General features: G+C 43.1%; 4 protein-coding genes and 1 pseudogene across 8 annotated transcripts in view; 1 reads left to right on the forward strand and 4 right to left on the reverse strand.

The window, feature by feature from the left end:
- Positions 1-7,607, reverse strand: part of KIAA0319 (KIAA0319 ortholog) — a 99,013-nt gene extending 91,406 nt beyond the window's left edge. For 2 of the 3 annotated variants that reach the window (XM_032424720.1, XM_032424717.1), the window contains exon 1: positions 7,436-7,607. The gene's annotated coding sequence lies outside the window, so the exon portion shown is untranslated. Of the gene's footprint in view, positions 1-7,249; positions 7,410-7,435 lie in introns of those variants that run through there. The other variant, XM_032424718.1, reaches the window with a different exon arrangement.
- A 3,081-nt stretch (positions 7,608-10,688) lies between these two features.
- TDP2 (tyrosyl-DNA phosphodiesterase 2) lies at positions 10,689-25,703 on the reverse strand. 2 transcript variants are annotated; one of them, XM_032424923.1, is made up of 7 exons: positions 25,473-25,703; positions 25,308-25,393; positions 21,636-21,809; positions 20,823-20,914; positions 19,254-19,372; positions 17,595-17,765; positions 10,689-11,826 (listed from the first exon to the last, which is right to left on the reverse strand). In XM_032424923.1, exons 1-7 carry the CDS (start codon positions 25,623-25,625, stop codon positions 11,545-11,547), a joined length of 1,077 nt encoding a protein of 358 aa, XP_032280814.1. In that variant the 5' UTR covers positions 25,626-25,703; the 3' UTR covers positions 10,689-11,544. The 2 variants fall into 2 exon arrangements, with proteins under 2 accessions (XP_032280814.1, XP_032280815.1); XM_032424924.1 differs by lacking the exon at positions 17,595-17,765.
- A 140-nt stretch (positions 25,704-25,843) lies between these two features.
- On the forward strand, positions 25,844-35,965 carry ACOT13 (acyl-CoA thioesterase 13). The gene is made up of 3 exons (XM_032424939.1): positions 25,844-26,095; positions 33,331-33,515; positions 35,713-35,965. Exons 1-3 carry the CDS (start codon positions 26,015-26,017, stop codon positions 35,867-35,869), a joined length of 423 nt encoding a protein of 140 aa, XP_032280830.1. The 5' UTR covers positions 25,844-26,014; the 3' UTR covers positions 35,870-35,965.
- A 2,387-nt stretch (positions 35,966-38,352) lies between these two features.
- Positions 38,353-52,392, reverse strand: CUNH6orf62 (chromosome unknown C6orf62 homolog). 2 transcript variants are annotated; one of them, XM_032424877.1, is made up of 5 exons: positions 51,353-52,392; positions 47,578-47,754; positions 46,526-46,648; positions 41,921-42,055; positions 38,353-39,744 (listed from the first exon to the last, which is right to left on the reverse strand). In XM_032424877.1, the coding sequence occupies exons 1-5, from the start codon at positions 51,392-51,394 to the stop codon at positions 39,619-39,621; spliced, it is 603 nt and encodes a 200-aa protein (XP_032280768.1). In that variant the 5' UTR covers positions 51,395-52,392; the 3' UTR covers positions 38,353-39,618. The 2 variants fall into 2 exon arrangements, with proteins under 2 accessions (XP_032280768.1, XP_032280767.1); XM_032424876.1 differs by having other exon boundaries at positions 49,986-52,391.
- Positions 52,393-55,424: 3,032 nt separating this feature from the next.
- LOC116645032 lies at positions 55,425-57,227 on the reverse strand (annotated as a pseudogene).
- Positions 57,228-69,245: the final 12,018 nt, after the last annotated feature.

Genomic DNA, 69,245 nt, shown 5'->3' on the forward strand with positions numbered 1-69,245 from the left:
CGGGTGGGCTGCCCCCAAATGTGCCACTCTGTCATATTGATTATCCTGAATAAAAGTTACTTAAAAGACAGCCTGTACGACCAGGACACGCAGACCTTTCTCCATCTCCCGTGTGAAAGGTACCCTCCCCGTACCAGGAGGTGAGGAGACATCCTTAGCACCAGAGACGGGCAGTTTAGAGCCTAGAAGGCTGCATAAACACCTCTTGTTACTGTTTACTAATTTACCACCCCAGCCCAAATTCTGTTTAGAATTCTTCACTAATCAAAGCTTCCAAAGTTAAGTTTTCTTTGTCCTATCAATTTCTCAAAGATTTATTGTCTCTTTGTCTAAAATGTATAAAAACTGCCTGCCTTGGTCATTTCTTTAGGTCTCGGTTTCATCATTGGGCCTCCATGTACACATGTAATAAAACTTGGATTTTTTTCCTCCTGTTAATCTGTCTCTTGTCAATTTAATTTTTAGTCTAGCTGGAAGATCTTGAAGGGTAGAGAAGAATTTTTCCTTCTCTTTGTTACTAAACTTCTGAATCTGGCAAGCCATTCATCAACTCGGAGACTGTTCAGTCTTTCAATTCTATTTATCAGCAGGCCTATGATCAGCTAGCCAAAAAGTTTTCCTTTAGGATTTAACTTCTTGGCATTAAGTAAATAATTTGTTCACTTATTCCCTATGGTAGCAAAGGGAAAAAAAGTAGAATATTGTCAGCTATTAATCTATCCTTCTAATTTTTTTTTTTTAAAGATTTTATTTATTCATTTGAGACACAGAGATACAGAGAGAGAGAGAGCATGAGCAGGGAGAGAGGCAGAGGGAGAAGCAGGCTCCCCGCTGAGCCAGGAGCCCGATGTGGGGCTCGATCCCAGGACCCTAGGATCATGACCTGAGCCGAAGGCAGACGCTTAACCATCTGAGCCACCAGGTGCCCCTTAATCTATCCTTCTAACAACAAGGAAATAAATGGTTTGTAATATTTATCATCACCATCATCAATATAACAGCCATTCATAATAGTGCTTATATTCACAAGGTAATTTTACATACTTCACATCATCTGAGCCTCCCCATAACAATCTGAGAGGTAAGAGATTGTGATCCTCAACAGGTGCGCAGAGTATTCTGTCTGAACTGGCCGAAGTTGTGTGGCTCACCACTCAGGAGTCAGTTTCCAATTTCTCCAAAATGAGCCTCGAAGTTTTCACCGGGTAGGGAACATCCTCACCGGCAAACGAAGGAGATGGAAGGAGATCTAGACAGTATGTTCAGCTAGGGGCCGAGCCAAGAACGTAAAAACTTGGCAATGTTTCAGTACCATATTCTATGCTCTAACTTTCTCCCCTGGAAGCTGATAAAGTGAAATAAGTTATAGAAAACCTGTGCCAGTCAACACAGAGGATTCCCCAGGACTTCACTGGCAACAGAGATAATGCCTTACAATTACAGTATAAAATGACGCCCTATTAGGAGATCAAACAGATTTAAGGGAAACACAATCCAGCCAGTGTTGGGTTTTAAACACAGAAAGGGCAATGGTGTGGAATGGGGAGTGAGCAGATTCTGTGGGGCCCCCAAGGGCAGATCAGGGAACAAGGGGGAGAAAATACAGGCAGAGAAAAAGGACCGACCCCCCCCCCCCACATTTGTCGGCTTTCTAAGAATCATACCGGTGAAATGGTGAGATGTTTCCGCGTCATTAAATCCACCGCATTAATGAAAGAAACACGGACATTAGGGTTAGTATGACCAGGCCGGTGACGACCGACTAGAAAACTTCTTAGAAGTAGGTGCATCCCTGCGCAGCAAACAAATACACAGCTTGACGGGCACGAACGCTGAGAGCCTGTTCCCAGGCGTGGCCCGAAGCATGACAAAGATGTGACAGAGGCTCAGTCTCTTTTTCAACACAATTACAAAGACCGTACTGAGACACATGACCGAAGAGATGAGTAAGTGGGGGTTAGACGTGGTTGAAAGACGACAGGGCGTGAGGTTCACAAAGAAACGGAGTATGAATTAAAACTCAGCAGAATGCTGTCAAGTACTTAATAGGATTCATTTGTAAAAAAAATAAAGAGGCAAAACTATATAAGGATATTTGGGGAATTAGAAGAAAAAGCAAAGGTAGATTCTAATACTCATTTATAGAACAAAAACTATCTAAAATATAAGAACTAAAATGACATTTCTTTTTTTTTTTTTAAAGATTTTTATTTATTTATTTGACAGAGAGAGACACAGCGAGAGAGGGAACACAAGCAGGGGGAGTGGGAGAGGGAGATGGAGAAGCAGGCTTCCTGCAGAGCGGGGAGCCCGATGCGGGGCTGGATCCCAGGACCCCGGGATCATGACCTGAGCCGAAGGCAGACACTTAACGACTGAGCCACCCAGGCACCCCTAAAATGACATTTCACTATGGCTTACTCTATAACAAACTAGGAGCAAAAAAAAAAAAAAAAACCCCAAACAAACAAAAAAACCCAAAACAAAACAAAAAAACAACCCAAAAACAATGGGATGGCAATTATGACATAATAAATACTATCATGACAACTATATGTTACTCATGAGGAGGAAGATTTACCAGAATGTTCAAAAGACTAACAAAATAATTAATGCCAGGGGCGCCTGGGTGGTTCAGTTGGTTAAGCGACTGCCTTCGGCTCAGGTCATGATCCTGGAGTCCCTGGATCGCGTCCCGCATCGGGCTCCCTGCTCGGCAGGGAGTCTGCTTCTCCCTCTGACCCTCCCCCCCTCATGTGCTTGCTCTCTCTCATTCTCTCTCTCTCAAATAAATAAATAAAAAATCTTTAAAAAAAAAAATAATAATTAATGCCAATAGTGAAAAAAAATGAAGGAAAAGGAGGGAAAACAATCTGGTTTCAAATGCAGGGGCAAAAGTAAGTTGGGACAGTTAAGGAATTAGACACTATGAAAGACAAGGCAAAATATTCAAAATATTCAAAAATATTCAAGTTCCACGGAATTAAAAAGTGTTCTCCAAACGGCATTAATTTAACCCCGGTTCTGAATGAACTCGGTGCTAAATGCTGGGAATACACAAACAAGGCGGGTTTGCCGGGGACTGGCCTGGCCGACCAGCATGGGGACCCTCCTTCCAACAGAGGAACGGCCAGGCAGGACACAACACACGCACACTCCCCATAACACACACTGCCACAAGCCACGTGAGTTCTAGAACACGAGGTCTTGTTTTATCTGCGGCAGTCTCTTTTTCTGGGGGATAGTCCGTGCTCTAGAGAAGTGGTAATCCACAAAGGATGATAAAAGATGTACAAGTAATCTTACCAGACCTGCCAAAACCAAAGGAGGAGCACCACAGTGAAGACTGAGGCACAAGGCTGACGGTGGCCCTGCGTGCAGTCAGGAAAATAGTCAGGGAGACGAACTGTAATCAGCAAGGGGGACAGGCAAATTCTAAGGCGGCCTCGTGACACTCATCCAGGGGTGTTGCTCCCGTGATTACGTTAGGATTCCCGGCAAAGATAATTTTGCAGATATAATGAAGGTTACTAATCAGTTGGCTGGAAGACAGGGAGACCGTCGGAATAATCCGAACCTATCATCAGAGCCCTTTAAAAGAGTTCTCTCCCTGTGCTAACAGAAAGGGAAGTCAGAGAGAAGATACGGAGCATGACAGAAACATTCCGTTGCTGGCCTGATGATGAAGGGAGCGATCTGGAAAGAACCCGAGAGCTGCCTCTAGGAGCTGAGAGCCAGGGCTGGGACAGCTGTCAGGGAAGGGGGCTCTCGGTCCTAGAGGTGCAAGGCACGGGCTTCTGCCAAGAGCCTGAATGAGCTGGGAGCACAGTCTTCCCCGCAGCCTCCAGAGGAGAAGGCGCTCAGCAGATAAGCTGATGTGGGTCTAGGGAGACCCTCATTCATGCTAATACATGGGTGTTGTTTTAAGCCCCTGAGTTTGTGGCATTTTGTCCTGCAACAATAGCAAACTGGTGCAGCAAGAAAGACGGTGGACATCCACTGACATCATGAAGTACTATGGAGAGCCTCACAGAGGCCACCACAGCCTAGAGAGACCAATGAACAGGGGCCAGGAGAAAGCAGAAGCATCCCATGGTGAGATGGAAAGCAACCGGGACTGCCCGGGCATGCCTCTTCACGGGGACTCAGTGTTGGGAGTTTTAGCTCTGTTCCCTTCCAAATGACCTTGGTAGAATTATGTTAGCTGTTGGAAAGGACCTTCCCAGGACCTTCCATATCCAGGCTAACTGGAGTATATGCATATACAACAAATCTTTTTTATTAACACATGGATAAACTTCTAGGCAGAAGCAATGCAAAATCTGTCTCTCTCTAAAATAAATAAATGAATCTTAAAAAAAAAAAAGGGAGAATGGTCAACTGAGTGGAAGAAGACTAGGATAATAAGGTCAAAAAGTTTCTTCAGATTTGGGAAGAGCAGGTTCAGCATAAGTGGATAGAAAAGCCCAATGCAAGAGGGGGAAGACTAGCTAGTCAGCAGAGACGCATAAACACATATAACAGGGACTGGGGATCTCAGTCCTATAACGAGAGAGGTCTTTTACTCCAACAAAACGTGAGGCATGTGACATCTAGAATTTGGAGGTTTTGTAGCTTTAGGACAAGGAGGTTGAAGATACTGAACTAACAGAAAATATTTCAACCTCCTGATAAATACAAATACACTTGAGAGAGATGATAAAGATAATAGTTCTTTTAAAGGTAAGACATCTTCAGAAGTTATTCTGAAAAAATTTTAAAGAAAGACAAGTACGTTCTATTGACCAGAAGACAGTGTGGTTATACATCGTCTACTTCGGTTTAATGACAAAAGCCAAAAAAATGGTAAGGTATGCTGATAGTCACAATCCTAGAACAGTAGGATCATCATCATCCTAGAAAGGTACAACCTCCTCACCTCATGAAGAAACATACTGCAAAATGTAATACATAAAATTTGTGGGTGGCAACACCGGAGTCAATTTGTTAATTTCCCCTTGATTCTCATAATTCTGGTGCTTTAAATTATGGCATGGAACAACGCCATCTTTAAAAATTCATGTTGAGGTCTGAATTACACCCTTACTCTAGCTATACTGCTTAAATTAAATAGATGTTTACTAGAATCCCTTGCTTTTTTTGAACTTGAGGAAAAGAATGTGCAGCTGGTTGGACATAGAAAAACTTCCCAACAGCTAACATAATTCTACCAAGGTCATTTGGAGGGAACAGAGCTAAAACTCCAACACTGTATCTTTATCTACCTGTGTATTACTTCTTCAAGAAGCTTTGCTCTGAAACTCAAACATCCATTGTTAAAAGACTCTGAAAAATGATGCAAAAGTAGATGTTATTTTGGCCTAAGCCTTTTTACCGCTTAGCAGAAATAAAATAATTTCTCACTATTGAATTCACATGAATAGTGTCTAAAAATACAGATTTAAAAAAAAAAAAAACAGAACAAGAACCTACTAATTACTCTAGGCCTACTAAAGCAAAACTCCCTCCTTCCTTGTGGTATTACTTATCTGGAATTACATGCCTTTAAGATTGTGATTATATTTAGCCCTGTTGTTTTGTTGTTATAACAATACTGCAAAGAAAAATTATGCATTTTATGATGGTTTGACACTATCAGTCAGAACAAGCTTTTGTCACATCAAAATAATTCTTAGTGCCAAGTTATTTTGAAGACAGAAAATACTCCCTAAAAAGAAAACTTATTTCAAGAATGATAATAACTTTTATTGATGTGTTACTGCATGCCAGGCAGTGAGCAAAGTGCTCCTATCAGTATTACTTTATTTAATTCTTAGAGGAATTCTATTAAGTAGGTCCTATTACTACCGCCATTTTACAGATAAAGAAACTGAAGCTTAGAGGGATTAGGGAATTTGCCAAATGTGACACAGCCATAAAGTGGCAGGTCCACAACCAAACCCAGGCCACCTGACCTGGCAATCTACATCAACTGTCCCCCAACGTGAAAGAGTCGTGCCTCGCTCTACATATTTATTTAAAGAGAATGCGTCTTCTCTGCTTGGCTAGAAAAAAATTAAATCAAGAAAATTTGACAGCAAATCCATTCTTTTACATTAAGAAGTTACCGAAGCTCTCTTTTGACTACTTTTAATACGTAAAGATTTTGGCTGAATTATTTTTGTTTTTCTGAAAGAAAATTAAGGCCCCTCATGGCAAGGTGTGACTAGTCTACTGTGGTTCTAAAAAGTCTTGATATATGTTCACATCTCCTTCTCAAATTACAGAGGAATTCATTTTTCTCTATGACTCCTACATCTGTGACTGAATCGATTATCTCCAGTTTTCCTCATTTATATGAAAAGTGATGTAAAATAATAAAAACAAAATAAAATCTTGTATTTGCCATAACTTCAGTGGTCTCCATGATTGTGGTGGTCTTATCATAAACAGTTTGAAGTGTTCAGACAGTGAACATGCATTTCAGGAATAAAGGAATAAATACCAAGGTTCACCTCAGAAATCCTTGTTTTTTGAGGAGGGTTGTCTACAATTTGCTTTTTCTATTACCAAAAACATCATTCAACTTTTTTACGTAAGCACTCTTTAAACCACTAACATTTAACCCACAAACAAAAATGTTCGGATAAAGAAACCAACAATAAAAATGGACATGAGTATGTGTATCATATTCTTTTCTCTTTCCATATAATTAAGAGAAAGGATGATGGAAAGAATGAGGACTCTCCTAATGTCAGTCCGATGCTCTTGATTAATAATACCTTGATCAATAGCCGTTCCGTGGAGCAAGTTCAAAGGGAAAGAGAGAAAAGCCACGAAGAGGTTTTAAGCTTCAGATTACGGGAAGGCACAGAGTCAAAAAGGCATGTAGCAGACGACAGCAAGCATCACATAAATACTACTAAGCGGAGTTCAAGGACGCGATCCCACAGGTCTAAGATGCAATCCCCAGGCTGGGGACAGAGGTGCCCCCCGACCGCGCCCTACTCAGACCCCGCCCAGCGGCGCCGCAGTCGGGGGCCGGCGCTTGTCCCGGCGTCCCGCGGAGCCCGCGGACACCCACCTCCCGAACTCAGGGCGTCGGGACTGTCTTCGGCACGGCCTGGCCCCCTGCCGCCCCCGCCCCGCACCAGCCGCCCCAGTCGGCGCGCCGAGCCGCACCCGCCCCGCACCTGCCCCGCACCCGCCCCGCACCCGCCCCGCACCTGCCCCGCACCCGCCCCGCACCCGCCCCGCACCTGCCCCGCACCTGCTCGGGGTCGGCGTCATGCGCCGGCCTGGCGCGCTCACACAGCCGCCCGCACGCGCGCCGCCGCCGCACAGGAGGGGCCGCCCCGCCGAGGGGAGCCCTCGCCGGCCGTCCCCACGACAGAGCGCCGGAGCAGCGACGCTGGTCCAAACCCGGCTCCCGCGGAGGCGACCGCGGCGCGCTTACCTCCAGCGGCGACCGCGAGCCCGGCGGCCGCGCCGGCGCCCCGCCTGCGCCCAGCAGCAGGGTCCGCGGGGCTCAGCCGCTGTGGGACGACGACGCCACAGCTCGGGACCCCCGCCCGGCCGCCGCGGCAGCCTGCGGGAGCTGGGGCAACGCGCGCCCGTGATTCAGCGCCTTTTCGTCGCGCGGTTACCACGGCGACGCGCGCGCACGCGCCCCTAGCGAGGGGCGGGCCGGTCCCCGCCCAGCTCGCTGCTCCCGGGTGCGGGGCACCGAGCAGAAGGCTTTTGGGAGGGAGGGCAGCCTGTATGCTCACGCCTTCTCCTTCGCCAACCGCTTCCCTGGCACCATGATCCTAGACGGCCAGGGGGATGAGCCCCCTTTCATATGCCCGGGCCAGAGAGGTTCGAGGAAGCCAAGAGCGCACCACCTGGGTTAAAGACCCTTCGCGAATGTGTCCCCCGAAGGGAAGGTACCCCACACGCACAGGCCCCGCTCCTCCCGCGGGAGCCTCTTTGGGCCCTACTATGTCTTGAGCACGTGCTACTTTCTGATTTAGGTTTGCCGGTGCTGGATGGGGTCCCGTCAACTCCATGCGTTGTAAGTTAACTAGGTGCCCAACGTATTTAGACTGCACTGGCGTCTATGGGAAGGTGATGATCTGAACCACAGAAAAGTCACGAGGAAGCCTCTTTCTTGCATTTATTCTGTTTTCTTACCATAAAGATGCTCAAGCATCTAGGTATGGTAACATAGGGCAGAAAAAGAAGCCAGGGCATTCCTCGAGCATTCCTAGCGCATTCCCATGCCTGGGAAACATACAGCACTGAGCCTCACAGACCCGATGCGCAAGCCCCTGCTAGGCTTCTCGATGGCTGCAGATAGGCCTTGGACGACTTACATAATCTTGCTAAACCTGTCTCCTCAATTATAAAATGGAGATAATAGCACTCATATAGGACGATTGTGGGAATTAAATAATGAACACTGAAAGAAAAACCTGTCCAGGACTGAAAGAATGGAAATCAGATTGGACCAAAAAGAAAAAAACCCTGCCATTCATCAGGCTTGGAAGACACAGATGAAGCCAGAAGCAAGTTAAGAGGAAATCCTGTTTCTCCCAAAGTCATGCAATCAGGATGACTTCCCCAGATATCAGAAGAACCTTAAGAAACTCCTCTTAAACTCACACCATAAATGACTTAATCCTCTCTGTAAGTGACTATTGCTTTCTTACCCCAGACGCCCCCCTTGCTTTGCTATTCCCACCCAGACTGGCGATGCCCGGTCGCTACGCTCTCCTCTACTCACGAAAGAACCCAATCTCTAGTTAACCCCTTTCTTTTCCAATCTGCCTCTGAAACAATAACCCAAGACCTTCACAGCATCCTTCAATGGGAACCCACACCTTACAAAAGGTACTTCCCTTTCTCCTCTCACCTGGCATTCCACAATATCCTGAGTGCCCTCTCACTGCACCAACAAATCTTAGACAACAGGCTTGTTCCCAAAGATCTTTAATACACGTGGGCTTAGCCCAGAATGTTCAACTTTTAACATTTTTTAAATCAGTGCCATTACAATGAATACCTATTTTGATACACATATAAATTTAGAATCTATTTTGGTACTGCATGAAAATGTTAGTCTGCCTCCCTAGGACACTAATGCTAGGACCCTATCCACTTCTCATCCGCATTTAATGGGCATTTTTTGAGCTCTTGCTACATGCCAGAGACTATAATAAATATTAAGGGTAAAAGTATGTATCCTTAATACAGCTTTTCTGACTTCATCTGCTCTTGTTTATATGCTGTTGGTTGGGATATTTGTCTTACCAAACTGTACAAGAAAGACCGGAATTACTCTATTTTGAAGGTCGGAGAAACTGAGGTCTAGCAAGCTTCAAGTATATTCCACACCAGGGACAAAGAGGTGTTTAGCCTATTGAAATAAATACAAGATTCTGAGTTGGCATTTCCCCAAGGGAAGTAAGGTACTCAGAGCTACTATACTGGAAAAATTTGAGAGCCAAAGTAAAAAAATTCAAGATATTGAAAATTAGTAGGTTCTTAATTCTTGCGTTTGTTGGGAATGGTTTAGGGGTGCCTGTCGGTTGAGCGTCCCACTCTTGATCTCAGCTCAGGTCTCCACCTCAGGGTTGGGAGTTCAAGCCCCTCATGGAACTCCATGCTGGGTGTGGAGCCTACTTTTAAAAAAATTAACTTGTGGGGCAACTGGCTGGCTCAGTCAGAGGAGTGTGCAACTCTTGATCTCGGGATTGTGAGTTCAAGCCCCACATTGGGTATAGAGATTATTTAAAAATAAATAAGTAAACTTTTTTAAAAAAGTGATTTAATTGTTCCTATGCACATCAGTCAAAAATGATTTCTTAGAAATCTGTCATTATAAACAGTAAATGGGAAAGTATTTCACTTGAATGCTCTGAGTCATATAAAAAAATGATGCTCCTGGGGCGCCTGGGTGGCTCAGTCGGTTAAGCGTCTGCCTTCCACTCAGGTCATGATCTCAGGGTCCTGGGATTGAGCCGCATGTCGGGCTCCCTGCTCAGTGGGAGCCTGCTTCTCCCTCTCCTTCCCGCTTGTGCTCTCTCTCACTATCTCTGTCCCTATCTGTCTCTCTCAAATAAATAAATAAAATCTTAAAAAAAAAAAATGCTTTCAAGGTTTTCAAACAATTTGATAATTATTTAATCTAATACACAGTACTATATATTCTATTTTTTATAACCTTATTAGCCTTTCATTCATCTAAATTTTTTTTATAATGTGATGTAAGGTATGGTTCTTTCAACAATTATTCTTCCAAGTGAATAAGCAATTTATGCCAAAAACATCCTTTTCCTATATAAATGAACTATTGCCTCCATAATGTATGCTATTAGCATTCTCATTTGAAATGATTAAATAAGTATAAACAAATCTCCTTTCCATGGTCACTACAAAGGGAATATTATATATAAATTCAGCTTGTCTTTTTTTTAGGTGTTTCCGCTGTTAATTTTGACACCCCTGACGAAAATGAGGCTCTGTGACTTCTCATTCTAATTACTCCCCCGGGCCTTCCTTGTTTACACTGCGGTTGTCAGTGTATGCTTGGCAGTTCTTGGTGGCTTGAGAAGCTTCACAGACGCAGTTTTCTGCCTCACAAAGGTGAGTAGCAACAGTGGGCCAGAAACAGGAAGCAGGTAAAAACTTCAATCCCATCATGGGCACAAAAGCATACTAAAACAAACTATAAACAAGTAAAATTCTTTATTTAAAGTACTTTTTTTTTTTTTTACAGGGAGAAAAGTTTCTTTAAAGCACGTTTAAAAGTGCTCCTTATCCCTCTTCTGTAAAATAATTCCATTTTATAAGAAGTAAAACTAAAAGGCTATTCCTCTTTAAACATTTATTTTTCTCTTAGGAAAAAAGCCCAAATGCAGCTAGAACACCAACTTTAATCATTATCAAGCCTAATTTTGCCTCTGTTGGCAACATAAACAGCGACATGTTGACAAACATGAGTTTTAAAAAGTAAAGGAATTTCAAATCAGAAGATTTCATTTATAGCATACCAATCACGTCCTGTTAGCTGACAAAAATAGAGTCTGCTATATGACAGTTGCCATCTACTCAAATGGACATAATCATGGCTGTTTTCATTTAAGATTACCTGAATTAAAAGATCCAATTCCCCCAAACACAATAACCTCTTATTTTTATTTTTAAAGATTTACTTAAAATATAAACTATTTGGTGCCTGATTTTAAAAATAAAATATAAAGGCTAGCCCAGGGACAACGTGGCCCTGCTTGAGAACCAGCCGGCAGTTCTGAGCAGTATTAGGAGCTCTGACGGTCTTGGTGGCCTTTATGAAGAAGACTCATATTCTATATGCTTTAATTTAAATAAACATCAATATTTAGTTCTGAAATTTAAGGACACAATCCACAAAATAAAAATCACAGTAGTGTTTTCTTCTGTTACAATGATGTAGTATATTAATTCCTCCATATAACCTACCTTTCCAGACAGGTAGAAATTACCTTTACAAAAATCCAGAACAAAATTACTCAGAAGATAGAAAACTCTTATTTGGAAAGCATTTCACAAGATTACATCGAGGTTGCACAGAAGACCCCAGTGATCACTAGGAAATCTACCACAGTCCAGTTTTTCCAACCCGAGGAGGTCCAAACTTTGGGGAACGATATGGCCACTTTCTGCTGCTGTCCTGAAAAATATTCGATCAAAACGAAGCTTACAAGCAGCAGATATTCCAAGATTAGAGTTCATCCGTGTATCCCATGTATACTGGCAATGCTTAGGTTTGCCCAAGAACTCCCAGACATCCAAAATGTTGCTGGGTAAACCACCACATTGGGTGACCTGAAATGAAAAAGAAAACTCTTTAAGATTCAGCCCTTTTTCTCCTAAACTAGAAAAGGTTTCACTATTATGTCTAAGTGCAACATTTCAAATCAGAACGTCACAAATTACTGCCCCAATGCAAGACTATGTATTAATATTAAATATATTATAAAAGGTATTTTGCTGTATGGTAATAAGTAGGTAATATAAAAATACCTAAACAGCCAGAGAGGTCTGGAATTTGCCCTTCTCTTCTGCCGTAAATAGATTCCTAAACTCTGGGTAGCCGATAAAACTTAAAAGGCTGGAAACTCACAGCCTCTGTTATTGCTATTAGTTTTTGAAAAATGAACACAAGTGAAAAGCAGGCAAAACTGTTACTCTATTTTAGTCTATAAATGTAGACATATACCATTTATGTGATCGACTAAGGTCAACTGCCTTCAGTTTCATTTGAAATTTAATATCAAATCCTCCTCCCTCTTCACACTCCAGGATTTTAAAAACACTTCACTGTGGTAAAATACAGGCATACTTCCTTTTATTGCACTCCACAGACACTGTGTTTTCTCCAAGCTGAAGGTCTGTGACACCACCGCATTGAGCAAGTCTGCTGGTGCAATTGTTTCCACAGCATTTGCTCACTTCGTGTCTCTGTGTCACATTTCGGGAATCCTTACATTTCAAACTTTCTTACTATTTCTGTATTGGTTACAGTGATCTGTGATCAGGATCTTTGATATTACTATTGTACTTGTGCCCATATGATGGTGAACTTAATGTTGTGTGTGTTCTGACTGCTCCACTGAGCAGGTTTCCTCTTAGGAAAAAAGCCCAATGCAGCTTTTCCCTCTTCTCTCTCCCTCTCCGTGCCCTGAGACACAATATTGAAATTGAGTCACTTGTCTCCCACTTTAAATCGAAAGCTATAAATTATTAAGCTTAGAGAGGAATGTATATCTAAAGCCAAGATAGGCCAAATTGTAGGCCTCTTGCCCTAAGCAGTTAGCCAAATTGTGAATACAAAGGAAAAGTTCTTGAAAGAAATTAAAAGTGCCACTCTGCTGAACACATGCATAGTGAAACAGCATTGCTGTTGATAGGGAGAAAGTTCGAGTGGCCTAGATAGATCACACCAGGCACGACATTCCCTTAGGCCAAAGCCTCATCCAGAGCAAGGCCCTAACTCTCAATTCTATGAAGGCTGAGAGGTAAGGAAGCTGCAGAAGGAAAGTCTGAAGCCAGCAGAGGTTGGTTCTGAGGTTTAAGGAAAGAAACCATCTCTGTTAACACAGAAGTGCTAGGTGAAGCAAGTGCTGATGGAGAAGCTGCAGCAAGTTCTCCAGAAGACCGAGCTGGGAGAGTTAATGCAGATGTCTGCAACAGCACAACAGAGTGTCAATGCAGAGGAAGCAGCCTTCTACTGGAAGAAGATGCCACCTAGGACTTCTACAGCTAGGGAGGTCAGTGCCTGGCTTTAGAGCTTCAAAGAACAGGCTCTTTTAGGGGCTAATGCAGCTGCAGACTTGAAGTTGAAGCCAATGCTCAGTCCCCATTCCAAAACTCCGAGGGCCCTTCAGAATGATACTAACTCTGTATGGAATTGTTCAATCACTGTATTTTACTCCTGAAACTAATATAATACTGTATGTTAACTGTACTGGCATTAAAATAAAAGCTTAATAATAAAAAAGGATTATGCTAAATCTACTCTGTGTTCTACAAGTGGAACAACAAAGCCCGGATGACAGCACATCTGTTTACAATATGGTTGACTGAATATTTTAGGCCCACTGTTGAGACCTACTGCTCAGGAAAACAAAACAAAAAACTCCTTTCAAAATGTTACTGCTCACTGACAATGCACCTGTTCACCCAAGAGCTGGTGGAGATGGACAATGATATGAATGTTGTCTCCATGCCTGCTGACAGAGCATTCACTATGTAGCCCATGAAGCAAGGAGTCATTTCCACTTTCAAGTCTTATTATTTAAGAAGTACATTTCATAAAACTATAGCTGCTGTATATAGTGATTCCTCTGATGGATCTGGGCAGAATCAATTGAAAACCTTCTGGAAAGGATTCAACATACTAGATGCCATTCAGAACATTCATGATTCATGGGAAGAAGTCAAACTATCAACATGAACAGGAGTTTGGAAGAAGGTGACTCCCAACCCTTGTGGATGACTTCGAGGGGTTCAGGATTTCAGTGGAGGAAGTCACTGCAGATGTGGTAGAAACAGCAAGAGAACTAGAACTAGTGGAGCCTAAAGATGAGACTAACTTGCTACAATCTGATGATAAAACTTGAAATGATGAGGAGTTGCTTCTTACGGATGAGCAAAGAAAGTGGTTTCTTGAGATGAAATCAACTCCTGGTGAAAACTGTTGAAATGACAATAAAGGATTTAGAATATTATGTAAACTTAGTTGATAAAGCAGTGGCAGGGTTTCAAAGAATTGACTCCAATTTTGAAAGAAGTTCTACTGTGGGTAAAATGCTATCAAAAGGCATCGCATGAGCTGGTGCAGCCACTCTGGGAAACAGTATGGAGGTTCCTCAAAAAGTTGAAAATAGAGCTACCATATGATCCAGCAATTGCACTACTGGGTATTTACCCCAAAGATACAAAGGTAGCGAACCGAAGGGGTACGTGCACCCTGATGTTTATAGCAGCAATGTCCACAATAGCCAAACTGTGGAAAGAGCCAAGATGTCCATCAACAGATGAACGGATAAAGAAGATGTGGTATATATATATACAATGGAATATGATGCAGCCATCAAAAGGAATGAGATCTTGCCATTTGCAACGACGTGGATGGAACTGGAAGGTGTTATGCTGAGCGAAATAAGTCAATCAGAGAAAGACATGTATCATATGACCTCACTGATATGAGGAATTCTTAATCTCAGGAAACAAACTGAGGGTTGCTGGAGTGGGGGGTGGGGTGGGAGGGATGGGGTGGCTGGGTGATAGACACTGGGGAGGGTATGTGCTATGGTGAGCGCTGTGAATTGTGCAAGATTGTTGAATCACAGATCTGTACCTCTGAAACAAATAATGCAATATATGTTAAGGAAAAAAAAAAAGAAGATAGCAGGAGGAGAAGAATGAAGGGGGGGAAATCGGAGGGGGAGATGAACCATGAGAGACGATGGACTCTGAGAAACAAACTGAGGGTTCTAGAGGGGAGGGGGGTGGGAGGATGGGTTAGCCTGGTGATGGGTATTAAAGAGGGCACGTTCTGCATGGAGCACTGGGTGCTATGCACGAACAATGAATCATGAAACACTACATCAAAAACTAATGATGTAATGTATGGTGATTAACATAACAATAAAAATTTTTTTTAAAAAAGGCATTGCATGGTACAGAGAAATTATGAAAGCAAGAGTCAAATCAATGCAGCAAACTTCATTGTCCTATTTCAAGAAATGGCTACAGCCATCCCAACCTTCAGCAACCACCACCCTGATCAACATCAAGGCAAGACCCTCTACCAGCAAAAAAGTTTATAACTGGCTGAAAACTCAGATGATGGTTAGCATTTTTAGCAATAAAGTATTTTTTAATTAAGGTATGTACATTGCTTTCTTAGACATAATGCCAGTGCATACTTTAAATAGACTCTAGTAGTATAAACATGATTTTATATGCAGTGGGAAACTAAAAAATTTGTTTGACTTGTTTTATTATAATATGCACTTTCTTACAGTAGTCTGGAACTGAACCTGCAACACTTCTGAGGTATGCCTGTATATGTAAGTTAGCACAGTTCTATGGCACTGAGTACATCCACCTAACTGTGCAACCATCACCACCATCCATCTCTAGAACCTTTTCATTTTCCCAAACTGAAACTCTGTACCCAATAAATACTAACTACCCCTTCCATCCTCCCCTAGCTGCTGGTAACCACCATTATACTCTCCGTCTGTATGACTTTGACTACTTCAGGAAACTCATAGGAGGAGTCGTAAAGTATTTGTCCTTCTGTAACTGGCTTATTTCACTTAGCGTAATGTCCAGGGTTTGTCCATATTGTAGCATGTTGTATTTCCTTCCTTTTTAAGGCTGAATGATACTCCACTGCACGCATATACATTTTGTTTATCCATTCATCTGTCAATGGTCACTTTGGTTGCGTCCAAGTTTTAGCTATTGTGAATAATGCTGCTATGAACACAGGTGCACAGATACCTCTTCAAGACCCTGCTTTTCTTTGTTTTGGGTATACACCCCAGAAGTGGAATTGCTGGACCATATGGAAATTGGAGGAATCACCACACAGTTTTCCACAGCAGTCATACCATTTGATATTCCCATCAGCACTGCACAAGGGCTCTAATCCAAATCCTCGCAAACGCTTGTTATTTTCTGGCATTTTGCTAATACTGATGCTAATGGATGTAAAGTAGTATCTCATGATGGCTTTGATTTACATTTCTCTAATGACTAGTGACGCTGAGCATCTTCTCTTGTACTTATTGGCCATCTGTATTTCTTCTTTGGAAAAATGTCTAAGTCTTTTGCTCTTTTTTAAATCAGGTGGTTTCTTTATTGTAGAAATTCTTCATATAACATCAATATCATATTAATTATATTATTACTCACTTGTCATCTATAGGATTTGCAAATATTTTTTCCATTCCATGAGCTGCCTTTTCATTCTGTGATCATGTCCCTTGATGCACAAAAGTTTCTCATTGTGATAAAGTTCACCTTATCTTTTTTTTTCTTGTCTATGCTTTTGGTGGCACATCCAAGAAGTCGTTGCCAAATCCAACGTCATAAAGCTGTTCCCCTTTGTTTTCTTTTTATAGTTTTAGCTCTTACTTATAATAGGTCATTGATCCATTTTGAATGAACTTTTATATAGGGTATAAAGCAAGGATGCAACTTTGTTTTTCTGCATGTGAATATCGAGTTTTCCCAACACCATTTGTTGAAAAACAGGATTTTTCTTTTAAGCAGGTCAGTCAGTCAACCAGGTACCACAAAACAGCTACCATGAAGTTACTGATTTGCAAACAGTCCAATAGTTAGACTTTTTAAAAAATGATCTGTGTACAAGGGCACAAAATCACAAAGAGAAGCAGAGCACCACTTTATTTAGGATACTGCCTTCACTTCCGAGGTCCTGACAGGCTTTCATTTCTCATTTCACTTCTTCCTCTACTCCTGGAGCTTAGGACAGTGAAATGAACGTTTCAATTCACTTCTAATCTGATGTGAGTTCAGCCAGAGTTGGGGGAAAAGGCAAGGCCAGCTTACCATTTAATATAATCTAAGTCTACAGATCCTGAAAAATCCCAATGCGTCTCAAATGAACTAAGGGGAAAGAGACTTTGTTTCAGTCCTGGAGATGGCAGTACCAGGAAAAGGGGGTAAAAAAAAAAAAAGCTGAAAAAAGAAAACTCAGAAGAGAGGTAGGGACAATTGTGATGGCCAAATCTTTCTGTTCTTTTCACCTTGCAACTCGAAATACTGCAAATAAACTTAAATCTTTTCTTAACTCTTTCTTTATACCTCTTTTTAATCAACATATATTGTTCTGTGCTGTCTGCTTCAGATGCAGTATTTCTGTTTTCCCCCAATACTGTAAGTGCTCCTCCTGCTTCTGCTTCCCCAGTGCCAGGCCTACAGCACAGGCCAAGTATTTACTGAATTGCATCTGCAAGTCACTTACACATTGTAACAGCTTTGGTCAAAAGAAACCTAAATAGTTTCTACAGCAATAATCTGCCCACAAGCACAGAACTGACTTTGTCACTCACTTCATGATCCCTTAAATTCGTATCTCCTGCAAATATAACTGTAGCTGACTCTGGAGCCTCTTGCATTTTCTTTAAAACCATTTTTAACTGATTCATTCGTTCCTTAGCATGCCCTCTGGTGCTCTCCAAATGAGAAGTCATAAGGCAAAGTTCATTTCCCGACACACTTGCCTGCAACAGGATAAACAGTTATAGTTTAAGTTAAAGTTCACTAATCACTAATGCTGAAAAATTTGATAACAGAATCAACTGATTATTCAACTGATTGGTATATACTTACCAAAGCAAAACTATATAATCAGCACTGTGCTCATATCTCTAGGTCAAGGTGTAACATGATAATCCTGCTCCCAAAGAAGACTACTTAGCAAACACCCACTACTACTTCAAGACCTACCTCAAATGTCATCTCCACTGGAGTCCTTCCCCAATGTCCCCAGGCAATCAGTGGCTCCCTCCGCTATATTCCTATAGCATTTTAAAGTTCCCTTCACTGAATTACAGCATAAGTATTTCTCTCCTACAAAGTCATGAGTCATTTGAAAGCAAAGATGGTTGTTTTATTTTCTGCTATTACCAAGAGCCTGGCACATAGGTACTCAAAAAAAGTCAGTTTAATGAATGAGAATCATTTACCATTTTGCAGTTAAGATACTAAAAATGCAGGATCTATTAATTATTTAAACTAACTGCCTGCAGAATCAAGTCCAGATTCTTTCACACTGGGCATTCATGACCTTCCGTAATTTGGATCCAACCTATTTTACCAACTTCTTGTCACACGACCCCTTTTCATGCCCCCTATACCCAACTGAATATAATGTCCGTTTATACTTATATATGTCCTTTCTCATATACTTATATATATATACACACATCCTGCAATATACAATTTGCCAAAGTTTGCTCATGGTGGTTCTGCCACCTGGACTCTTCTTAACGCCTACATCTTACATATTTTTCAGGGCTCAATTCAAATACAAATTCCCTCATCAAACTTTCACTAAACAACCTAGCTAATCTCATCACAAGAAAAAAATGTTGTGACCGTGTACGGCAACAGCTGTTAACTGGACTGCTGTGGTGATCATTTTGCAACATATATACACATCCAATCACTGCACTGTACACCTCGAGTATATACTGCTGTGCCAATCATATCTCAATTAAAAACAACAACAGTCTAGCTAAAAGTTACCTCTAAACTTCCATGGCACATCATCACACCTCCTCCAGGGGCATTTATGCCTTTCCTTTATTTCAGTTACTATATACTACACTCTCTCCCTTGCTAATCTATAAGCTCTAGGAGAGTAAGATCTTTTGATTCATTCTTGTAAGCCTCACGAGTTTAACAGAGTACCATATGCAACGCATTTAGGGAAAAAAAAAAAACATTTTAGGAAGCAAATGTGAACTGTTAGTAAATTCTTGAGTATTCTTAGGAAGATACCTAATGGATCAGGATTTTATGTTTACAAATTTGTATTGAAATTTGTGTAAAAACTTAATTTACAATGTTCTTTAAGACTAAAAGAATGTAGAAGAGACAACATTTTCTCTAACGGCAATTAAAAAAAAAAAAAGATACCACAATGGAACTATAAGAAACAACTCAATCTTTAAAAAAAAAAAAGTCAATTTAAAAAAATTACTTACATACACACACAAAAGGTTTCTCATCATTTTTGTATTTGGAAAAGGGATAATCTCTTGGCTTTTAAATTTCACTCTCGATTTCTTCAACATTATAGCTGTGAAATATCCTTCTTCACGACCTTCAAATGTTTGTGGAAAAGAATTTAGGCTGAGAAGTCAAGAGTATTTGCAGTTTATCACAAGTTCCCCTACTGAAGGTTTTATAACAGGTACAAATACTTAAATGGATCTGAATCTTCAAAGTAAACTATTATTTCAAAATAGGTGAAGACAGCCAACTGAGTCCCTATGTTTACGGCCCCCCCAACATAGCTGGATGTATCGAAGAAATATAAAAATGAAAAAGAATTCACATAAGTGCCAAAAATAGTTAATGCCAATATCAAGCAAGTAAATTTGAGAAATTTCTGAAAGGAAAGATGAGACTTACACTGAGCCAAACTAACATGCATTTACTTCTCACCATGCAAGCACCAGAAAAATTATAGTAAATGAATAAAAAATTTAGAAATGTATAAAATCGTAAGAAGAGAAAAGAATAGAAGTAGAGGGGCAGTGAATAAAAGCTTCCAACTGTTTTTCAGAAAACAAACTAGCTGAAGAAGTGTAAAGTGATTTACTGGAGCAGAGGGAAACCAGAAAAAGAGGAAAGGGGGAGAAGGAAGAAACAAGGGAAGGAAAGGGAGGGCTAAGGAGGACAGCAGGTGGGCTAGAAAAATGGCAGTGTGCAAGCAGGTAGGGGAGGGTGAGTGGGACAGAGGAGGAAAGGAGAGAGGGAAAGAATTTTCCAGAACTGAAGGTCACAATCCTCCAGTTTGAAAGTTCCTACACAAGTTCAGCACAATGGGGAAAAAAAAAAAAAAGACCCAATAAAACAAGGAAGGAAACCAAGTTGGAGGAATAGCATGGTATTCAGAAAACAGAAATCTAAAACAGAAGAGTCAAAAAGAATCCCCAAAGAATGCAGAAAAGTTGTCCCACAAAGACAGAAAGAAAAACAGAAACAAGAGATTACCTTCTCCTTAGCAACTGAGAATTTATTATAAATCAAAATTAAAATCACATACTATGTAAAAGTGAAAGTCAAAGAAAACACGAGATTTAGCCAACTATTATGGAATGTAGCCAGTGTGTGGTACATTAAATGCATTCAGTAAAAACAAAATAGATGGAAAGTCAAAAAACTATTCAGGGCAAAAAACTAGGAAAAAACCCAAAATCAATTAAAAGGAATAACAACAGACTTTTAGAAAAAGTATAACCAAAATGCACTTATCACACTTAAAATTTTTAATAAATTAATTTCACTAAAAAATTACTCCAGGTCTCAAAATTTTGGCTAAAAATTTACATTTTCCTGAAAAACCATCCATTTCCAATACTTTTCACATATATTAAGCTGTAAAACATATTCTCCTATGGTTTTTCTAGTATCCTGTGTCTAGCTTACTTTTCTCAAACTTTTTTTATTTTTGCTTTTTCTTGTGTGTGCTCCTGTAGGCTAACCTTGATTTATCTCTTTCATTGACTGTTTTTCAAAGACAAAGACAACAACAGGAAAATTGTTACCTGTAATAATCTCATAACCACTTGCTCTCTTCTTTAGGTAGCTACAATACGGGGGAATAACTTCCTGTAGGAATACCACATCCGGGCTGTACCTAATTCAAAACATCAATTTATAATAAATCCCAGGTATACTATTTCATTTGCTGACACCTACATTAGCAAAAAACCACAACATAAAAGAAACACAAAATTACTGCCCCCCCCCAGGACACCTAATATTCAATGTTTATACTGATATTTGATAACTATAAAATGAGAAAGATCTGTGCTATTTAACAAATACTGTAAAGATCAAATTAAGTAAGAAAAACACACATCATAACACTTTAAAGTGAAAAGAACTGGAATCACTGACTACAGAAATCAGTATATGGAGAGCCTACAAGGGTCCCATACTCCATTAGATGCCTTACAAATTATCAGTCCTCGTGGAGCAGTTAACCATGATGAGGAAACTGAGCTGCAGAGAACTCCGGTGGTTCACAAGGGATTACAGAAGGTCATAGAGCCAGTGGGTAGCAGATATAGACCATTCTGATAATTTTACTTTCAGAGCAATAATTACATACAAAGTTTAAGTGAAACAGTACTAGAAAGCATCTAACAAAAATTAGTGTTCCCTCCCCACCTCGTCCACACTCTTGCTCTCAGAGGCAGTCACTCTCCATTCTTTTACATGTTTCTTCTGAGAGCTCGATTTTGAACTCAGATCGGATTCCAAAGCCCATGATCTTGACTGTTACCCTCTTTGTAGATAGGTAAGCCACGTTGCATGTTATCATGCTACCATTGAACCTAAGTAATAATACTTACAAAGTTAGATAGGAACACACCCCTCGAGCCCTCTCTTGCAGATTGTTTAGGTCCAGTCCATCAACATTCCAGGTAATGAGAGAGAACACGCTGCCATCTTCTTGCTGATTCCCTTCAGATGTACTGGCTTTAGAACTAACGGAATCAGTTGTCTCCTCATTCGTTAGGTCAACACTGGCAAGATTACAGTGAAACATAACTCTGCAAGTCATCTCTGATCAATTCTAAATTATTTTCTAACTATCTGTACTCCTCATCTTACAGATAAATAAATTTTAAAAGAACCCTAAAAGTATCTGCCTATAGAAGAGCAGAAGTCATACAACTAAGGAAAAATAGATTCTTACGTGTTATCCAAATGTTTGCTTACATAGTTAGAGCCAACTCAATATCCCTCAATGACATGGGTCAGTCACTAAAATGATTTTGTAAACTATGACCTGAAATTAGACTATGTAGTGTAAGATTTCCATTTTGGATTCACTTTAAATCATATGTGAAATGTATGAAACATACGAAATAAAATCTCATTGTGAGTAACAGCTGCAATTTTTGTTAGTCCCCTCACTGAAAGGTGAAGTCTAACACCTCTCCCCCCGAACCTGGGCCTTACTGACTTGCTTGACCAACAGAATATGGTGGAAAGGAAATCCCAGCACTTCTGAGGCTTGGTCATATGAAACTTTGCAGCTTTCACTCAAGCCTTTTCGAACACTGTCTCCTGAGAGGTCACCTAAGGGGTCTGACCACCCTGAGACCACCACGCTGGAGAGGCCACACGCACAAGCTCCAGTCCACGGTCCTGCCACCACCTCACACCATCCCCACCAAGGACAAACCATTATTAAAAGGTGACTGCCAAGCAGTTATATACCATACATAAATTTAAGAAAGAGGTTTTTATATTTATAACTTTAATAAATTTAATGTCAATATTTTAACTTTTTAATTAAAAAATTTTATTGAGATATAATTGACATATAACATTATATTCCTTTCAGGCACAATAAAACGATTTAGTATTTGTAAACATTGACATGTGACCACCACAATAAATCTAGTTAACTTATTATTTTAACTTCTTATTTTGAAATAAAATCAGACTTTCAGTAAAACAGTAAAAAGATTTCTTTTCACCATTCACCCACATAAACGTTAACATTTCACGTAACATTTACTTGCTTTGCTCTTTTTATTCTGAAATGTGTGCATAAATACCTTTGTACGTATTTCCTAGAAACAAGGACCGGCTTACCTGTATACCGAGCATTACTGAACATCAGAAAGTTATCACTTATACAACATTATTACATAATTTTAAGACCTATTCAAATTTTGCCAACTGTGTCACAAACGTTCCAGTTTACAATTCTGGGATAGGGAACTCCTAATGGTCCTCCCTTCCACCATTACTCAGCTGGATTCACATTTTTTCTGTGGGACTATTTCAGGGAATCCACTTCCTCTGTTTCCATTTCTTTTTTTTTTTTAAAGATTTTAATTTTAAGTAGGCTCTACACCAAGCATGGGGCCTGAACTACAACCCCAACATCCGAAGTGGCACGCCCCACTGAGCCAGCCAGGCACCCCCGCACATACTTTTTTTTCAAGTAGGCTCCACCCTCAAAATAGTGGGGCTTGAACTCACCACCCTGCACCAAGACCCTCTGTTCCAGTTTCTTTACTGGTTACAATTTAGGTTGCAACTGACAAATTAACCCGGGCTCCTGTGAGCAAAATAGAGGAATTTAGAAGAAACAAACATGTCACAGAGCCAGGTATGGGAATGCAGCTATCCCTGAGGAAGTGCAGTCAAGGCTTTCTCTTATCTGACTCCACGGACTCAACTTCCCTGGCTTCACTCTCCTTCTGCAGACCACCGTTCTCAGCTTTCCCCACAAATACTAGGTTAGCACGTGACCATTCCAGCTCCACTGAGCTCTCTTCCTCCCAGTCTGGAAATCCCAGGAGACAGGATCTGACTGGCCAGCTTGAGCTAGGCCAATACTACAACATGGGAGGCAGAGCTCTATCACTGCGGACCGGGACAATTCCCCCTTAAATAAGAGGCTAGTCAGGGAAGGGAGCCTAATGAAAGGATCTTACTACATCTGTAAACTGGTGCAGCTGAAAAGATCATAGGGAGAAAAGTGTCTTCACTATGAACAGTTAACGCCACAGGTTGTCCATATGTCTGGGAGAACTTTATATACGTTTACTGAGAGCTCATTATATGCCAAATATTGTACTAGACTTTGGGAAATTAACAATGTATAAAACAGATACTGACTTCGCCAAATGGGTAGTTTAGTGGGAGACAAAATACTAAACAGCAATTACAACATGAACTAAGTTACTATGACTGGGGTCATGCAGGATGCTGTAAGATTCCCTACAAGGGGAAACCTACCCAGACTTGAGAGATCAAGGAAAGCTTCTTGGGAGGTAAGTCCTGTCTAAGATGGGCCTTCAGGTAAACAGGACTTAGCATGGAAAGAGTCGAACAAAAGGTTCTAGGCAAAGGTGATAAATGATGTGGGAAACAAAGGCAAAAGAACAGTTAAATGTCCTTACTACCTACGGCCCACTGACAAGTCCTAGAAACAGCCGGTGACCTTCCTCTAGGGGCTCAGCTGCGTTGATGTTAATACTTTGCTAAGGGCAAAAGTCAATCTCAGCCGAACTCCCCAGGATCCTGTAAGTCAACTTCAACGTATAAAAATACCCGTGGAAACTTCCTCTATCTCCACCATCCTCCCCCAAGCTACATGGTGGCAATCGTCGTCCCCCAAGCAGATGGCCCACCGACACTCATCGGAAGGGTCTCATGACTGAGTTTTTACTAGACAGCAATGGATGACCTTTTCCTAACAACAGCTGGCCCCCTCAAGGTCCTGGAAACCTTGCTCCAAAATACCCGGGAGGCTTGTGCTGTCCCCAAGCCCCTCCCAACTTGAAAGCATACAATGGGCCACTGCTCCCAGTGCAGCTCTTTCTGCCCAGGGGTCCTGCGTCCGTGCTGTAACAAAACCACCTTTTTTGCACCAAAGACGGCTCAAGAATTCTTTCCTGGGAGCCTGGGTGGCTCAGTCAGTTCCGGGGCTGCCTTGGGCTCGGGTCATGATCCAGAGCCCTGGGATCCATCCCCGCACCTGGCTCTCAGCTCAGCCGGGAGCCTGCCTCCCCCTCTGCCCCTCCCAGCGCTCATGCTTGCGCGCTCTCGCTCGCTCGCGCTCTGAAACAAAATCTTAAAAAAAAAGAACTCTTTCTTGGCCGTGGGCTCCAAACCCGACCATTTCTACATCAATAAGTATCTTCACAAAGGACGCAAGGCAAGAGAAAACGCCCCCTGGAGAGAGCGAAAGTTGGATGCCCCGAAACAACTGCGGCGGAGGAAGGAGGGGAGAGGGGGCCCAACCCGGAAAGGCGGGCAGGGGTGAAGCCGCGGCCGGTGCCAGGCAGCTGGCCGGCCCGAGCAGCGCAGAGACTGGCACCCCGGCCGCCGCGGGCAGGGAATGAATGAACGGCCCAGGACGCCGCGCAGCCCCGGCTCCCGCTCTTCCACAGCGCGCTCGGCCTCCCTCCTCCGGCCTGTCGGAGCGTCTCCCTCCCCGGCGGCGGCGCACAAGCAGCCCCAGCCCCGCGCCTCCGCCCGGCCGCGCGCCCCCTCACCAGGACTCGGGCCCCGCCGCCGCGTGAGGGCGGCTCTCCGCGGCGCTCTCCTGCCCGGGCGGCTCGAAGAAGGAGTTCAGCGCTCTCTGAAAAACACACACAGCCGTGAGACCCGGGCGCCCCCCGGCCCGAGGCAAAGAGGACGAAGAGAGCGGCGAAGCCTACTTCCATCTCCCAGTCGTTCTCGGCCAGGTAGCACTGCGCCACGGCGGCGTCGCACCTCGCGACCGAAGCGAACTCCACACACAGCAGTCGCCGCTTCTTCACCTCGGGCTCGCCGTCTGCCCGCTCCGCCTCCGCGCCGCTCGGCCTTTCCATCGGCTCGCCCCTGCCGCACCGCGCCCCTCACCAGGGCGGGAGGGCGGACGCTCGATCTGCGCAGGCGCCCGCCGCCCCGCGCACCCTCCTCAACCGCCCGGCCGGAAACGCGCTCCGCCCCCGGAGGACGATGGGCGTGGCTGCGCCGCGGGAGAGGCGGCCGGGGCGGGGCGGGGCCCACGGCGCGTGCGCGGTCACAACGGGGCGGGGCGCGACGTCGGAGCGCGAGGCGCTGGGGCGCTGGCGGCGGGGGCGCGAGCAGCGGGCGGGGGGGGGCGCGGCTTTCCTCGCCCCGCTTGTCCTTGCTCGTTCGCGGACGTCGGGCCCCCGCCCCCCGGCTCGCCCGGGCGTCCTTCCTGCGTGGTGCCCGGGAGCCGCGGCGGCCCACGATGAGCTGCCTGACGCAGAATGTGCGGGAGCTGATGAAGGCGATGACCCGTGTCCCCGGTTTTGATAGAGTTTTGGAAAAGGTATTGGGTGGAAGCGTTGGCTTCTGCAGAAAGCACGGTGCTGGGTGCGGGTTGCGCGGAACTGGTGTCTCGCCCGGTTCTGTTGGACTGCCGCGGTAAATGCACCGACTAGTAATGACCGCGTGTCAGGCCAAGCGCGCAGCGTGTTTCGCGGGAACGTACGTAACTGAGTTCAGATCTGCCTCGATTTACCGTCGGGCTCCTTCCGGATCAGACCCAGTGCCGGCTGAAAGCATGCCAAGTCGAAAGAGCATGTACTAGGCTGCCAGCATGCCAAGTCGAAAGTGCATGTACTAGGCCTGGGCTGCGCGGCTTGGCTGCGCCAGTGCTGCGGGCGCGCAGGTCCCTTCTCAGCCTGCAGCTGGGCAGAAGCGTCCCGCAGCGCCTGTTCCGTAGGAAGTGTTGAGTATCTCCTGTCGTTTCCTGAGGACTGTACTGCGGCTGAAAAGGGAAATGGTTGTTTAGGTACAGAACCTTGTTTTGTTGTTGTTGTTGTTTGCTTTCAGAGAGGAGAGCGCCAGCGGGCAGGGAGGGGGAGCGAGAGAACCTTAAGCAGGCTCCGGGCCCAGTGCGGAGCCGACGCGGGGCTTGATCTCCCGTGAGATGCAGCCTGCCGGGCGCTCTGTGGTCCTGACCTGAGCCGAAGTCGAGAGTCCGAGGCTTGACCCACCGAGCCTCCCAGGCACCCCTAGCTAAAGAATAATCTTAAGTGTAGTCGCTCACCCTCGTGCTGTAGCCTGGGGCTGGCTGGGAGCTGCCGCCCGCTCACTGCACTGCCCGGCCTGTCGAGAGCCTGGCGGTGTATGACTAGCTTGGGAAAAGATCCAAATTCAGAATTCGAAGTTTCCGTTGGATGTGTAATGCTGTCACACCATCGTAAAGTTGAAAAATCTTACGCCAAACTGTCATAAGTCAGGGAATGTTTAAATGATTATCAGTTGTGAAGACAGAAGTGCTTGGTTTCAGAGCGGGGAAGGACTTTAGAGTTGGAGCCTGCAACAAACAGGTACCCGTAGTGCTCGGAGGAAGAGAGTAAGGGACAGTGTCTGCACTTAAGATGCACTTGCCCGGACGCCTGGGTGGCTCAGTTGTTAAGTGTCTGCCCTCGGCTCAGGTCATGATCCCGGGGTCCTGGGATCGAGCCCCGCATCGGGCTCCCTGCTCCGCGGGAAGCCTGCTTCTCCCTCTCCCACTCCCCCTGCTTGTGTTCCCTCTCTCACTGTGTCTCTGTTAAATAAATAAATAAAATCTTAAAAAAAAAAAAGATGCACTTGCAACCTCGAGGATTAGAAAATAAGTAATCGCAGTAAGGTAGGAAAGCCAAGTTCCAGGTAGAGTGGTGCTACGGAGTCAGGCAGGTTGGCGTCTGTCCGCGTGGCGCATGAACAGACTAGCCCAGATTCCTAGTTTTCAGTGTCTTTGTAGAAATCATGTTATGTAGGATCATTTATAAATAAACATGAATAACAGAAGCCCTGGGTTATGTCAGATTTGGAAGACATTAACCTAAGAACTTTTAGGTTTTTTCTAAATATTTTAAAGTATGCATGCCTGTTTCCCCCCCCTTTTTTTTTTCTTCTTAGAGAGGGAGGGGGGTCAGGAAGAGGCTGAGGGAGAGGGAGAGAATCTTAATTAAGCAGGCTCCATGCCCAGCACAGAGCCAGATGTGGGATTTGATCTCACAACCCTGAGGTCATGACCTGAGCCGAAATCGAGAGTCAGACGCTTTACTGACAGAGCCACCCAGGCACCCCTGCTTGTTCTCCTTCTGATTAGGAAAGAGTATTGGGAAATTGCCAATACGTAATTTAAAAGTGGAGTTTAAACACAGACCAACTGCCATCATTTGTAGGAAGAATGTAGGCCGTTGGACCAAAGTCTTCCTCCTGGAAACAACATTTGGGCTATATTTTCAACATGTAAGTAACTTTCCCTAATTAATATCCAAGGGCTTTTGTGAAAAACATAGGAAATAATACTTAGACAAATGTATTTAATGTTTTCAAATAGCAAACACTATAAAATCCAAGGATATGCTACTTTTTAACAGTAACTTTTTGAGAGAGAGAATATGCAACAAAAGAAGCATTGGAAGCAGGGGAAGAGTGTTCCAGGCAGGGGAACAGCAAACATAAAGGCTCTGAGACTTTTAAACACCGTGTGCTTGCAGCAATTCCAGAGGAATCCCAGGCGGGCGAGCTGGAGGTGAGATCTCACATACGGCTTCATTGTTACTCTAAGGACTTCGGTTTTTACTTCAAGGGGTTTGCACAGAAGACTGACAGAACTTGACGTGTGGCTGGGGCAGTCCCGTTGCTAATGAGCGAGCAGACACAAGGCCGGCCAGGGCGGGAGCAGGAAGGTGAGGGGGAAGGCAGCTGCCACGGCTGAAGTGACAGCTTGGGCCACAGTGGCAGGGTGAGGAGTCGTGGATGGGGGCTAGGCATGTGACTGGGTCCTGGCCATGTCGGAAGATACAGCGGACAGGGTTTGCCGATGGAGGGCGAGTGAGGACAGAGGAGTGAGAACTGCAGGCTGGGGGCAGCTTTCCCTCTCAGGCTGTTTGTCCCTCGAAGACCGTCTAGCTGACAACTATCTGAGATTGCGCGTGGCTTGCATCGCTCACTAGACTTCTCGCTTTCTCCCCCTGCCCCGCCCCCCAGAGTTACACTGCCTACAGCTTGAGCACTAGTATTCGTATGCTCAGAAAGGAACCAGACTGCAGAAGGTTACGCGGGGGATCTGATCCGATCACCTTCAGAAAGGCACCTGCTCATTCAGTTTGTTCAGGCCTCGCAAACGAAGCAGAGTTTAATTCTGATTGCGAGAAGAGCAGGTGGGCTGTGGTCCTTTCCAGTAATGACATTTATGTTGAGTACGCTGAGCCAGACGCCGTATTAACAGTTTACCTACATAGTTCATGTAGTCCTCCTGACCATGCTGGGAGGTAGGTACTGTTGTTATCCCCTTCTATGCAGGAGACAGTTGAAGCTAACTTTCCCAAGGCCTTAGAGCTAGGCAGTGGGGTCTAATCCCGTGTCCGCTCCAAAGCCCGTGCTGTTGACAGTCTGTGATAGTGCGTAATGTTAGAGAACCTGTCCTCTAGCTTGCAGGGTGAAGCTGAAAGCAGGTGTGGGGTTGGGTAGTCTTGTGAGGCTGAATGATCAGTTGACCCTAAGACTCCGGTGGGCCCTGGAGAAGAAGCCAGCAAACGGATTTGTAGGAAGAATGTAGGCCGTTGGACCTGGAGTGGCCAGTGGAGGAGGAGGAAACCCAGAAGGTGGGCTTGGGAGTTAGGGAAGGGCCAGGAAACACTGAGAGGGGCTGAAACGTATCCATTGAGTTTAATGATTAGGTCATTCAGTGACTGATTTAGTAAGAGAGACAGTTCCAATTGGGCAATTTTAAGAAAGACCCATGTGAAACTATACAAACCGACTTGCAGTTTGATGGCTGTGTTCGAGTCACAGCTTTAACAGTAAGGATGAGAACTCAAGTGTTTTGGTCACCTGTGACACGCCAGGCCTTGCTCTCGTTGCTCAGCTTGAAGGTTATCTTAATCTTGACAGAACCCTACGAGGGCAGTGCTGTTATGTCCACTTTACAGGGGGGAGACCTCGGTGAAGGATCGGCCTGAGCGCTCCTCACCATCCCTCTACGGCCGCCCGTGTTAAAGACACACGCTGCACACCCGAGCTGCGGGCCTGGCCCCGCAGCGTGACCCGCGCACGCCTGCAGCACGCACCCTCGCAGGCCCTGAACATAACCGTGCACGTTCACACGCTGTCCGCAGACACCTCTTCTGGTATCTGCACTGGGTCGCCCAGGACATCAGCAGTGTCTGTCATCAGGGCAAACTGCTTGCCAACAGCCTCTTGCACAAATACATGAAACTCTCGTTCTCTGTGCTGTTGTGTGTACGTGTGGTCCTCAGTCTCCTGTCCTGGGCGACTCCTGTTTTCATGTACCCACATGTTCTCATGCCACGGGCCACCCTGCTTTGGGCCTGGCACAGACACCCTTACCGAGCCGGAGACCGACCGACCTTCATCCGCCAGCAGGCAGTCTGGTGAGCTAGTCCCCAGGGATCAGCAGCGGGCACAGTGACGGCGGTCCCTCAAGGACAGAGCGAGCGGACACATCGAGCAAGGCCTGAGGAGAATTCTGGGGTCTGGACAGAGCTCCTGCTAGGGACCACCTCCTTCACTGCTGTTGATTACTGGGCATCCCTTCTGTCTTTACTGAAAAGGTAGAGGAGGAAGGGGGAGACTGTCACCTCAGGTATGTTATGTGTAATGGAAGTGGAGCCTAGGTGTTTGGTGAGAGGAGGAGGGCGCCATGCCGCATGAGTCACATAGACTCGGGTGAATGCATGAGGAACGGGGAAGACACAGTTCATTGCAGGCCATATAGAAAAGGGAGAGATGATTGTATGTGCACATACATAATTTTTATGATAAACCAAGGAGCCCATGGGTCAGACCGGGCTGAGCCACAAAGGTTCTTGCCAACCTCCTGCAGCTGCCCGGCCCGTGGGATCCTGGGAATGGAATGTATCCGGGCACTTAATTCTCTGTATTGTTGGGGCCACAGCAAATATATTCCTGACCCCACTGCATCATAAAAGGCTTTCTTGCCATCCTCCCACAAGACACCGAATGAATCGGGACCTACTTGTCTGCAGCAGTCCAGGTGAGATGTGAAGGGAGGGCATTTTGCATAGTGGTTAAACCTGAGGTGTCGGAGTTCAAGGAAGATAGAAGTGTCGACTTCAGAGATGAGTGAAGGTGGAAATAACGCATGCAGGGTTGCTGAGTATGGCCCCTAACACAAAGTTAAACAAGAGTGTCCCCTATAGCCCATATCTTCACTGAGACTGAGATCTTCTTTTTCCTTTTTTTTTTTTTTTTTAACAGTATTCTCTTCATACCCCCATTCTTCATCAAAGAGAGGTTAGATCTCCGTTGGCCTCTTCCCCAGCAAGATTATTAATTAGCTTTGGGAGGTTGGCTAGGACATTCCCTTTGTTAGCTCCCATTGGCTGAATTCCTTTATTTTATGTAGGGAGACGAGAAATGGCAACACATAAAAGCATTTCTCTTGCAGTTATCAGGGTGACCGTCACAGAATGATCTCTCTTCCAGTATATACTTTAAACCACGCTTGTATAGGAGTGTGTCCTTTGGCCTTTCAAGTTGGGAGAAAGAGTTAAAAATTGTATTCTGCCGTAGAAAGTTAACATTTGTATTACCCCCTGTCATCCCAGCTAAAGTTAGACAATCAAGTGGGACTTTAACAGCTAACCTCTACTAAACACACCACACCTTTACACTGCACCAAACTACCTTTGTGTCTGTGAGGCTCCCTGTTTAGTTCTCTTCCCTGAGCTGCCTGGCTTCCTTCCCCATTTTCACTTGCCTCACTCTTCCCGGCCTGTCAGGATTCAGTTGTCATTCCCCAGGAAGCCTTTCCTAATGTCTGTTCTCTGAAAACACATACTTTTGTAAGTTAGATATCCTCCTAGCAACTTGTATTTATTCTGTCTCTAGGAAGTCCGTCCCCCATGTACTCACCTCTCTCTTTAGGTTGTGAACCCCTTAGGAGCAGGGATTGGATTTCATTCATCTTCACATTGCCAGTGCTTGCTGTGCTCACGTAAATGCCCAAATAAGGGGAGTTTATGCCGTGGTCCTGCTTGATGTGTCTGTTTATGAGGACATCCTGTGGCTAGATCGTTTGTTGTATGAATACACTTGATCCTATTCTAGTATTTACTTGCACTGATGTACCTGTTAGGTAAAGCAGGACATAAAATTGTTTAGGATGATTTTTATTGTATGGCTCTGTTTCTGTTTTACTTCAGGGCCTAGTTTTCGGGAATAAACAATAGCAAAACCCTATAGTTGGGCTTTTGAAACTCCAAAGTGTGTTCCTGGTGAGAGCCATTAAAGGCCAGTGTATATCCAGAGACTTCATAGTTAGTGTTGAGGGAGACTTGAAGACAGACCTAGATCTAAATCAGTTCTGTCACATCATAGGTGACCCCAACAACAAACCACTCTGAATTTGTTACCTACAAAATGGAAATCATCCCTTCCTTATTATGTAGCATATGTTAGTGTCCAGCTCAGCGCCCAGCATAGGAAAATGCTCAAGTAGCATTTAGGTAGAATCTAACCATTTAATGCTTGAGACACTTTCATGTAGTTCTTTTTCATTAAAATACTATAAATGGGCAGGGCCTTAAAAGCCGCAGTTCAACTCTGCTGGATTCTATTGTTAAGCTTTTTATATTAAAATGGGTTTGGGCGCCTGGGTGGCTCAGTTGGTTAAGCGACTGCCTTCGGCTCAGGTCATGATCCTGGAGTCCCGGGATCGAGTCCCACATCGGGCTCCCTGCTCGGCAGGGAGTCTGCTTCTCCCTCTGACCCACTTCCCTCTCGTGCTCTCTGTCTCTCATTCTCTCTTTCTCAAATAAATAAATAAAACCTTAAAAAAAAATAAAATAAAATAAAATGGGTTTATGGTATAAGTTTGTTGACTCTGGTAACTCACTGAATTACTGAATTTCTTCCAATCTGTTTTTTAAATTGTTTAAACCATTCATTACAAAGTCATTATAAAAATTATTCTCTGCAAAAACTAGGGAACATCCAAATCACAGGGACCAGCTAGCTTTGTTGGTCCACAATTTCTGTGGAGACATTGAGAGATGTCAGGTTGTCACACATAAGGCTGAAAAGCTCAGAATATTTCTGCAGGGTGGAGATTAACAAAAACTCTTTCCCTAAATATTCCTTTTTCTTTAAGAAGAATTTACATATGGGTTAATTTCTATCACAGATATTGGTAACATTTGAATTTCTAATCAACTTTTTTGGGATGACCTAGTTTAAGATTTTATTTTTAAGCAATCTCTACAGCCAATGTGGGGCCTGAGCTTACAACCCCGAGAGATCAGGAGATGCATGCTCTGCCGACTGAGCATGGGACTGAGCAGGTCGCTCAACCAACTGAGCCACCCAGGCGCCCAAGAGTGGTTTAAAGTATATACTGGAAGAGAGATCATTCTGTGACGGTCACCCTGATAACTGCAAGAGAAATGCTTCAGCAAGGCACCTCTGGAGTGACTCCGTTTAATCCAGTGATAATTCTTGATGGGCTGTTTGGGCTTTCTTAATACCAAAGAATGGTCAAAAAAAATTTTTTTATTATTTTATTTTTTTTGCACTTAGGTGACTCTGGTCTCTGCTGCCCCTGGGAAAGTGGTTTGTGAAATGAAAGTAGAAGACGACCACACCAATAAATACGGCACTCTCCATGGTGGTCTGACGGCCACCTTAGTGGATAACGTATCAACAATGGCTCTGCTGTGCACTGAACGGGGGGCACCAGGAGTCAGTGTGGATATGAACATCACGTATGTATCCAGACTGTACTACAAGTAACTTTTTTTAATGTGAAAACTCACTTCAAACAACTGAGACTAAATACGTTTATAACATAAATACAATCGGGGGTGCCCTGAGCTGGTCACCCTGCAGTGTACCTATCGATGGGCCCTGAAAGATCCCACAGCCTTAGAATCTAGAACTAGAGGAACTCATTTCCACATCAGGAATAAAGGGGCAATGACCTAAACATTCCAAACAGCAAACATTCAGTTCCCGTTATGTATACGGGGCGGTGGGTAAAGCATCACAGACTCACGGCCTGGAACTGTTCCAGCCCTTACAGCTGCCACTTGTCCGGAGGTCTTAGGGCTGTACTGCATGCCTAGAAAAAAGCCTGAACAGAATTCAAAGAGAAGTTGGATAAACCTTCATAAAGTATACACTGCCTTGTAACAACGTGAACCCAGGTGTCCAGTTTTGCAATCCTGTATGTTTCCTTGCAACCTCGAACGTGCTCTGCAGACATAAACTACATGATCAGGACGCAGCCCCCCAGAGGTCAGGCTGCCACCCACCACTGTGACAAGGCCTGCAGGGGTCATCCGCTTTCCGGGGTGAGAAGCTCGCTTCCAGCAGTAACCAGTACCGCTGCTGGTCCCACCAAGAGTGCAGCGCCCAGGGGTTTAGTTTCAAGACAACTGCTTTTTCCACCTACACAACAGAACAATGACTTTTGTTGGGGGGACAGGCAGCGATTGGGGGGGGAAGCCAATGTTATGCAACATGAGGGCAATGGAAAGAATGTCAGTTATCAGATTTTTAAACCGTCTAAATCTTTTATTAGGCTGCCTTAAGAAAGTTCAGCCCTTCTTTACCATAGGAATAAATTGAGGGTGCAATAAGCAAGTCACAGGACAAGAGGCAGATGCTCTTGAAATTAAGATCTACAGAGGTTGTGCTTATTGTGCTGGTGAGCACATTCTGCAGTCCTCACTTTCGTCCACCTGGTGAGGGGTCAGGCCAGCTGATGACTCAACTTTGCCTCAGGAGCCTCTGTTAAGAGCTGAGGTCTTCAAACAGCGCTGCGTCTCATGATCTTCGAGATACTACTGCTCTCACAAGCCTAGAGAATTTTTAGTAAGTCAAACATAGTTTCCACAAATGTGTGGTCAAAGTATTGGCCACAATAAAGAACGGCCTGAGCTTCAAAAACTGACTCACATGTCTCAAAGATTTACTGTAGATATTTCAAAAATAAATGAGTGACAGCTTATGACTAAGATAGGTAGGGAAGTGTCTCTTAAAAAATATATACGACTCATCACCAGGATTCTAAGGGCCTCATATCAGTTCTTGTAATTCTTACATTAAATTGTTTTGAGTGCAGTAAAGTGCAGAATTTACTCAAGTGCAGTTGAGTGAATCCTAAATACTGATATGACAAGATACAGTAGTCCCCTTATTACCCCCAGGGCTACATTCCAAGACCCCCAGTGGATGCCTGAAACCACAGACAGTACCCAACCCATTATGTACACATATATATGCTTTCCCCTCTACCTACATAGCTATGGTAAAGTTTATGAACGAGGCACAGTAAGATTAACGATAACAGAACAAGTGTTAACACGCTGTGACGAACGTGGTCTCTCTCTCAGACTACCTCGTACTGTGCGCACCCTTCTAGTGAGGACGTGAGATGCAGTGCCTACTTGATGAAGTGAGGGCAGTGACAGGCGGGGGTGCGGCATTAGGCTACCGTTCACCTTCTGACGGTAGATCAGGAGGATCGTCCACTTCCTTCTGGACCGCAGGTAGGGGGAATCCGCAGTATAGACGCCAGGCGTACTTCACCGGGGAAGCTGAGTAGATTAAATAAAAGCTGGGGAAAATCTTTCACCAGCCCCAAATAAACAGGAGGTGGGAAACTTAAAGGCGTGGGGGGAACGCCTTCCCATATTTATGGGAAAAGAAACTTGTGTGGATATGGAATGGGGAAGATGAACTTGGTCAAGGACCAGCCATTCAAATTTGATAGGACAGAAAGCTTACTGATACTATTCCTAAACTACTTTGAGGAGGAAAATAAGCAACACAAAAGAAGGCTGTTAAGAGATGCACACAACTTCCCTTCTTAAAAAAATTGCTGTTAAAAATGTTTAAAAATTGAAAAAGTAAAAAATTATTTGCTGTTAACTATATTTAAATCTGTTTCCCTTCAAGGTACATGTCACCTGCTAAAATAGGAGAAGACATAGTAATAACAGCGCATGTTCTGAAGCAAGGGAAAACACTTGCATTTGCCTCTGTGGATCTGATGAACAAGACCACGGGAAAATTAGTAGCACAAGGCAGACACACAAAACACCTGGGAAACTAAGCCCAGCAGTTTGGCCCAGACACCCAGCAATAAAGACCAAGCGTAAATTTGACTTGAACAAATGTAACTTTCAAAATAAATCAGCACAACCAGAAAGAGTTATTTTCTTTGGGGAAAATGACGAACCAAGTGGGACATAGGATGGGACTGTCTCTATTTTTTATTTTAAACCTCTTCAGTTTGTTTGTAATCTTACATATAGATGATACTTGGACGAAAAAAATTCTTAGCTGAAAGGGTTTCTGAAAACTTAGGTAAAGCAAAGAAGCCAGCAAGACCATTTTGAGATGAGATTACTTTAAAACTGAAGCCCAGTATTAAGCTACGAGAGATATAGGAAGCAACTTTAAATAAATTTGGAAACACTATCCACAGTTAAATGCTGATTCATCCTTTGCTTGTCATGCTGCTCTCTGCTCAGAGGACAGAAGTAGACTTCCCAGGAGCAGTGAGCACACAGGGCGGGCACCCAGTTCTTAACTTCTAGTACTTCCCTCTAAAAGGAACCTGGGCTTCTTGGAGAAAAATAGCTGATTTCAGGACTGGGAGGCTGGGATAGGGAAATTGACGTTAACATATCTTGTGCTTGAAAGTAAGCCAAGTGTTCAAGAAAATGGTTTAAGAGGATGCAAACTGCAGCACTGAGAAAAAAATTGTTCAATCACGTATCACTGAGGTAAAGAACATGTGGCAGAGACAGGAGGCCTCCTCATGACAGATGCTGCTCAATGTGGAGGGGAGGGGTAGATATTACCGTTTTGCAACTGTCATGTGGTTACAGCAGGGGCGCCTGGGTGGCTCAGATGGTTAAGCGTCTGCCTTCGGCTCACGTTGTGATCCCGGGGTCCTGGATCGAGCCCCTCCCCTCCCCAGCAGGGAGCCTGCTTCTCCCTCTGCCTGCTGCTTTCCCTGCTTGTACACTCTGTCAAAAATAAAATCTTAAAAAAAAAAAAAAAAAAAAGATTGGTTACGGCAAAAAAGGGAAATCATCAGTGGTGCTTCTGATAAAGAGCAGGGCATGTTCATGTTGTTTCCCAGATTGCTTCTTAATTGCAAGGAGAAAAACTGTTAACTATACAATGCAGAAACAGGACACCACCTTGACCAATCAAAATTAACATCAACCAAGAGCAAAGTGACAGTGCATTTCTGGATATTAACTGGGAAGAGTGAGGTCACTTGAATTGGGTACTGGCCAGAGTGCATAATCCCAAATTGAACCATGAAGAAACATCGTTCAAATGCAAAATGAGGAACACTTTATATTTTAAAACATTAAGCCTACTCTACAAAAGTGTCAAGGTCAGGGGTGCCTGGGTGGCTCAGTCGGTTAAGCATCTGCCTTCGGCTCAGGTTGTGATCCCAGAGTCTTGGGATCAAGTCCCACATCCGGCTCCTTGCTCAGCGGAGAGCCTGCTGCTCCCCTTGCTTGTGCTTTCAGTCTGTCATCTTAAAAAAAGTCATTAAACAAAGGCCAGATTAGAGACTAGAGATTTGACAACTAAATGCAAGGGTCCCGTAGTGAATGGTAGGGGGATTAAAAAACACAGGATATTACGATAGGACCTGAGAATATTAGGACAATTAACAGAACTGGAGTATGGACGATAGATTAAGGTGTATCTGTTACATTTCCTGAATTTGTTAACTTTACTGTGGTTATGCAAGAATATCCTCATACTTGGGACATATGCTAAGTACTAGGGGGTAAGGAGTAAAGATGTATGCATGATGTATGGACCAAACTCTCAAATGGTTCAGAATAGATGTATAAATATATGTAGAAAAAGTGGGGAAAAAATGTGGCTAAGACATGGGTAAAGGTTATACAGGAGCTTTCTATTACAACTTTTTCTAAATTTATCCTAAAATAAAAACTTAAAAACCAAGGGCTGCTAAAGTGCATGCCTTAATAACTACACAAGTATAATTCAATACAGTAGAACATTTAAGAGCTTGGACTCTACAGAGCCAGCCAGCCTGGTCTTAAATCCATCCCTGCTCTGGATGTGAGCCTGGGCAAGTTAACTAAACCTCTGTAGCTCCTTCCCCTCTAAGACCAGAGTTTTGAACAGGGACTGCCCATGATAAACATTCACATGCATTGGTTCAAACAGATTCTAATTTTCAATTGATGAGAAAACATGTGAAAGCCTTTTGAAATAAAGAATATTTTTCTGAGGCACCTGGCTGGCTCAGTCAGTGAAGCCTGTGATTCTTGATCTTGGGGTCGTGAGTTCGAGCCCCACCTTGGGTGTGGAGCCCAGGAAGTCTATTTTTCTTTTCCATGAGGCAGGGAATAAGCCAACCTGCTCACTGTTAAAGCTGACAAAATGTCTTTGATTCCTATTTCTGAAATCACAAACGCATCTGCCATTTTTTGTCCTTCTGAATTGGCCGTTGAACTATGGACTGTAAAATAACCCCCAAGGTCATCAGTAACACCTACCCATTGACTTGGGAAAAAAAGTTACCACATCAAGTTTTGTGTATTCACCTGAATAGTCAGGGAACTTTCACCTATTTTATTTAGGTTTTCATTTTTTCAAATTCCAACCAGAAGCTAAATACAATTGGAAACCAGTAAGCACTAAGTTTTACTCCAAAGGAGTAGGATCATTCAGATTTACTCCATAAAAGTATGCAACCCTTAAGCAAAGCTTTTCTTCATTAAAAAGAAAAAAAAACCCAAAAACCTATACAGTAGTCTTTCCTTATGTTCATTGCACAAAATGAGTTCTGCTTTTAGAGCTTTGACACTCAATGGTTTTTTAACAATTTTAGATGCCAACTTTAGTAACTTTTCTCTACTCGAAAAAACCCTCATACGTTTTTCTTTAGGATGGTGTAGAAACCAGTATTTCTGCACAATTCACTGGATTTTCTTTCTTTGTAATAAAATCTCTTTAAAACCAAAAAACAAAAACCAAAAAGGAAAGTCCTCTACCTATCATGGTTTCTGCAGCTATGAATGTATTTCTCAGTTTTATAGCTGCTTTAGCTACTTCAGACTCCTGATCTGCTTTCATGTGTATAAACTATCCACATTCAGCAGAATACTCTTATAACAGCAACTTGGGGAAAGAGATCTGGAAATAAAACACATACATTTATGAGTACCAGGAAACAAACATGGCCCAGTAAAACATGAGGCAAGAATGCCTACAATGAGATGCTTTTTTTTTTCCCATTTAAGATTTCTTTCCCGTGGTTGTGTATCTATGTATTTTTTTTTTAAACAACCACTTCTGGTCATTAGAGTGAATCTGAGAGTGCTCTGGAACAACGGTGATTACAGCAAAGCTATTAAGTTTTTTTAAATGTTATTTATACCTTTTACATTCACTTCTCACCCTCTAAATACCGCTGACAGATGTCAAAGAGGCAAAAACCAGCACAAATGGAAAGACCATCAAAAATGAGTATCACCTTGTGCTTTCAGATACATTTAAGCATTTCAGTGAACAATAGTCCTTTCATTTCACATTTTTAGTAAGATGCTAATGCAGTGCAGCAAATGTGCAAAGCATCTTCTTTCACACAGTCCGTGCAGAAGACACCTAATTTTTTTTTAAGTTCTGAGACACAATTAAAAAAAAAAAAAAAATCCAGGATGAACAAGTTTCAAAATGCATAGTGTTCTGTGCATGAGTCCATTTTCTTTAAACTCTGAAAGAATAAAGTGTAAGAAAACAAGAAAACCAATGCGGCTGCACTCTCTGATCTTGTCCATTTTGCCGGTCAGCACTCTACTCTGGCATGTAAGGATGGAGGTGGTCCTCGATGGTGCCAACTGCCCAGTGGGTAAGCTGCTCCTGTGGCAGGTAGAGGCAGATGCTGCATAACTTGAAGATCGTAGCTTTGTTTTTTGGAGTCTGAAAGGGGAATAATTTTAATAATCTTAATAAAGCCTTAACACAGCTGATCAATTGTCACATGAAGTCACTCTCCCACAACTGCATAAAGCACTTACAGACACAGCAACAAAGCACAGAGAGTAAGGGAATAAATTATGGTCTGTACCCACAGGGACCTCAATCTAGTCAGGAAGACAAAACCTTGCCAAATAAAATACAGAAAGAATAAACATGATTATAAACTAAATGTTTAGAGAATTTATTCAAAACAAAAAATTTAAGGTCCGGAAAGTCAACCATGACAACTTGCTAATGGAAAGTAAAGTTAAAGACATTTCAGAGACAGATGATCTAAATCGAGACATGAAGCTGTGGTCTGTATACAGAAGAGACAAGAAATGATGTCAGAGTATGATGCTGAGCAGGGAGCCCGTTTCTCCCTCTCCCTCTGCCTCTCCCTGTTCCTGCTCTCTCTCAAATAAATAAAATCTTAAAAAAAAAAAAAAAATCAAAATTAGTATCACAAATACTCTTCTAAAAGTCTTTAAACTGCCTCCGCAGAAAGGCCTCCTCTGGTGTCACCATCAGAGTTCATACCCAACAGCTTACACAGCCGCCCCACTTCCTCTGAGCGCTCACCAACTGCATACTGTTCTGCCCCACTGCCTCCCCCATAATGGAGAATTTCTGTCTTGTTCACAGTGTACAGTGCCTGGCACACAGTAAGTAGGCACTCTGTTGCTGAATGAATGGTAATTAAAGTGCTATTTTAAAATTTTTTTTTTTTTAAATATTTTATTTATTTGACAGACAGAGACACAGCGAGAGAGGGAACACAAGCAGGGGGAGCGGGAGAGGGAGAAGCAGACTCCCCGCCGAGCAGGGAGCCCGATGCGGGGCTCGATCCCAGGACCCTGGGATCATGACCTGAGCCGAAGGCAGATGCTTAACGACTGAGCCACCCAGGCGCCCCTAAAATTATTTTTAACAAGATATCTGTTATAAATTCCAAGTGAGGATATTCAGATTTAGGTTGATGAAAATAATGTTCTAGAGAATAAAAAATAATATGGAACACCTGGATTGCTTAAATTGGAAGTGCTTATTTAAAACACATGTGGAGACTCTGAGAAACAAACTGAGGGTTCTAGAGGGGAGGGGGTGGGGGGGTGGGTTAGCCTGGTGATGGGTACTGAGGAGGGCACGAATTGCGTGGAGCACTGGGTGTTATACGCAAACAATGAATCATGGAACACTAAATAAATAAATAAATAATTGTAAAAAAAAAGAAGTAGATACACAGGTTATATGCCAATAATAACTCAATAAAGCTATAAATTATGTAAATAAATTAAAAAATAAGTAGAGTGTGTTTAAATATAGCATTCTCAGTTTTGGTCTAATCTTGAGAAATTGTATGTAAAATAATTTTTAAACTATGAACTCCTATCAGATAAATTAATGAATTAGGAGGACTATTTTAGTGTTTTAAAAAAAAATAAAAAAATAAAGCACATGTGGATCTTTTAAATACAAATATACTTCATCCCTTTAGATTTTTATTTAAAAGGTCTAGGGCCAAAGCTTCTCAAAATATAATGTGTTACTACTCATCTAAGGATTTTGTTCCAAACATTGATTCTCTGACCGAGTAGGACTGGAGTAGGGCATGAGATTCTACATATTTAAGGATCTGTTACCACCATCTTGTTGACCATACTTTACATTAGAAAAGCTCTATAGGAGCGTTTCTTAAACTCTACTGCCATTGGAATCATGACGTTTAAATGCTCCCAGGTAGTTCTACTATGCAGCAAAATTTGGGAACCACTGTTCTAGGGTGAGGCCCAGGATAGCTGTTTGATTTTTAAATAACTTCAAAAATAATGCAGTGTTGAAGTGGCAGAACAGAATTAACATAGAAAATAGTCTAACAAATGAGTTTTTTTTTTTTTTTTTAAAGATTTTATTTATTTATTTGAGAGAGAGAGAATGAGAAAGAGCACGAGCGGGGAGAGGGTCAGAGGGAGAAGCAGACCCCCCGCTGAGCAGGGAGCCCGATGTGGGACTCGATCCTGGGACTCCAGGATCATGACCTGAGCTGAAGGCAGTCGCTTAACCAACAGAGCCACCCAGGCGCCCACAAATGAGCTTTTTAAATGAGCTGTTAAGTAGTTAAACAAACAAAGCTTACCTGCAAGTGCTGTCTGTCAATGAAGAGAAACACGGACTGGTTAGGATTGTTGACAACAATTCCAGTCTTGTCCTTGCGGCTCAGTACATGCAGAAACTGTTTTTCATAGTCACCGTGATGAAACTCAAATTTGGCCTAAGGAAGAAATACATTTACATGTAACTACAAAGATGTTACCCTACCTGAAACATCTATTACATCTATATGCTGTCCAATATGGCAGCCAATCATGCCTACTTAAATTTAATTCATTAAATGCAATTTAAAATTCAGTTCTTCAGTAACTCTAGCCACATTTCAAATGCTCAATAATCCGATGTGGCCAGTGGCCACCATTCTGAACAGTCTACTGAGATATATTCCTTCATCACAGAATGTTCTAGGGAACAGCACTCCATTACAGAATTTGACCTTCAAGAAAAACTTTGCATCAGAGTGACTCGATCCTAATTCTCAATGATTTTAGGTCAAATTCTATAAAACAAGATTTTCTTTCTTTTTTTTTGAGAGAGGGAGACAGAGCGTGCACATGTGGGGAGGGGGGAGGAGGAAGGGGGAAAGAGACAGAATATCTCAAGCAGACTCCCCGCTGAGTTGAGTCCAATCTCAAGACCCTTAGATGATGACATGAGCTGAAATAGTCAGACAATTAGCCGACGGAGCCACCCAGATGCCTCTAAAACGAGACTTTTCAAACCTATTTTGCTCAAGACTCCCAACTCAGTACTTCTTAGCTGCACATCTCACTACTTATGTAACCGTGTACATATCCCCTAACTCTTCTAAACTTCACCTTCCTCTCCTGTAACTCCTTGATGGGTTCTAACCATCAAAACAGTTAATGAAATGAAACAGTGGGGCTTTAAAGCCCACACCTGAAATATAGTTCCAGTCCTCACACAGATGGGCTTGAGGATATATGAACCCCTCAAAAATGTTTAAAATGTTATGCACATTTTTCAGATTAAAAAAATTTTAGGGCGCCTGGGTGGCTCAGTTGGTTAAGCGACTGCCTTCGGCTCAGGTCATGATCCTGGAGTCCCTGGATCGAGTCCCGCATCGGGCTCCCTGCTCGGCAGGGAGTCTGCCTCTCCCTCTGACCCTCCCCCCTCTCATGTGCTTGCTCTCTCATTCTCTCTCTCTCAAGTAAATAAATAAAAAAATCTTTAAAAAAAAAAAAAAATTTTAAATTATGAAGAACTATTACCAAATCAGAACAGTCTTTTACTCTTTTAACATGAGGAAGATCAACTCTATCCTCCCACAAAATGTCTGCGGAGACCAAATGCTGGGTGAAATGACTAGGCTAATGGAGAATTCAAGAAACGGAAATCTTAAAGAATCTCATATTTAGATAATGTTGAATTATTAAAAAAAATAAAAGACTGTTAGTCCAGTTGATTCAGTTTTTATTCTCTCATTACGTCAAAGACTATAGGAAATACTAACATGGAAAAATCATCGGTTCCTGCCATCTAGAATTTTAGCACCCAGCTTTTCTTTCAAGCCATAAGATACGCTATCCCTACAAACGATTGTGTAAATATGATATTCAATTGTACCTCTGCACAAATTCAAATATTTATTGAACTCTTAGTATATGAAAAGAATGTCATTAAATACCAAAAAATATGAATAAGGTTATCCCACCCTTAAGGGGCTCTTATACTGCCCAAAAGGGCACAGCACATGCAAATATAAAACCTAACTTGCTTCAGATCTTTTCTAGAATAAGATGTCGTTATTTGTAAAACCCTAAAATGGGTTATCTTCAAAGTGCCATGTGAAGAAGGGAGAAATAACTAACACAGTAGGCACTGTGGGCAGTATTAGCAGGTGATTTTGGATTGGGCCTTGAAAGAGGACAGTAATTTTCCCTGGGGAAAGCACTCAGAAAAGGTAATTTGGGAAATGCCATTCCTGGAACAAGACCGACATAAACACGTGTCAAAAATCAGACTACTGCCTGGGGCACCCGGGTGGCTCTGTCGGTTAAGCATCTGACTTCCGCGCAGATCATGATCTCAGGGTCCTGGGATCGAGCCCCGACGTCTGGCTCTGCTCTGTGCTCATCAGTGAATCCACCTGTCCCTCACTCTCTGCCCCTGGCTCCTGCTCATGCACTGTCTCCCTAGTGAATATACAAAGGTTTGGGAAGGAACAGTCCACACCAAGAAGAAAACTCTAATTAAAGCAGCATGAAAGCAGTGCCCAGAAGTAACAAAGTATTTGAATAGTGTGATAAAAACTACCTGCAGCAAGAGCATTTAGGGATAAAGAGGAAATAAGAGATATTTTAATAGCACCTCTCAGTACTCCACAGTACTCTGAATATAGCAGGAACTCATTACTGAAACAACCTTTACTATGGTTCCTACTAAATCTCATTACTATCTAGATTTTCAAGCACTTCAAGACAAAAAAAAAAAAAAAAAAGGTTTTCAAGGGGCGCCTGGGTGGCTCAGTCGTTAAGCGTCTGCCTTCGGCTCAGGTCATGATCCCAGGGTCCTGGGATCGAGCCCCGCATCGGGCTCCCTGCTCGGCGGGAAGACTGCTTCTCCCTCTCCCACTCCCCCTGCTTGTGTTCCCTCTCTCGCTGTGTCTCTCCCTGTCAAATAAATAAAACCTTAAAAAAAAAAAAAAAAAGGTTTTCAAGTTAAAGTTGACCTTTCCTTTTCTCATTTGCCTTAAGAACTAAGTTATTTATATTTAAGCCTTCTCATTCAGGATCAGGATACTCATTTATTTTAAATTACTGGGGAAGTAAATTCATCTTTACACTGAACTTGTTTCCTGCAGTTGAACTCTAAAATTACACGACATTACCTCTATCCTACATAGTGCTTATATTCAGTCCATAATTTAAGGTTTTCATAGTACAGGGCACTTCCCACAGTACAGAGTCGCAAATTAAAAGCATAAACTTTACAGGATTTATGTCTTGACTGCCACTTAACTACATGATCTTGTGCTGTTTACCTAATCTCTAAGTGCCTCAGTTTCTTCCTTTGGAAAAGGAGGTTCCTATCTGCATAGTTCTCATAAGGATGAAAATTAAATGTATATAAAGTATTCAGGACACAGTCTAGCACAGTCAACACTCAATAAATAGCCATGATTTCAAAAAGTAGGACTTAACTTGAGACAAGACTATTTTAACAACAACTATTCCAAATAATGTCTCAGATGGAAAGATACAGTATTAGAAATTTTAAAAGGGGCGCCTGGGTGGCTCAGTCATTGGGCATCTGCCTTCGGCTCAGGTCATGATCCCAGGGTCCCGGGATCGAGCCCCGCATCGGGCTCCCTGCTCAGCGGGAAGCCTGCTTCTCCCCACCCCCCCGCCCCGCTTGTGTTCCCTCTCTCGCTGGGTCTCTGTCAAATAAATAAATAAAATCTTAAAAAAAGAAAAAAAAAAGAAAGACATTAAATATGAGTAATGCACCAAATTTTTTTTCAATGGAAATTTCTGAATTAAAAAAATAATAAAAATCCTAAGAGTGCCTCTCAGTTGAGGTGCAAGACCTGCTCTGATAAACATGCCTTACCATTCCTGTCTTCCTGCTTTTTATATCCAACTTCTATTCTCCAACAAGTTCATGTGAGTCAGATATTATCCACTGAAGACACACATAAATACAGAATACTTTTACCTTTCTTTAGGCTATATATTATCTTTAGAACTTATTTCTGTCAAGTGAATCTTAGAAAAAGGAATAATAATTTGAGCTGATGGGTAGGAACATTACCATGGGGACAGGGGGAGTATACCAACTTGTCTATCATACACAAAAGCACCATAAAGATGGTTCATAGTAATGGATGAATGCAAATTTTTTCAATGATAACTTTGTATTTCTAAACAATCAGCCTAAAATAGGCATTTTTAAAAAGATTTTTTAAAAAAGACTATTTCTGGGGCGCCTGGGTGGCTCAGTCGTTAAGCATCTGCCTTCAGCTCAGGTCATGATCCCAGGGTCCTGGGATCGAGCCCCACATCGGGCTCCCTGCTCCGCGGGAAGCCTGCTTCTCCCTCCCACTCCCCCTGCTTGTGTTCCCTCTCGCGCTGTGTCTCTCTCTGTCAAATAAATAAAATCTTTAAAAAAAAAAAAAAATAAATAAATAAATAAATAAAAAAGACTATTTCTCTGAGAGAGAGAGAGGGAGGGAGAATGAGTAGGGGAGGGGCAGGAAGGGAGGGAGCAGCAGATGCTAACCGACTGAGCCACCCAGGCGCCCCTGGGAAAGGGTTTCTGAACGCATTTCTTAGATCAGACTCGTTAGAAAGCTGGATGGTGCGGGGGAGAGATCTTCTCAAGTTCATTCATAGGCCCTTCGACAAATCAACACAAATCTACCCTGAAAGATTTTTCTCTGGCCATTATTTTAAAGACACACTGGGGTAGTTAGGACTACCTCATTCTCAAGAGATTCTGTCACCCAAACGCTTTCTCCTCTTGTATCACAATATTCAAACAGATGGGAGCAACTTATGAAGTAATAAAACCGATTAGAGTAATGCATATTCCCCAAAATTTTCTTAAGTTAGGCCTTATTCCAGAAGTTTTTACTCACTTAGCACACACCACACTTAGAATAAAATACCTGAACAGGCCTAAAAGGCTCATCAGATTCCTTCCACCTAGAAAACAGGAGACAGACAATTTTCTCAATATCATTCCGAGGCCAAAGAATGAAATCCATCTCCTGAGTACAGCCAATTACATCCTATAAAAGGATTAAAGAAAAAATTACTTTCAGAGAAAACAAAGCTCTAACAAGGTATGTCACAAATTATAGGTTTGATTATAGAAACATTTCACAAGTACAAAAGGTCCACTATGTATCATTTTATATACCGAGAGGTAACAGGACTGTATATAATCTGAATCCCTCATGGCCTAATTCTAATTATCTCGTAGAGTCCACCTACACCACCCAGTCCAGTGTTGCTCACACCAAGACCTAAATTAATCAGCACATAGGTGAAGACTCCAACTGAAGCTGATTTTTTTTTCTTGTGAAGTTCCTGTATTTTTATTTCCATTCTTCAAAATCAGAACGTAGTTAACATTTAAGCAAAGGTGTCTTGAAACTTCTAATATTACTCACATTCTTATTACAGCTGAAATGCTATTTTTATTATATACTTACAGAAAACTATTTTTTCCATTCTCGTTCCTTATCATAGTCCAGTGTATTAATTTTCAAAGGCCAATAAACCTTTTTCAGACCAGTACATGGTTCTCTCTAGCCTTCCCCAACCCCAGTAATTATGAGGATGTCTTTTCAAGTATGTTCATTTTGAATTCCAGTTGAGTTACAGAAGTTTAGAAGGTTGGGAACAATAATTCCTTCTACTTTAAGTTCCTTATTTATAAGGAGCATGATGTTAGTTCTCGCCCCAAAAAGAAAAATCTAATGAACAGTAACATAAAACATTATTCCCAGCAATAATACACACCATTATCAGCATAATACCCCAGAGGAAAAGTTATCCATTCTAAACCTGAGCTGAAGGCAGCTGCGTAACAGACTGAGCCACCCAGGCGCCCCTGAAGTCAACTCGTGACCACAGTAACTACCCATACTTACGGGGGAAATGCAAGTTTAACTCACAAAAACTGACCAAATCAAGACTGAAAAACAGAACTTACCCTTCTCATAGACTGGTATCGAGGAGCATGGAGCTGCACCACATCCTTCTGTAAAAGCTCTATGGAACTTTCCAAGGAATAGCTGGAATCTCGCACACCTTTCAGGATATTTTCTTCGTAATTATTTGTCATAACTGGTATAACCTCAGACACTTCAAAAAGTGCTGATTTTTTCTTCTAAAAGCAAAAAAAAAAAAAAAAAAAAAAAAAAAGGTCTATTAACCCACCAGTAGCACATTGTCTTTTAACACCCAGTTCATATTACAATGTCATGTACCTTTACTCTAACTCAGCAAAATTATTAACTCAGGTAATTTTTGTACAGATTTTCAAATAGGTGGATCCTTCTGTTATTCCCCCAAGCCCCACTACCCCAACCACACACAAATAGGCTATTATCAGAATGTTTTACTGCATGGTTTTATGGTATCATGGTATCCATAACAGGTAACTTATTTTAAACAGTATTTCTTAAGCACTGAGAAAGAAACACTAGACACACCTACTGTTTAAAAAAAAAAGTGATTTACTCTTGATATATTTTCATTTAACTGATTCTACATACAGATAAATTAAAATCTCAGCAGTTTAAAAACAAAGCTGTACAAATTAACATTTTTTTAACTCCTTAAAAGGGTTAAGTTCCATTACTCCTTTTAGATATAATATAACAACTGTCAATATATGAAACAAGAAAAAAAGTCTACCAAATTGAGTTTCAAATTTAGTTGTGACCAAGTGCTCATCAATATAGGATATAAAACTCATGAACGTACTCAGGACAATTGCCTGCATACTGTCCATTCCTAAGAGTAACAATGGGGTTTTATGGTGTTAAAGAACTAGATGGTACAACCTGGGGCATCTCATATATTAAATACCAAAATCTCATCTCACCACCTGTATCTTGTGTTTCTAGTGAGCTTACATTATAATATCCTCAGTTAAAATCTGATCGTATCAATTCTGCAGTCAACATATTAACAAGACAGAATGGAGAAGTAAATCCCTGGAGTACCCAATCTTGGGATAATCACTCCAAAACAAACCACTGTGAAACCACTTTACATGCTATCCCAGAGCTGCTAAGAGCATTCTTAAACACAGGCATACCTTGGAGATACTGCAGGTTCAGTTCCAGACCACAGCAATAAAGCAAGTATCACGGGGAGTTGAATTAATTTTTTGGTTTCCCAGTGCATATAAAAAGTATGTTTACACTACACTATTAAGTGTGCAATAAGCATTTAGGTCCAAAAAAACAATGTACATATCTTAATTGAAAAATAATGCTAAAAAATGTTAACCATCATATGATTTCAGTAACTTGTAGTAACTGATCATAGGTCACCGTAACAAATACATTAATAAAAAAGCCTAAAACATTTCAAGAATTACCAAAACGTGGCAGAGAGACATAAAGTGAGCAAATGCTGTTGGAAAATGACGCTGATGGACTTAGTCAACCCAGGGCTGCCACAAACCTTCCATTTGTAAAAACCAAAATATCCACAAAACACAATAAAGTGAAGCGCAATAAAACTGAGGAATGCCTGTACCAATAAACTCTTTCATAAAAGAGTCAAGAATGGGATAAATACTCGGGAAACTTCCGAACATTAAGTACATACCACACTAAGAATATATTTCTAATTTGAAATTAGCTCACAACTTAGTTGCAAAAATCAAAGTAGTATTTCCTTATACTCATAACCTAATCTCATGTCAAACAGATTTAAAAATACTGCTTTTATCATGTTCTCGACTACTCACAACTCCTTATTTGCTATTTAACTGTGAAACTAATCCTGATTATGTTCCCCAGCCACCTCAAAGTTTAAATTTCCTCTTCAGGTCCTTTTGAATTTTAATAAATTGCACTTCTAAACACAAATTAACCATTTCAGTATGTAATTGTTCCTAAAAATTAAAGAGTACTGTATTTCATCAAATGTACCATGAGAAAAGGTACCTTTAGCATGAAGTTGAACAGACGATTTACTTTTAGCATATAAACATTTTGATTCTAATTCACCACTTTCAACTATCCCACTTTAGACAACCTTTAAATTCAGCTATAACGTTCTCTATGTAACTCCACATAAATGAAATTTCTTGTGAAACATAAGTGAGAGTTTTACAATGTTGCTCACCCCAGGTTACCTAAAAAAGAACCCTCCCGGGTCGTTCTCTGCATGTGTAGTTGCGGTGTAACTACGAATGGAAGGCTTGGGTACTCCTTGGGTTGGAAATGATCGAAAGCTCGGGAGGGTCCAGGTTAAAGCATACACGTAGATTTTTGTCAACCACTCTTTAAACTAATATACAGTTATTTACGGGTAACAAATAACTTAATATACACTTACAAAAATCACTTGTGCTAATTCACATTAAGAATTTTAAATTACCTTCTCCTTGAATACAAAGGCAATATACATCTTGAAGTCAAACTGGTCAGCTAGAGATTCTTTTTTCTTTCTAAGCTGAGCACGTAGTCTGTTCAGAGCTTGTTTCTTCCGGGAGTTTGGGTCCCCCATTTTGAAATACAGGTGGTACTAAAGCCTTTGGAAATTGTCACTAAACTATGGGCACTTTTTCTTAAGACTCAAGTACAACAGAAACAAGTCATTTTTTTCCTGCTAATATGATTGAATAGCTAAAATCACGACTGTAACCCAAAAACTGCACCTTCTGGCAATATTAGCAGACTGTCATATTACAGGGTCAAGAAACAAAAGCTGCTGTCCAGTCATGTTTGGACAATAACGTTAGGGGTTATGGGAAAAAGGAAGGGGAGGAAGGAAAGAAAGAGAGAAGAAAATACTTGGAACTAACTTTTTGGAAAACACATCTGGCTTAAATGCCAAAATAAAGGCTTTGGCGGGGAATGAAAAGTCTATTACCGGGATTTAGGTGTGCAATAAAACACAGCTGACACCAGTCCAATCCTTAAAATCCATCCGGATTTTCCCCCCTCTTTAGAGAAGGGATTATGAGAACGAACGGGGAAGGGGAAGTGTGATGATCCCTGCTTTCCAAACACCAAAATAAAAAAAAAAAAATTACAAAGAAAAAGGGAAAAAGAAAACCCCCCCCAACCCCCCCTCCAAAACACCAAAACAGGGTAGGTGAATGAAACTGAAATATCCAATTGGATTTTACCCAGCCAGATCCATGGCTGTAGTACCTAATTAATTCTTCAGTTATCTCAGATTTCACTATTGCTATGTATTGTCAGTGCTTGTTATTGATTACACTTGGTGGTGAGCAAAGAGAAAAGTGCAAAATCGGCAGAGAAGGAAGGGGAGAGGTACAGGGCTTCCCTGCAATCAACTACAGTGTACACCGGGGGCGGACAGCTGTTGCCCAAAGGAGCCATGAGAAAAAACAGCGGAGTCATTACCAACTTCCCCATCACCCACATTTTCACCCCCAGGCGGCTGCTAATGCTGCTGCCATGGAAAATCATGATGGCACAGAGAAAGGGGGTATATAATACGATATAATTATTCTTCCGGCTCTGTGGTTAGACCTGATTCATGCCCGGGATCCCAACACCCCCAGCCCTGCAGTGAGTCCTACATTCCCCAAGGGAGCCTTCCCTAGGAATGTGCCCCCGTTCAAGACCGTGGGGAGTGCGACTTATCTTCCTGCGAGCATTGCTGAGGCAAAGGTGGCGGGCTCTTCTCCAGACCCCAGGCGGTGCCCAGGGACCACCTGCCTTCCACCCCCCAGGTCCCACCCCCACCCTTTGCCTTCAGCGGCAGCGACTCACTCGCACCACGGGAGACACAGGATCACTCAGGTTTTCACTCATTTCATCGTGGAAACAATTCCCGCCCGGGTAGAGTAGGCGGGAGAGGATAAATGGGAAGGATCAGTGGGAAAAAAAGAAAATAGTTGTGTTAATATTAATTACTTTTTGAAAGTATGCCCAGCCCACCCCCCCCCAAAAAAACCCCTGAAGTTCCCGGATTAGCGCTCTCTCTCTCTCTCACGTTGAACAGACCATGTTTCCCGAGTTTGGATAGTTTAGGGTGGGGTCATTAGTTTGCTTCCCGAGGGGGCAGGGGGTGGAACTGAGGCGGCTGGGGCGGGGGCGGGTGACGGGGAAATCCCCTCCCTGTCCCCGCGGAGACCGGGACTCACTGACCGACTCTCGGGCGGGGTTCGGGCCCTCTAGCCGCAGCCTGCGGGCGGAGCGGTGGCGGCGGCAGAAGAGGCGGCGGCGGCGGGGGCGCTGCTCGCAGCACGGGCAGGAGCCATGTCAAGAGAAAACCACCAGCCAACTGAGCCCCTCCATCCCCGCTGCAGTGCGCACTGTGACCGGGCCGCCCGCGCTGCTGCCGCCGCTCAGCCCCCACCTGGGACCCATAGTCTGGCTCGGCGCCCCGGGCGGCGGCGGAGGGAAGGACGCGGAGGCGGCGGCGAAGGCGAGAGAGAGAGGAGGAGAAACGAGGTGGAAAGAGGGGTAGGACTGGTCCTGGCGGCGGAGGGGGAGGGGAGGAAGGGGAGGGGAGCCCTGCGCTAAGGGTCTGTCAGCGAAGCAAACCCCCCAAAAGAAAGTTATTTCAGTTCAAGCATCTGCTCTCGAGTCTTTCTTCCCCCCGCGGTCGGGTTCCGGCTCTCAGCAAGGAAGGTCGAGGAGACCCGGAGGGGGAGAGCCGAAGCGGAGGGTGAGCGTCCGCGGTGGCACAGCCTCGTTGCCCCCAACCGCTGGCTGCGGAAACGGCGGCGGCCTCGGGCGCCTCCCGGGTCCGGGGCAGAGTCGCGTTTGAGAAGGGAAGCGAGAACAAACAACTTAAAATGGCAGCGACGGCCGCTGCGTCACACGCCCCTCAGCGGCACCGCCCAGAACTCTCTGCGGCTGCGCACCGCGCGGGCCGCCACCATCTGCGCCGAGCGAGGGGGAGGGGAGGCTGGAGGCGGAAAGTGCTTTGTGCCAATCAAGCAGAGAGGAAAGACGGGCAGGGCGAGAGGCCGTGAAGAAGCTCTGAAAAGGGGGAGTCTTTGGATTTAGACTTCTTAGCTGATATTCCCGCCTTAGAGGGGAGTTTGAGGCTAGAGACGCCCCTCTCGTGCAGTATGGAGCTTCCATGGGGCGGGGCAAGGGACAACCCGTACTCCCGCCGCCCCCTCCGTCAGGAAGTCCCAGCTCCTGAGTTGGCTCCTCGCCCCTCCCCCCCGCGGTCGTCATAAAGCCACGCCCTCCTCGCTCCCGGACAAAGCACCCGGATGGAGTCGCTCTTCCGGGGTCTTGGCCAGCCCCTCCGACAGGTCTGGCCCGGACCGAGCGGAGCCGGGGGGCGGAGCGGAGGGGAACGCGGGGGCGGGGCGGGGCGAGGGAGGGAGAGGGAAGTGTGTGTTGGAGGCCGGGGGAGATCGCCGGGGCACCTCTCTGCGCTTGACTTCTAACCGACCGCAGGATCTTGCAGCGACAGGCGGACTGGGGGCCTCCGTGCCTGGAGGGTCAGCAGCGCGCTGCTGCGGGGAGACTCTTCCGCTGGCCCCACGCGGCTCCGTCCCCACCTCGCCACGCGCGCCGGCACGGGGGGCGGGCCGCGGGCTCCGGGGAAGGTCAAAGACGCCGCGGGAGCGAGCGTGGCCGCGGGGACCCCGGAGAACGGCGGCCGCGCCCGCCGCGCGAATTCGTCCCCGTGTCCGGAGTCGGTTGCTGCTGGGACCCGCCAGGACCTCAGGGCTGATCCGCTGCGGGTCCACCCCTTAGCACGATATGAAGAGGGTACTGCTGGACGTTTGCTGCTCGCTGAATCCCACGTCCTTGGCTCGCAGGACCGCTGATGTGCTGACGACGCAGTTCCATGTCAGTGATCAGCGAAGGTCAATACTTGACGGAAGCAAAGCTGTGCTCCTTTATGAACTAACCACTCACCGTGGTGAAATTTACGGTGCGTCCTCAAATTACTGCCCTTCACTTGGGAAAACCAAAATAGATTACCTGCAATAACCTTTTTTTTTTCCCACCCGTGAGCCAAAAGAATTAATTGGGAGCCACCCTTCCATATAAATTCTTGTCCAAAACTGAAGGATGAAGTTCCTGCGGTTTCCAAATTATTGCTAACCTTGAAAAGATGAAGCTAACATTTTGCTAGTGCTTCCCTGATCGATTTTAACAATCACGCACTAATGATAATTGGAGATGATCACAACTGAAGATTTAGGGTAGTTTATAACATTTTGGTTACCAAAAAAAGGTATTTAGAAAGTTAACACTGGTTCTTGTCTTTTTTTTTCTACCACCAATATTTATTTTTGTTACAGCAGATTATAAATTCTCATCAGTATAAATATATATAACTTACATTTGCTTGTAAGACCAACATTCAAAAGTAAAGATGAGATGGGGTCTCTAGTTGTTACCAGAGGTCCAGTGGCTGCAACTGGCACGAGGATGTTCTGTTCTTCACAAGTCGGGGGATGGACACACACACAGCTAATAAAACTAGAATCTCCATCCCCACAAAAACTTGCGGGGACAAAACCTAAAGGGCAAAACAAAACCTACCAAGACTCACATGACAAACCAACAGTAGTCTGCGCTCCAGTCTATTGCTATGATCGTCATTGTCACCTTAGTGTCAAAACAAAGTAGAGGATTAACAGAAGGAAACTGCAGCAGTACATAAAAGAAAATACATATTCTCTGTAGAGTGTATTTAGTTTGATTTTGTTAAATAACGACATTAGAATTTCACAGGTTTTAAAACCAGGAAAATACTGCTCTTTGATTTTCTTTCTTTTTTTTTTAAGATTTATTTATTTTAGAGAGAGAGTGCATGAGTGGGAGGAGCAGAGGGAGAAAGAATCTCAAGCAGACTCCACACGCTGAGCATGGAGCCCCTCACAGTGCTCGATCTCACCACCAGGAGATCACGACCTGAGCAGAAACCAAGAGGCGCCGCTCAACCAGCTTCACCAGTCAGGCGCCCCGGATTTTCTTTAAAACTCCAACCCAGTGGCTCTGTTGCTCATATGCATGATTTGTTGCTGCAATGTGCTACGTAAAATGAATGGTACCAAATAAGCTAGGGATCCCATCTGCAAGCCCCAGCCTTTCCCCCGACTGCAGTAGGCATCACTGATAAATCAATCTTGTGTACAATTCCTTACGGCTAACCCTTTCACCTTCGGCAAGGTTACTTACAACTCCTACAACTTTTTAATATTGAGAACTATTTAAAATATTCTTAATGCGTAAACACAAACATTTGGACTTAAACCAGGAAAAACAACAAAGATTTTGGCTTTTTTGATAAATATTTATAATATTTATTCTTACTTAAAGTGAAAGCTCAGCTTTACCCCTGAAATGTAGCTCTGCTAGGCAGCTGCTGATGTGCCCTCCTGGGAATTCTGCATAGCCTACCTCTTGTCCCCAGCCCAAGCACAGGCCACCATGGTCTTGATCTCTAAGGCCAGTACTGAGGATGGCAGGTGAATGGCTTAAAAAACAAGGGAAATCATTTTGCTTCCCACACTGTTTTATATTCCAGTAAATACGCTTTGAATACAGATTCTTGTTCAGATACTTCTGCCTCTCCATTGTCAGAGATTTGTAAGGGGCTATGGGAGTCAGAGGGGAACAGAGGGCAACATTTCCTTGACTTCTTTAGCCTAACTGCAAGACAACTCTTCTCTAAGAATGCTTTTTTTCCCCATTTTTCTCAAAATCACCTCCCACAGAACTCTGCCTGGACATGCTCCTTGGGACCTTTGGGACTAGTGAAAAGTATACTGATTGGAAACACAAAGTTCCCTTTGCTCCTTTGGCCTCTGCCCCTGCCCTTGCCTAAGTACAGACAAAATACAGAGGCCACAGAGACTGCTTAAAGCTCAATTTCAAACGTCTTCTGTAAGTCACTGGAGAAAGGGTTGGTGGGAGAGGGGTTAGTACGCTGCCTGGACTGGGCTTTCTAATGCTGCCCACTGGGCTTCCAAAGGATCCATGGGGCAGGTGCCTGCAGGCCCCTCTGCATGCTTATCTCCTGAGGCCAACCTGCCATCATCTAACACTACTAGAACCGTTGAGGTGCTGAGCAGGCGGCTTCAAGAAGGGACTGGAAGCAGCCTGCTCGTCTCAGACTGAGGGAATGTCTGCCGCTTGACCAGCCTGGGAGACGGAGGGGGGTGGGCGGCCTGAGGGTGGCCTGCGGCGCCAAACACGTTGGATACGGTCTGGGAGGGAGTGATGCCCACCACAGGCACATTCAGGGCTGGGCAGGGCATCCTGGTGGCCACAGGATAGGACGGGGCAGGGACATAGGCTGGCTGCAGGGGTGGGACCACGCCCACTGGCACAGGCTGAGAGAGGTGAGCAATGCCTTTCCTGGGAAAGGCCGCGCTGGTAGGGTAATAGCAGTGAATGGAGGAGGCTGGACAACTGGCTGCAGAAGGACAGCTGAGGGCTCTCGAACCCCTCTTCTAACTGGCGGTCAGCCTCGGCGGGAGTGCTTCTGCGACCAGCCCGGAGAGACCCGGAGATGCAGCGCCAGTAGACCGACCGCTCTCCGTCCCCGAATGTGGGGCTGCCGTTGTCTTGTTCGCAGCGTTGGGGGCCTGGGCACAAGGGTTCGTTTCCGCAGACACTGCTGTTGGTGCGAGAGCAGTGAGGTCTGGCTTAGCAGCAGGACCACGGAAGGCTGAGTCAGTGTCATTATCTTGAATGTCAGGAGATTGCGAAGCTACCCGTCACTGGCTTGGTCCTCGGGGCGGATGGGAGGACCTCTGGGGGCCCTGGGAGGACGTGCTGAAGGCACCAGGGGTCTGTGAGCGCGGGGAGCTGATACTCTCTGCTTCCCCTCCCACTCCTGGCACTTCTTGGCATCTTGGATTTGTTTCAGACTCTCCTCTCTTACTGTTTGCTCGGTGGCGGCTGTGACACGGAAGGACCCTTCCCTCATCACTGGCATCAAAAGTAGCAGTCACTCTGTATTCCTTCTCCTGCTTCTGCTTCCGTCCTAAACAGGCCGCAAAAGCAGAGCCGACTGCGTGGCTCAGTCCTTCACCCGTGTCCTTGACGGCCAGGAAGCAATGACAGATCCAGCGCCCAGTGGTGCCGTCACGACTTATGTCAGAGACGGCTCTATCAAAGGTCCTCTGTGGGGCACAGGAAGAAACTGTTTCTATTGTCTGCTCAACTGTGAGGTCCTCGGTTTTTTCATCCACAACTCTGAGTCCACCTGCTGATGCCCACAGGACTGCCTTCCCTGCTTTCTTTCCAGTTTTTCCAAAGAAGCCTTGGGAGAACTGCCTTTCAGCTTTCAATCTTTCAACAGCATCTTCACCGATGCGCATTCCTCTTGACTCGTCAACTTCTGCGAGGCCACGGTCCTTCACTGGGAAGCGACATTGTCCAGTACGAACCCGTCCTTCATCTGCTGTCTGCCACTGGTGTGGACGACTGGCCTCTGGAACCTAAATGTCTTTCTTTCTCCTAAAACTTTGCCATAGTTTCTTCATTTTACTTTTTACAAGCTGGCTCTGAGTCTTGGCTGTGCCCTTTACACCCTGTGTGACTCTGGACAAGCTTTGTAACCCCCCCAAGCCTCAGGTTCCCCATCAGTCCTCAGTGAGGTGTCTGAGGATGGCTGGTACACCAATATTCCGATCTATGGATGTGAATCAAGATCTTGGGTCGCAACAGCAGCTACGCGGGACCTCCTCTCTGGAAGAAGTTGCTCAAGCCCCAAGTCTGCCCCTGCCCCCGACCAACTCCAGAGCCAATGCCGAGACTCGGCCCCCGGTCGCCACCACGCACCACCACCTCCCCCATGACAACAGGCCCCTGGTTCATGCTTGCTGATCTGGCCCTGACTTGTACCCATGTCATCCCCATAGGAGAGTTCTTTTAATAACAGCTACATTCCATAAAATTTACCTAAAGTGTACACTTCGATGGTTTTTAGTATTTTCAGAGTTGTCCAATCATCACCGCAATTTTAGGACATTTTCATCACCCAGACAAGGAACCCTGTACCCATTAGCAGGTACTCCTCTTCTTTCTCTCCCTCAGTCTTAGGCAACCATTAGCCTATGTTCTGTCTCTGTAGATTCGCCTTCTCTTACATTTCATATAAGTGGAAGCACACAATGTGTGTTCTTTTGTGACTGGCTTCTCAGCATAATGGTTCATTCATATTGTGCTCTAGTATGTTTCAGTACTTAATTCCTTTTTAATGCCGAGTAATAGTCCACTGAATATTTCATATTTTTTAATTGAGGTAAACTTATATGTAAGTTTCAGGTATACAACATTATAATTCAATATTTGTGTACACTACAAAGTGACCACCCCCAAAAGTCTAGTCACTACCCATCACCATACAGCTGAGCCCCTTTACCCATTTCGCCCAGCCTCCAACCCCCTTCCCTTCTGGCAACCACCGCTCTGTTCTCTGTATCTATGAGTTTGTTTTCCTCTTGTTGGTTCGTTTGTTTTACTGTTTAGGCTCCACTTATAAGTGAAATCATACATCTGACTTACTTCACTTAACATAATACCCCAAGGTCCATCCATGTCGCTGAAATGGTAGATTACCTCCCTTTTCATTAAGGCCGAATTGTATTCTATTGTATCTATATACCACATCTTCTTTTTTAAAAAATTTATTTGAGAGAGAGAAAGAGACAGAGAGAGAACACAAGCAGGGGGAGGGGCAGAGGGAGAAGCAGACCCCTGCTGAGCAGGGAGCCCGTTGTGGGGCTTGATCCCAGGACCCCAGGATCATGACCTGAGCCAAAGGCAGACACTCAACTGACTGAGCCAGCCAGGTGCCCCAAACACCACCTCTTCTTTATCCGTTCATCTGTGGATGGACACTTGGGGCTGCTTCCCTAACTTGGCTATTGTAAACAATGCTGCCATGAACATAGGGGTGCATATATCTTTTCCAATTAGTGCTTTCATATTCTTCAGATTAATCATCTTTCGTTTATCCACTCACCAGCTGATGGATATTTAAGGGTTTTTTTTTTCTCCTTTTTGGCTATGAAGAATAATATTGCTATGAGCATTTGATTAAAGGTTTTGTAGAGACATATGTTTCCAATTCTCTACAGAGAGAAATGAATTGACCTAGCAGTGAAATTACTGGGGCAAATGTTAACTCTATCTTTAACCATTTGAGAAACTGCCAGACTGTTTTCCAAAGTGATGGCACCATTTTACATTCCTATCAGCAGTGGATGGGGACCCCAATTTCTCCACATCCTTGTTATTATCCCTCTTTTTGATTCTAGCTATCCTAGTGTATGTGAAGTGGTATTTCATGGTGGTTTTGATTTGCCTTTCCCTAAAGATTAAGGCTGTGAAGCATCCATTCATGTGCTTTTGGCCATTTTTCTGTTTTCCTTGGAGAAATTTCTTCTTTTTTTAATTTATTTTTTAAATTTAAATCCAATTAATTAACATATAATGCATTATTGGTTTCAGAGGTAGAGGTCAGTGATTCATCAGTCTTATATAACACCCAGTGCTCATTACATCACGTGCCCTCCTTAATGTCTATCATCCAGTTTCCCCATCCCCCCACCCACCACCCCTCCAGCAACCCTCAGTTTGTTTCCTATGATTAAGAGTCTCTTATGGTTTGTCTCCCTCTCTGGTTTCATCTTGTTTTATTTTTTCCTCTTCTCCCCTATGATCCTCTGTTTTGTTTCTTAAATTCCACCTATCAGTGAGATCATATGATAATTGTCTTTCTCTGAGTGACTTATTTCGCTTAGCATAATACCCTCTAGTTCCAACCACGTCGTTGCAAATGGCAAGATTTCATTTTTTTTTTAAATTTTATTTATTTATTTGACAGAGAGAGAGACAGTGAGAGAGAGGGAACACAAGCAGGGCGAGTGGGAGAGGGAGAAGCAGGCTTCCCACCGAGCAGGGAGCCCGACATGGGGCTCGATCCCAGGACCCTGGGATCATGACCTGAGCCGAAGGCAGACGCTTAATGACTGAGCCACCCAGGCACCCCGAGATTTCATTTTTTGATGGCTGAACAATATTCCATTGTATATATATACCACATCTTCTTTATCCATTCATCTGTTGATGGACATCTTGGCTCTTTCCACAGTTTGGCTATTGTGGACATTGCTGCTATAAACATTAGGGTGCACATACCCCTTCGGATCCCTACATTTGTATCTTTGGGATAAATACCCAGTAGTGCAATTGCTGGGTCATAGGGTAGCTCTATTTTCAACTTTTTGAGGAACCTCCATACTGTTTTCCAGAGTGGCTGTACCAGCTTGCATTCCCACCAACAGTGTAGGAGGGTTCCCCTTTCTCCACATCCTCGCCAACATCTGTCGTTTCCTTTATTCAGAGATTTTGTCCATTTTTTTAGTTGGGTTGTCTTTTTATTATTGAGGTGTAAGAGTTCGTTATTCTACATATAAGTCCTTATCAGATATATGATTTCAAGTATCTTCTCCCATTCTGTGGGTTGTGTTTTCACTTTCTTGGTGCTGTTCTTTGGAACACAAAAGTTTTAAGGTTTGATGAAGTCCAATTTATCTATTTTTTCTTTTGTTGTTGCTTATTCTTGTGGTGTCTTATCTAGGAAACCACTGAAAAGTTTTTGCATCACTATAATCATGAATCATGAAAACAGGAGCAGATGTCGAGGTAAAAAACGAAGTTTCCCATTTCAGCTACTAAGAAACAGAATTGGAGATTCTTGGTCACAGCTGAACAACTCCTATAACACTGTCTTCTGAGGGTCTGTGTCACGTCTCAGTGAGATGAGTCAAGAAATATCAGCAATGTGCCCTGGAGGAAGAAAACACTTCTAGCTCAATTTTCTCTACAATTTGGAAGGGCTTTAAAATTGGAAGGATAATCAAAGGGAATACATTTTTAAAAAGCCATGACCGCAATGTTCTGATGAAATTCAGATAAAAGTCAGATAGAACTCAGTTAAAATTTAGCTTCGTTAACAATGGAAAAACCACCCAATCACGTTAGAAATGGCTTCTTTGAGTTAGGCTGCTTCTAACAGTGGGATTTGTGGAGTGAGGAGGATGGCACCTTGATTAAAAATATCTGCTTAGGGGCACCTGGGTGGCTCAGTCGTTAAGCGTCTGCCTTTGGCTCAGGTCATGATCCCAGGGTCCTGGGATCGAGCCCCGCATCGGGCTCCCTGCTCTGCGGGAAGCCTGCTTCTCCCTCTCCCACTCCCCCTGCTTGTGTTCCCTCTCTCGCTGTGTCTCTGTCAAATAAATAAATAAAATCTTTAAAAATAATAAAATAAAATAAAATAAAATAAAATAAAATAAAATAAAATAAAATAAAAATATCTGCTTAATCTCCCCTTGGAGGGTTTAAATGGCACCATTAGATACATCGTGTAACATCTTCTTAGTTGGAAAGCAGGTACCACCACAGGTTACATTTTTAGTAAGAGAACACTTTATGAAGGTTCTGTGCTAGCTCGCTCCCTGGATCCAGAAGGCTCCAAGTCTAACCTCCTGACCTCTAGGCAAGCCACCTCTTCTGGGTTCATTCCAAGTCAGGAAATGATTACTCAAGCATATGCTTACATAGCCTACATATAGGATAGTAAGAAAGCCAATGAAGTGTTTAACAATTGTTCTTCACTCTTCTAAAAGGAACCAGATAATTTACCTTTAAAATATATGTTGTCTGCACACGGCTTCTCTTGTCTTAGAAAAAATCTGGTTTTCTCAACATCTCCCCTCATACTTATGACCATGCTAGATTTTTCAGGAATTCTCAAATATTTTGTTCCTTCATTAGTGCTATTAAGTTTATGAGACATGGTCTTGACTTTTGGTCATATTTATGATACAAAGATTAATAAGCACGATACAGGACAAGTTTATGCTTAAACTATGCAGGCCTGGAGAACTATCTCTGATACTCTACAATTTGATCCTAGAACCAGCAGCACCAGGGACCTGGTCTCCAAATTTCAACCATACAGGTTTATCACCTAAGATAACTATGATAATGTGGGCTAAGAAAAATTGCACAGTCCAACAGAGCTTATTCACGGCATAGACTCTAGCACATACAGCCTTCCCATCCACAACGGAGTCACAAGGTTATACAAAAATGATATAAAAAGGAAAAAGAAACTATGTTTTGAGACCTTTGCTGGGGTGGGGGTGGGGGAGTAGGAAGTTTCTTAATTTCTCCTCTAATCTGAGCCTAATTTCATGTGGGCCCAAGCTAGGGAGGTCAGTACTCATTTGCAGGCTGACAGTGGGCTATTTGTTTAGTGAAGGCCTAAAGCAAGATAGAGGCTTGGAAAATGAGATTTGGCCAGGTTGCCAGCATTGTCCCCAAAATTGGAATGTGGTTGAGAATCCAAGGAATATGCATGTGAATACTCATACTGTACCATGGATTTTCTTTATTTTTTAACCTTTTTTCTTTCCCCACTCCCTTTCTGTCTCTCTGTTTTTTATTTTCTACTTCTCGAACTCTTGGCAGGAGGCTCGGTTTCTCACCACGTGGGCTTCTCCGTAGGACTTCTTGAGTGCCCTCAGAGCATGGTAGTGGCTTGTCCCAGAGTGAGTGATCTCAGAGAGAGAGAGATGAAAGCCACACTATCCTTTATGACCCAGGCTTGGAAGTCACCCTCCATGACTCCCACATTGCTTCCACAAGTCAGTTCTATCGGGGTGGGAAGGAAGTGCACATGAATACCCTTGTGTTCAGAGTTGGGGATCACTGGTGCCATCTTGGAGGCTGACTACTATAAATATCTTTTGTGTTGTGTACAAAACATGCGAGGGAACTTATCAAAGACCTCCAGTTCTATCATAGTTAGGATAGACTAGGCCAGAAGTCAACACACTTTTTCTTAAAGAGCAATAGTAACTATTTTCAGCTGGCAGGCTATATGGTCTCTGTTGTAATTAGTCAGTTCAGTGGCAGCATAAACAAGACATAAGCAAATTTGCATGTCTGGGTTCCAATCAAATCTCATCAAAACAGGCAGTTGGCCCATTGGAGGGAGTCTGCTGACCCTGAGCAGCAATAATTTATGCTCTGTGGCTTAAACCACAAAGGTTTATCACTCACACTATTTCCAAAACAGGTCTGCAGGGAGACTGTTCATTATGGACTTTGAGGAATTCAGAATTATGGAATACCACATGCTTCCACAACCACTGAAACAAAAAACAGGAATATGGCAAATCCCTCACGGGCTTTGAAAGCGTCCACCTGAAATGACATCACTCCTACTCTCATTTCTTTGGTCAAAGCAAGTCACGTGGCTACCCTTAACTTCACTGGATCCCAGCAGTATGACCGTTCCATGTGCCCAGAGGAGAGGGAAGCAGATCTATTTGGTGAACAGCAGTGATTACCACCAGAACCATATTCTTTCTTTTTTTATTTTTTTATTTTTTATTTTTTATTTTTTTAAAGATTTTATCCACTTATTTGTCAGAGAGAGAGAACACAAGCAGGGGGAGAGGCAAGCAGAGGGAGAAGCAGGCTCCCTGCCGAGCAAGGAGCGCGATGTGGGACTCGATCCCAGGACCCTGGGATCATGACCTGAGCCGAAGGCAGCCGCTTAACCGACTGAGCCACCCAGGCGTCCCTCTTTCTTTTTTTTAAAGATTTATTTTTTGAGAGAGAGATTGAGTTCACAGCTTGGGGGAGGGGCAGAGGGAGAGGGAGAGAGAAACCCAAGCAGACTCAGCGCTGAGCACGGAGCCCAGAATGGGGCTTGATCCCACAACCCCGAGATCACAACCTGAGCCTAAACCAAGAGTTGGAGTCTCAACCGACTCTACCACCCAGCTGTCCCCAGAAGCATATTATTTCTTACTACTTGTTCTTGTTCCACCACTAGACCTCTTTCCTTTTAACTGAAGATTTTATTTATTTGGCAGAGAGAGAGAGCACAAGTAGGGGGAGCGGCAGAGGCAGAGGGAGAAGCAGTCTTCCTGGGATCATGACCTGAGCCAAAGGCAGATGATTAACCGACTGAGCCAATGAGGCTTCCCTATAAAGTCTATTTTTAAATCACATTTTGCTATTTTGCTTTTCCCAAGCCACTCTCACCTCAATTGCTTCAACTCTGGTGGATCTGTCTATTGCCCTGGCTTTCAGCAGACATTTACACTTTATAACTTACATTTTTTTCCTTAGTGAAGAAAAATCAGCATTTCCTTTGCCTGAAATGGAGCATCCCTAATTCAGCTTTCAATTAAAAGATAAGTGTTTTACTGTTTCCAGCAGAAAAAAATATAAGCTATTATTTACTTTCTTTCTTGCAAATAGCGGGGAAGTTAACCAATTACAAATACTTATTGAATATCTATTATATATGCATACTGTGCTATGTGTTTTGAAAGACAGAGAAAAATAAATTCTTGTCCCCAAAGACTTTTTAATAGTTACCAACATGATAATGAACATTTGAAATAAGAGTGAGCAATACTGGACTATATAATTAAGAGCTGAATTGTGAACAATAGGCATTGAGTTGAATAATAGTATAAGATAAAAGGGAGGCCAATGAAAGATGAATTAAATAGATGGGATTCATGCAGGAATACGCTCAAGTTCGCTTCAAAAGTTGGGAAGAATTTCACTAGGTTAAGGTGGGAGAAAAGGGAAGAGAAGAAGGAAGTTTCTGAAAAAAGGAACACAATAACCGAGGGCACTGAAGGTGGATGCGAGTCTGGCATATCCATGAGAGAGTAAAGATATCAACCCAAATCCAATGAAAGATGCCCATTTAGAAAGAGCAGGAAATAATTTAGTAAAGATAGAATGAAGCTTTAGTTCTAAATGGCAGCCACTTGTCTCCCCCCTACTTCCAATACACAATTAAAAAGAACAGTAAATCATTTTTTAAAATGAATAAAGCCATAAAAGCTATGAGAAATGAGAAAAGAGCAATCAGCAGACAATAGCTTGTATATAATACCAATGGACTGATGCTGGGGGGGTGGTGAGTGGTAGCAGCCCAGCAAAGCCCTCCCCTCTCTGGCTCCCCATTTTTCCATTGTAACAGGAAGCCTCCCTGTGTAGCAAGCTCTGCTCATGAACACAGAACTTCCTGCAGCCTCTTCTGCTTTCTGGGTAATTCGCGAGCAGGAAAACAGCTCCATATGCAATAGTACAGGAAACACATCTAAAAAAAATCAGCTTATTTTCTCTTTTTTAAATATAACCCCCCCCCCCCCATCACTGGGCACGGGAGGGAAATCAGTTACATAAAAAAACCCAAAAACAAACAAACAAACAAACAAAACCAGAAGAAGCAAAAGTAAAGGCTGACCTCACAAGGACCAATCTGGGTAACAGAAAAATAATTTTCCACACCTCTAGTTAATATTTTTGGAGGTATTCTAGATACAATAAATACCTAAAGTAAAAACAAGATGCCATAAATAAGGAACAATTAGAGAACAAGAAAGAGTACTTGGAAATTAAAAATATGCTTGCCAAACTTTAATTTTTTCTACAAAGGTAGAAATATGACATGAGAGAAAAAGAGAAAGACAAAAAGTAAAGAGAAAATATAAAGAACTGGAGGTCTGAAACAGGTCCACAACACAACCAATATGTGTTCCAGAAAGAGAGCCCAGAGAAAATGCAAGGATAGAAGTTATTATAGAAATCACTGAAGAAAATCTACCAAAGCTAAGATTGAAAGAGGATACTGAGAGATTAGCAGGATAATATTAGATGTACTAAGGAAAAAAAGAAGATCCAGAGAGCACTGAAAGAGGGAAGAAATCGGTCACCTTCAAAGGAATAAACAGGCTATCTGCAATTATTAGACATCAGAAAACACTAAAAAAATTTTTTAAATGTATTAAAACAACTGGATATCCATATAGAGGAAAAAGAAGAATCCTGAGCCCTACCTCAAACCATACATGTAAACTGAGATGAGTTCCTGACTAAACATAATAACTACAACAAAAAGATGGGAAAAAACACAGGAGAATATATATCTTCATGACTTGGGGGTAGGAAGGACATTGAAAGCAAAAGCTGTAAATGGAAGAATTGATAAATTCATCAATTTTACAACTTCTGTTCATCAAAAGATATTGTTAAGAAAATGAGTAGTCAAATCACAGATTGAGAAAAAAATATTTCCAAAACATACTTGACAAAGTTCTAAAATCCAGAATATATAAAGAACGCTGCAAGAAAAGAAAAAAAAAGACCCCTACAATTCAAAAAAGATAATCCATGTTTTTATTTTTTATTTATTTTTAAAGATTTTATTTATTTATATAGAGAGTACATGTGATTGGGGGAGGAGCAGAGGGAGAGGGAGAGGAAGGGGGAAAGAATCCTTAGCAGACTGTGGGGCCATCCAGGTGCCCCAGATAATCCATGTTTTTAAATGAGTGAAAGATTTAATTAGATACTATCTAAAGGAAAATTCACAAATCACACATGAAAAACTGCTCAAAATCATTAGAAATTAGGAATGAAAAACTAAAACCAAAATGAAATACCATTACATAGTCACCAATATGGCTGAAATTGGGAAGACTGACAACAAATGTTGGCAAGGGCTGTGGAGATACTGGAACTCTCATACTTTGTTGGCAGGGCTATAAAACAGGAAGACCGTTTTGGCAGAAGATCTGAAGGTCCTCATAAAATGAAACTACTCTATGACTTCACAACTCCACTCCTAGCAATCTGTCCAAGAAAAATGGAAACTATGCCTACCAAAAGATGTGTGCAAGAATGTGTGTAGCAGCTTTATTCACAAAAGCTGGAAACTGGAAACAGTCCCCGTGCATCCATCAGTAGAAAAATGGATAAATGGTGGTACATGCATACAATGGAATGGATAGAGACCACAACACGGATGAGTATCAGAAACATGATGCTGAAGGAAAGAATCCTTACACAAAAGCGTGACTACTGTATGAGTCCATCTACATAATGTCCTAAACAGAGATAGTGAATCCATGATGAAAACAAATCAGAACAATGGTTACCCCTGGTTACCTCTGGTGCAGGGATTTACTGGGAAGGGATAGGAGGGAAGGTGCAATGTTCTGTATCTTGATATGGGTCTGGGTTGCAGTGTCAAAACCCACTGAATGGTACACTTCAAATTTTGGCATTTTGCAGTCTAGAAATTTTAGCTCAAATGAAAAAAATTGTAAACAAATATCAAATTCTAGGTAATGATATGCATGCTGACGGGTCTGGGAGTCAAGGTCAGGGTCGTCTGCGACTTATTTTGAAATTCTGGGAAAATAAGATGGATCAATAAATGAACAGAGGGATGGATAAATGGATTTTAATAAAGCAAATATAATGTTAATCATAGAATCTAAGTGATAGATGGGTGTTCAATATAAAATTCTTTCAATTTTTCTGTACTTTCAATTTTTTCATAACGTAGGGATAAAAGAAAACAATGAAATATTACTTTCAACATTTTGGAAGAAAATTATAAACCTAGAATTTTATGTACAGATGAACTGTCAATCAAACTACTGATAAAGTTATTTTAGGCTTTGCAAGAAATCATGAGTTTTTTTGCCTACCCAGAATCACTTAGGACACCATCTCTTCCTCATCCATGGGGTAGGGTCATCCTACCTCTCAACCTTAGGGGTGGGCAGGTGACCCAGGTTTGGCCAATAAGCTCACTTCATGCCCTGGGCCACAGAGATTGTTCAAACATGAGCCAAGCAAGGTCCATTAAGAGACTTCTTTGAGGATTTTACTGGAACTGTCAGTAAAGTAGTTTTAGTTTTGCTGGGATCACAGTCTGTGAAGAAGACATGAGCCTGGAGAGATGCTGGAACCTATCTTTGCCAGCACATGAGGTAAGCTTGCTTGAGCATGAAGCTGGCCTAGAAGGAAACAAATGCAAGCATGCAAAAGAAGAAACAAGGCAGTGATGACACTGTTTGAGCTCCTGGATTCATTGTGGATCATAATTCTCTCGTTCTTTAAATTACAGTGGAGAAAATTATCTATCTATAGATTTTATATAAATTCAAATTAATTAACATATAGTGTATTATTAGTTTCAGGGGTAGAATTTAGTGATTCATCAGTTGTATATAACACCCAGTGCTCATTCCATCACATTCCCTCCTTAATGCCCATCACCCAGTTACCCCAATCCCCTCCCCTACAGCAACCCTAAGTTTGTTTCCTGTGATTAAGAGTCTCTTATGGTTTGCCTCCCTCTCTGTTTTTATGTTATTTTACTTTTCCTTCCCTTCCCCTAGGTTCATCTGTTTTGTTTCTTAAATTCCACATATGAGTGAAATCATATGGTATTTGTCTTTCTCTGACTTATTTCACTCAGCATTATACTCTCTACCTCCATCCAGGTGGTTGCAAATGGCAAGATTTCATTCTTTTTGGTGGCTGAGTAATAGTCCATTGCATGTATATGTGTATATATATATATATATATATATAAATATAAAATACATCTTCTTTATCCATTCATCAGTAAATGGACACCTGGGCTCTTCCCATATTTTGGCTACTGTGTATTTTTAAAAAATATTTATTTACTTTAGAGAGAGAACAAATATGCATGAGTGGGGGGAGGGGCAGAGGGAGAAAACCTCAAGCGGCCGCCTCACTGAGCACGGAGCCCAATGCGGGGCTGATCCCACTACCCATGAAATCATCACCTGAACCGAAACCAAGAGTCAGATGCCCAACTGACTGAGCCACCCAGGAACCCCCAAATATTAATAATATAGTGAGAAAATAATATTTTCCCCTTGGTCGTGAGTTGAACAGTACCCTCCCCTTAAATTCATGTCCACATGGAACCTCAGAATGTGACATTATTTGGGCATGGGGTCTTTGCAGATATAACTAGTTAAGGATCTGGAGGTGAAGGCATCCTGGATTTAGGGTAGTCTTTCTATGAGGAGGAAAGGACACACACAGAGTCACAGGGAAGGAGGCCATGTGAAGAGGGAGGCAGAGACTGGGGTATTGAAGCTGCAAGACAAGGAAAGCCAGGACTGCCGGAGCCACCAGAAGCTGGAGAGAAGGAAGGATTCTCCCCAGAGCCCAGAGACAGCATAGCCTTGCTGACGCTGTGATTTCAGGCTTCCAGTTTCCAGAACCATAGGAGAATAAACTTCTGTTGCGTTAAACCACCTGGTCTGTTATCACTAGAAAACAAAAATACCTCTCAATAAGGAAAAAAAAAATTAGAAACACTAAAAGCAAAATGTCCAAACGTGAAGCAAACTAAAATGTGGCAAGATTTTTGAGCAACTGGTAGAATGAAAGAAAAGAGGATGTGTTTGTACAGATGTTAAGAGCATAGTGTTTTGAACAGTCCAGGGATGGTTAACAACGGATCGTAGGGGGAAAAGTCTACTCCTGGCACAGTATTTGGCTCCACCGTGAACAATATTTATGTAGTCATAACGGAAGGCCTATGTATTGACATCATATTTTCAGAATAAACCCATAAACATAAAGCTCTTAAATACTCTCACACACAGACTGTAAATGTGATCATCCTTGACAATGTGAAGCTAAAGATCTACCTGATGGAAATTGTTGGTGGAGTGCGTGACTCTTGATCTCAGGGCTGTGAGTTTGAGCCCCATGTTGGCATAGAGTTTACTTTAAAAATAATAATAATGATAATAATAATTAATAAATTATAAAATTACCATCA

Source organism: Phoca vitulina, unplaced genomic scaffold (genome assembly GCF_004348235.1).
Source record: "Phoca vitulina isolate PV1807 unplaced genomic scaffold, GSC_HSeal_1.0 scaffold31, whole genome shotgun sequence".
In the NCBI taxonomy this organism is placed as follows: domain Eukaryota; kingdom Metazoa; phylum Chordata; class Mammalia; order Carnivora; family Phocidae; genus Phoca; species Phoca vitulina.

Excerpts from the sequence above, each read along its gene's own strand:
- TDP2 (XM_032424923.1), bottom strand. The coding sequence starts at position 25,625 with ATGGAAAGGCCGAGCGGCGCGGAGGCGGAGCGGGCAGACGGCGAGCCC. Across the intron at positions 20,915-21,635 it reads GTGTGTTCCTATCTAACTTT|GTACAGCCCGGATGTGGTAT; the intron begins GTAAGTATTATT and ends GTTTTGAATTAG. Across the intron at positions 11,827-17,594 it reads CGAATTTAAGGGATCATGAA|GTCACCCAATGTGGTGGTTT; the intron begins GTGAGTGACAAA and ends TTTTCATTTCAG.
- ACOT13 (XM_032424939.1), top strand. The coding sequence starts at position 26,015 with ATGAGCTGCCTGACGCAGAATGTGCGGGAGCTGATGAAGGCGATGACC. Across the intron at positions 26,096-33,330 it reads TTGATAGAGTTTTGGAAAAG|GTGACTCTGGTCTCTGCTGC; the intron begins GTATTGGGTGGA and ends TTTTGCACTTAG. Across the intron at positions 33,516-35,712 it reads AGTGTGGATATGAACATCAC|GTACATGTCACCTGCTAAAA; the intron begins GTATGTATCCAG and ends TTTCCCTTCAAG.
- CUNH6orf62 (XM_032424876.1), bottom strand. The coding sequence starts at position 50,114 with ATGGGGGACCCAAACTCCCGGAAGAAACAAGCTCTGAACAGACTACGT. Across the intron at positions 47,755-49,985 it reads CCTTTGTATTCAAGGAGAAG|AAGAAAAAATCAGCACTTTT; the intron begins GTAATTTAAAAT and ends TTTTGCTTTTAG. Across the intron at positions 46,649-47,577 it reads GATACCAGTCTATGAGAAGG|GATGTAATTGGCTGTACTCA; the intron begins GTAAGTTCTGTT and ends ATCCTTTTATAG.